Source organism: Pollicipes pollicipes, unplaced genomic scaffold, assembly GCF_011947565.3.
Source record: "Pollicipes pollicipes isolate AB1234 unplaced genomic scaffold, Ppol_2.1 Scaffold_3447;HRSCAF=4054_pilon_pilon_pilon, whole genome shotgun sequence".
Lineage (NCBI taxonomy): Eukaryota > Metazoa > Arthropoda > Thecostraca > Pollicipedomorpha > Pollicipedidae > Pollicipes > Pollicipes pollicipes.
The window spans coordinates 25,568,174-25,637,840 of NW_023596297.1; the positions used below are offsets into that span (position 1 = coordinate 25,568,174).

The 69,667-nt window shown below is 55.2% G+C and overlaps 3 protein-coding genes across 3 annotated transcripts in view; 1 reads left to right on the top strand and 2 right to left on the bottom strand.

The window, feature by feature from the left end:
- Positions 1-19,234, bottom strand: part of LOC119092349 (dedicator of cytokinesis protein 7) — a 20,760-nt gene extending 1,526 nt beyond the window's left edge. The window contains exons 1-29 of the mRNA XM_037215313.1: positions 18,947-19,234; positions 16,932-17,049; positions 16,326-16,510; positions 15,629-15,830; positions 15,123-15,305; positions 14,340-14,461; positions 13,618-13,894; positions 13,093-13,261; positions 12,425-12,633; positions 11,981-12,161; positions 11,782-11,805; positions 10,946-11,080; positions 10,477-10,618; positions 9,875-10,019; positions 9,216-9,404; positions 8,509-8,612; positions 8,019-8,055; positions 7,887-7,946; positions 7,307-7,488; positions 6,577-6,677; positions 6,125-6,145; positions 5,318-5,444; positions 4,845-5,025; positions 3,450-3,533; positions 3,374-3,418; positions 2,361-2,620; positions 1,770-1,803; positions 1,623-1,722; positions 975-1,075 (exon numbers count right to left, since the gene is read on the bottom strand). Of these exons, the coding sequence (XP_037071208.1) occupies positions 975-1,075; positions 1,623-1,722; positions 1,770-1,803; positions 2,361-2,620; positions 3,374-3,418; positions 3,450-3,533; positions 4,845-5,025; positions 5,318-5,444; positions 6,125-6,145; positions 6,577-6,677; positions 7,307-7,488; positions 7,887-7,946; positions 8,019-8,055; positions 8,509-8,612; positions 9,216-9,404; positions 9,875-10,019; positions 10,477-10,618; positions 10,946-11,080; positions 11,782-11,805; positions 11,981-12,161; positions 12,425-12,633; positions 13,093-13,261; positions 13,618-13,894; positions 14,340-14,461; positions 15,123-15,305; positions 15,629-15,830; positions 16,326-16,510; positions 16,932-17,049; positions 18,947-19,005 (3,777 nt within the window). The 5' untranslated portion in view covers positions 19,006-19,234. The remainder of the gene's footprint in view (positions 1-974; positions 1,076-1,622; positions 1,723-1,769; positions 1,804-2,360; positions 2,621-3,373; positions 3,419-3,449; positions 3,534-4,844; positions 5,026-5,317; positions 5,445-6,124; positions 6,146-6,576; positions 6,678-7,306; positions 7,489-7,886; positions 7,947-8,018; positions 8,056-8,508; positions 8,613-9,215; positions 9,405-9,874; positions 10,020-10,476; positions 10,619-10,945; positions 11,081-11,781; positions 11,806-11,980; positions 12,162-12,424; positions 12,634-13,092; positions 13,262-13,617; positions 13,895-14,339; positions 14,462-15,122; positions 15,306-15,628; positions 15,831-16,325; positions 16,511-16,931; positions 17,050-18,946) is intronic.
- Positions 19,235-24,831: 5,597 nt separating this feature from the next.
- On the bottom strand, positions 24,832-35,113 carry LOC119091413 (thioredoxin reductase 1, cytoplasmic). The gene is made up of 13 exons (XM_037214195.1): positions 34,965-35,113; positions 33,666-33,799; positions 33,212-33,272; positions 31,946-32,055; positions 30,614-30,787; positions 30,259-30,384; positions 29,731-29,913; positions 28,095-28,469; positions 27,378-27,505; positions 26,886-27,015; positions 25,772-26,002; positions 25,202-25,336; positions 24,832-24,894 (listed from the first exon to the last, which is right to left on the bottom strand). The coding sequence occupies exons 2-13, from the start codon at positions 33,768-33,770 to the stop codon at positions 24,832-24,834; spliced, it is 1,821 nt and encodes a 606-aa protein (XP_037070090.1). The 5' UTR covers positions 33,771-33,799; positions 34,965-35,113.
- Positions 35,114-36,673: 1,560 nt separating this feature from the next.
- On the top strand, positions 36,674-48,883 carry LOC119092604 (protein Red; the record flags this gene model as incomplete). The annotated part of the gene is made up of 13 exons (XM_037215559.1): positions 36,674-36,743; positions 37,267-37,330; positions 37,864-38,016; positions 38,462-38,647; positions 39,071-39,185; positions 40,430-40,572; positions 40,912-41,059; positions 42,101-42,321; positions 43,129-43,233; positions 43,662-43,754; positions 45,996-46,067; positions 46,568-46,682; positions 48,671-48,883. Coding segments are annotated over exons 1-13 (1,638 nt in total), but the record flags the coding sequence as incomplete, so codon positions are not given.
- Positions 48,884-69,667: the final 20,784 nt, after the last annotated feature.

The window sequence follows — 69,667 nt, forward strand, 5'->3', positions numbered from 1 at the left end:
ACCGGACGTCAGACAGGCCGCTCTGGGGAGCACCGGACGCCAGACAGGCCGCTCTGAGAAGCACCGGATGTCGGACAGGCTCCTCTGGGGAGCACGTGTCATACAGGCTGCTCTGGGGAGCACCGGACGTCAGACAGGCCGCTCTGGGAAGCACCGGACATCAGACAGGTCGCTCCGAGGAGCACCGCGCGTCAGGCCGCTCAGGGGAGTACTGGGCGTAAGACAAGCCACTTGGAGGAGCACAAAATGTGCGACACCCCGACGCACAAGTCAACAGGTCTGCATATCCGCGATGAAATACGTAGCCGCCAATGCAATTCGCTGCCTGTACCGAGACTTACTCAACAACTGTTGACTAAACCGCAACATCCTGCCTCAAAGAGTGCATCCCCTAATATCGCCTGATCGCAACCAACTGTGATACATGCAATGTCTCTTGTCTAGGCAATGAGTGACAAAAGCAAGCAATCACACATGCTTGCTTCTGCTATCTGTAACAGCTATATGTACACGTGTACGAACTACAGTGTGGTGCAACTAACAAAAGCGGGCATTGGGTGACAACATAACGTGCAGACATCACAGCCAGATTGTGTCAGAATTTTAAAAAGTGCAGCTAAACCAAATTCATGACGATAAAATTGTGAAGAATGACCCGAAACAACAGTTGCTCCAACCGCAAACCGGGGAGAACTTACGAAGTAGGACATGTCCGGAGTGATGGTACTCGACATATCCAGCTGCATGAAACGAGCATCACCCCTGAGCAGAGCCTCACAACGGTCCACGCGCTTAGCCACAATAACAGCTGGTCAGCGACGCGTTACCACAGCCCTGACCACCCACGCCCTGCTCGCCGCACCACTGTCCTGTGTAGCCCGACCTTCCCAAAACATCACACAGCAGGGGCCGCCAGCCCGCCCGAGGCCACTGTCCAGCACACGGGGTGCAGACGGCGGCGCGTCGGCGCTCACCTGGGCATCGCGTGCGGCGTCGTCACCGGCCGCGTCCCGGCCCCCGTTCAGCAGCTGGGCGCCCAAGGTGCCGCCCTCCCGGGACAGGTAGCCGCCGCGACCTGTGCCGGCCCCGTTAGAGGTCAGAGCTCGCCGGTCGGCCCGGCGGCCGCGCGGCCCGGCAGATCACCGCACGGACGGGAGTAGTGTGCGACAAGCCTGCTCACGAACACGCTCTGCCGAGGATGTACTCTAGTGCGGATCTGGTTCAAGAGCAAGCTGACTGCGCTGGCATTCAATAATGTGTCCAAATAGGAACCTGACAGCTCTCACGTCCTTCGCAAATGCATGTTGTGCTCTTCATCAATGTCCCGAACAGTATCTGCAGTTTGTCATGTCGTCAGCACGACCAGGCGCGAGGAGTTCGACGAGGAGTTCGCGGCTCGAGGAGCGCACGCAATCACGCACAGTTCCCGAGACAACGCGTCAGCTCGGCGGCCAGGGCAGCGTGTGAGACGATGCCCAAGGGCGGCGCTCTGCGCTGGCGAGCGCGCCTCCCCGCATACGCCTCTCGTCGTTCTGTCGCTCTCTGCGCAGCCCTGCCGGCCGGACTCGGGCACGGCCGGGCGAACGAGAGCCGGGCGGCCGGCCGCCGGCCGCCCCACTCACCTTGCGCGCTCCAGTCGTGCACGTGCTCCAGGTTGTCCAGCACGACGGGCAGCAGTGGCAGGTAGAGCAGCGCCACGCGCCGCCTTGGGGCCGTCGGATCCTGGAAGCCGCGGGTCGGCGTCGTGCCAGGCCAGCAGGTTGCGCCACCACGCTCACCGCCTTGCTGTGTGTGCCCGAGTTGCTGTGAACGACGACGATACCAGTTACGGACAGGGCGACGCTCGCTGGACGACCACGAGCAAGGGGCTGCAGCACGTGGCGGCGGTCTCTGCCCCGTGCGGATGAAAGGGCAAAACACGAGCCGCGTTTCAAGTCAGGGACCAATGCAGCGAGCCCCAGCGGCGGACTTCGCTGTGTCGTTTACTCTGTAACCAACAAACACATCGAACCCGGACTAGACACCCCAAAGCCCAAACATCAGGGTGCGTCGTTGCTCCACCCGCCGTCTGCAGACTGACCCGTCTTACTGAGGACCAGTCTGATCTGTCCGACCTGCTAAGCCTGCGGACTGACCTGCCTGATACGCCGACCGACCTGCCGCGCAGCACCAGGTCCAGCTCGCTGAGTACCAGGCTGATCTGTTTGACCTGCCACACCTGTGGACCTACCTGTCTGACATGCCGACTGACCTGCCGCGCAGCACCAGGTCCAGCTCGCTGAGCACGAGACTGGCCTGTCTGACACGCCGACTCACCTGCCGCGCAGCACCAGGCTGACCTGCCTGACACGCCCACTGACCTGCCGCGCAGCACCAGGTCCAGCTCGCTGAGCACCAGGCCGGCCAGGAAGTGCTGCTGCCGGAACTCGGCGCTCAGCTCGGCGAAGCGCGGCCGCTCGTTGGCCACCAGCGTGGACGACAGGTAGGACGACTGCGAGCTGGCCGAGCCCACCGACGGCGTCGGCGAGGCGGCCGGCTGAGCGCTGCTCAGCGGCGTGGCCAGCGGCAGGTTCAGCGAGAAGTAGTGCTCGTGCGAGCACACGATCCGCAGAAAGTCCAGCTGCGGCGGAGGCGCGGCGTCAAGCGACGGCCTCACGTACGCAGTGACGCCGTGCACACGAGCTCCAAAGACGCGGAACATCTACATTTGTATTTGCCTGAGACAGAGCGATGCAATCAACGCTGGCATTACTTTCTTCAGCAGGATCAACTCCCCAGCAAACTGTAACAACCTAAGCACCAATGCTACATCAATGCTGTCCTCCGACCGACTTACTAAGTTCTCACCTCACCAGATACCAGCTGCGTGTACGAGCCGAGAGACTGGCGCACGTGATCTGGTTGGTGAAGCCAGGGGGACGCCCACCTTGAGTGTGTCAGCTGCGCGTGCGAGCCGAGGCACTGTGCGCGCGCGTGCCCCCGGCTGGTTGACGGGGGATGGGCTGCCCACCTTGAGGTGTTGTCAGCTGCGCGTGCCCCAGGCTGGTGACGGACGGGGGGATGGGTCGCCCACCTGAGGTGTGTCAGCTGCGCGTGCCCCGGCTGGTGACGGACGGGGGGATGGGTCGCCCACCTTGAGGGTGTCAGCTGCGCGTGCCTCGGCTGGTGACAGACTGGGGGATGGCTGCCCCCGTTGAGGTGTGTCAGATGCGCGTGCCCCGGCTGGTGACAGACTGGGGGATGGGCTGCCCACCTTGAGGTGTGTCAGCTGCGCGTGCCCCGGCTGGTGAAAGACTGGGGATTGGCCTGCCCACCTTGAGGTGTGTCAGCTGCACGTGCCCCGGCTGTTGACGGACGGGGGGGGGCTGCCCACCTTGAGGTGCGTCAGCTGCGCCGGGTCGGCGGCGAGCGCGCGGCGGGACAGACATCTCGCGGCAGTAGAGCCGCACCAGGCCCAGCAGGAACGTGCGGTCCATCACCGACAGCAGATCGTTGATGAAGAAGGCCAGCGCCGCGTTCAGTCGACTCACGTCCTGAAGGCCGCCGTCCGGTCAGACGCCACCAGGCACATCACAGGGCGTCGCCGAACACACAGGATCTGTGCCAGACGCAGGCCACCGCTGCCACCGATCAGTCAGCTGCTGTCGTGCAACACTACAGACACATTTCGCCCGGAAACGTGCTAGATAGACCTTACCACACGCCAGAGACACATACCACTCGGATATATGCTGTACAGACCTTTTCAGACATGAATGGGCATCAGTTGAGACGACTGCAAGGCATTAAAATCCCCACGAACTGCCTCAGTGACAAGTTTTCAATAGTTTTTAAGTTTTCAGCAAAAGTGGGACAGTATACATAGCACTGTGCACTAAAACAGGGGAGCAGCACCAAATATTGTAAAATGTCAATATTCCATTCAGTCTCATCACGGCCACATGTTTTCACTGCATCAGCGTTGCACTACAAGGCAAAATGGACATACCAACACCCTAAACAACAGCTAGGTTGATACGGGTGTGCAGTTCACGTAAGGACGAGACTGTTCAAGAGCAGCACACACAATTCTGACGAGCCCCAGCCGTGGCCTTCGGCAGGAGGCGGCAGCGGGGGCAGGGGTGGGGCCTGCCGGCGGACGCGGCGCTGACCCCGGGTCGGACGACGTCGGCGGCGGCCAGCGGGGCGGCGCCGGGCGAGCCGGGCCGCTCGGCGCACTGAGCCGCCCTGCAGCGCGGGTGGCGCGGCGGCAGCGTGGCGCTCCGCTTGGGGGAGCGCAGCGTGCGCGGAGGCGTCGGCGGGTCCGGGGTGGCGGCGCGCTCCTTCGGCAGGTCCGCCACAGGACAGGTCAGGGATCAGGGACACAGGACTGGTCACCGGACGGGAGCCTTATCTGGAGGCAGCCACGGACAGGGCAGGCACCGCGGTTGAACCGGTCATCGCTGCTCTCGCGAGTCCAATCGAACGCGCGCGGTTCGCAAAGCTCTGTCTATCCAGCAGCTGTGCGGCTAAAGCAGACATTGCTAGATCGCACCGTTTGCGTGCCTTATAAACAACGCAATTATGATGAAAAAGCAAAAGCGATTCCAGGTCTTCGATCCACACGATCCACATCTACACAACCTAAAACGCCGCGGCGCCGCACACAACCACCGACGTCACGGTAGGGCGACTGCGGGCACACACGGTCTGTCCCAGCTGGGGTTGCACGGTCGCCAAACGCCACCACTGCTCCGCGCCCGGCATACCAAACCACGGCGGCCGACTCAAGCACCGGTAGCGCTCGCTCCCAGCCGCAGGCACCGGTCGAAAGAGCCCCAGTCCGGGCGGTCGAACGCACTCACCCGCGTCACCTCGCGGTTGTCGCGTGTCTGCCGGCTGACAATGTCGTTGGTGATGCTGGTGACCAGCGTGGTGACGTCGTCGGCGAAGCGCTCGGGGAAGCGGTAGCGGCGCGGCGCCTCCATGCGGCCGCTCGACGCCAGGTGACACAGCATCGACTTGAACATCAGCTCGAAGAAGAACCTGCCGGACGCGGCGGCGGCTGAGCCACGCGGCGACGGGTCGGTCGATGCGCAGCCGCCACATGCGAGCGACACGCGACGCTGGCGGGGAACACGCCGCGGCTTCGGCCTTTCATACAGAAGAGAACGCGGCGCGCCGCGTCGTCCGCCCCTTATCAAGCACCAGCTACCACTGTACGTTGCTCACACCAGCGCACCCAGGCCGTTGTCCGGCACGTATTCCCACGTGGTTAGAACATCGATTGCCGCGCGGGGACCCGGTGCTGACACGAGCGCTCGGCGCCGTTGCTCACCAGGGGTTGAGCATCGCCAGCTCTCGCGAGCGGCCGCTGGACACCACCCACTGCAGCGCCAACTCCTCGTGCACCACCTTGCGGGTAGTGGCCGTGCGGCTGGACACCAGCAGCTCCTGACTCACGCCTGTGGCGGCGGGAGGCGAGGTGTCATCGGCGGCAGCGGTCGGAGCGAGCGGCGAGCCACACTGCGAGCGAGCGAGCCGGCCGCTACGCCGGACGCCGGCGTCACCGGCCGCAGCGGCCGGAGCGAGCGGCGAGCTACACTGCGAGCGAACGAGCGAGCCGGCCGCTACGCCGGACGCGAGCGTCACCGGCCGCCTTCACAGCCCACACATCACGCTCAGGGAGCACCCCGCCCCCAGCCATCCCGGCAGGCGCCGAGGGCGAGCGGCTTCGCAGCGGCAGCGGCGTGGAGCGGCGGATGTGGGCCGAGCCGCGGGCGTGCGCTCGACAGTACGCGTGACGGTTTCAGGCAGCGGCAGGCGGCGTGACGGCGACAGCAGGGCGAGCGCGGGGACACGGACTGGTGACGAGGGCGGGTCAACGTGTGGGGCGCCGCGGGTCGGGCGGGCATCTGGCGCACATGTGACGCGCCTATGCCGTTCCCATACACGCGCAGGCAGGCGGACGCGGAGAAAACGGATGCAGGACCACTGGACCGGGGCGAGCGAAAAGCCGTTCGCAGACACAAAGCGATAAGCCACAGACAACGCGACACGGCGACAATCAACACCAGCGATGCGACCAGCCAAACCGACGCGCCTCCCGCCAGGGCCGGCGGGCCGCATCGACTTCGCTCCGTACCTTCGTGCAGCTCTTCCAGCACTGAGTATGCGCCCAAGGGCAGTCACGGTTAGCCTCAACGACTGGTCGACAAGCCATCGTGTCACCGTTAGATAAGACCCGCTGCAGGCGACTGTCACTGAGCGCGGGCCGCGGTCACCAGTGGCATGTTGTCCTGATTTGCTCCCGGTGGCCGCTTTACGAAGGCTAAGCAAAAGAGGTCTAATTCTAACCGTTTGCTATCCACAAAACATACTGGAAAAATATCATGCCGTCACATACAAAACCTAAGAAGCTGCTTAGATGTTTCACAGCACAAAAGGCCGGGAGAGCGCGCCAGTCCACCTCCCCACCCCCATCCGGGCGTGGACCGGTGCAGCCTCCACAGCACGGGACCGCCTGAGAGGACGCAGAGCTTCCCCTCATCGCCCTTCCTCCGTCGGTCGGCCCCAAGCTGAGCGGCGGCTACTGACCGGTGCGAAGGCTGGCAGTCCGATCCAGGGCGCGACTCAGGATCTGCCCAACCTCCGAGTCGGCGTCCAGCGGCGCCGCCATGTTCGGGTTACTCGTGCTCCTGGCCGGACGACGGAGAGACGGGTCAGGTCACAGTGGGACCCCACCGAGTCACTGACGGACGGAGGCACCCGAGACAGGTCACAGAGGTACCCGAGACGGGTGGCGGCGCGTCAGGAGGCAGGTGACGGCGAGTCAAAAGGCACGCGATGGCGCATCAGGAGGCAGGTGACGGCGAGTCAGGAGGCAGGTGACGGCGAGTCAGGAGGCAGGTGACGGCGAGTCAGGAGGTAGCTGACGGCGCGTCAGGAGCCAGGTGACAGCGAGTCAGGAGGCAGGTGACGGCGAGCCAGAAACCAGGTGACGGCGAGTCATGAGGCGGGTGACGCCTATTCAGTTGGCACCGCGCATAACCTCGCAAGTTGTGCGTTATTACATAAAACATTCACGAGCTTCCCGTGACATAAAGACCTCCATCCTCACCTACACAACCCGACTCTGCCAACCGGCTATCAGACCCTGCTCCAATCCCCAGAGTCCAGAATCCCGCCAAATGCCTGGACGGGCTGCCGGCTCTCGGCGGCGGCCCCAATGGCACCCTCCGCCGGGTCGCGGCGAGGGCTGACGCAGACAGTCTGCGTCTCCGCCCCCGTCTCGGAGCGTCCCGGCCCGCGCGCGAGCGTCTCCCACCTGCTGAAGGTGCGGGCGCGCGGCAGCGAGGAGGCCCGGCCGACGTAGGCGGGGCTGTGCGGCGGCGAGAGGCCGCCCAGCACCGGCTCGGCCGCGCCCTGCGGCAGCGTGCACTGGTACCGCACGTACGTCATCAGCAGCGCGTTCCGGCCGTGCTGATCGTTACGCGACTCCAGCAGGTCCTGCCGGCGGGGAGGGCAGATGTTAGCGGGGCGCCCGCAGCCGGACGTCCGGCGCCACACACCAGCCAGGCCGCAGCCGTTGCGCGCAGCCGTTCACTGTTGTGAAGAACCCTCTTGAAAAGAATTGCAGAGCCACCAGAACAGGGGCAGACCAGTTGGAAAGCAACACGAAAAAGAGTCGGCGTTTGTTCTGCTCGGCCTGCTTTCTATTCAATGAAACGTACGCCACCTCGTGGAAGCTGCTTATATTTTATAGCCAACATCAGTTTGTAAGCCACAAAGCAAGAGGCACAATCCAAAGTCATTCTGGCCAAAGCTGCCGCTGCCGTGGGACGCCCCTGGCGCCGAGCCGTGCTGGACGCGGCCGGCCGTCCGGCGGGGGACCGGCAGGCACGCACCGAGACCCGCTGCACCAGCTGTCCGATGGCCTGGAAGCACGGCTGGCCGGTGTTGATGACCTGGCCGGCGACGATCGGCGGCCGCACCAGCAGCTGCAGCAGCCGGTCCAGTAGCAGCGGCAGCAGGCGCACCAGCCGCTCCGGATCGCTCTCGCTCAGCTGCTGGATGCTGGGCGGCGGGAGGGCACGGGACGCGTCAACCCCGCGTTCAACCCCTCGACCAACGGCCAGCAGGCACTGACCCCCGGACAGCTCCGCTAACGGGCTGAGCAGCGCGCCACTCCGGCACGCCGGGCGAGCTGGACCCGTCAGAGACCTGGCGCGTGGGGGCTCGCGGCGCGTGCGGCGCGTACGTGAGACGGTGAATAGTCCGTCAAACGGCAGCAGAGTTGAGTGCGACTGTGCTGACTGTTACAATAGATCCACTGTGACCAGTTGTCCTCCACACGTCAAACGTGCTACAATGTGAGCCGTAAAACCTTAGAGAACGCGCAAAACATGTACGCGACGAACGAAAAACTATTGTCTCCCTTTCCTCAGCAGGTGATGCTGGGTCATTATGGTCTGCCAATGCACCGGTCGTGCCTGATCGCGGACCACCGGCCGGCACTCCAGCACCCACCTGCGGTTCAGCTCCGCCTCCACGTTGTTCTCCCCGATGCGGGGCGGCACCACGCCACTCTCCACCACCCGACACATGGAAAGGAAGCTGTCGATGCCCTTGTCCTGAAACACACCACAGCACAGTCATGCACCCTGCAATGCAAATATTAACAGGCGCGACATGAATGACAGGCTTATGCGCCTGACAACTTATGTCACGTTCTCTTCTTTCGGAAACAGGCGATTTATACGGAAAGGACTCGTTCAAATCCTAAGCTGGTTATGTTAAGTGGCATAATAAAACCGTTGATTTTTTAATAGAACAGATGACAGGCTCACACAGCATACTGCTCGCTTAAAAACTAGGCTTTATTTACGCATGCGTGTAGTGCAAGACCTAGTCATCAAGAAACTAGCATTAGCATAACGACTAAACGTGATCAGAGCCCCTCGATGGGTGACCTGCCACGGTACCAAGCCATCTATAACAACGTAGCAACCACGACACCCAACCGAGTCACCTAGCATTACCCTTTGTCAGCACAGCGCGAGAGACGTCTCCAAAAAAAATCCGTGTTGCCCCATTCAGTTCTAGCGAGAAGCATCGAAAGCAGCGAACGTCCAGCGAGTTCGTCCGCTGCCCCCTCACCACCTGTACTGACGGCGGCAGGGCCCGCCCGGATCCCTTCACGACGACACATCTGCCGTGCCCCGCCCGTCACTCACCTGGGCGTGCACGGACGTCTCGGCCGTGATCGAGACGGAGAAGAGCGGCCGGTGGTTGTCGACCCACTTGACGCCGGGCAGGTTGATGTCGGGCGTGATGTAGGGGTAGTTGGGCGGCGGCGGCTCCAGCAGCACCGGCAGGCACGCGTCGCCCGTGTTCAGGCGGCCGTCTCGGAACACCGGCAGCCACTGGAGCAGGACGGCGTCACACGGCTGACGTGACGCTGGGTCACAGAGCGGCCACTCGGCGGCAGGCAGCGGCGGCCAACGTCACAGGACGTAACGCTGGGTCACACAACGGCCACTCGGCGGCAGACAACAGCGCACGTCATCACACGCTGGGTCACGGAGCGGTTACCGGCACAGGACAGGGTCACGGCGCCACGCCCGGAGGCACTGTCACCGGGCACAATGTAACGTTACGTGGGGACGCACAGGTGGCCGCCTCCCCGGAACAAAAGACCAGCACCTACCAACATACCACCTCCCCACGCGAACACGCATTGGCACAGCACAGTGCACACAACGCCACATGACAGCGGCCGACAGGCAACCGAACGTCACTGGCATGCTCTTATGAAATCGGGTAATCGTCAGTGGCTGCTCTCACGTCGCGGCAAGGAAAGACGAAGCGCAGGCAGCCAGACTCCGGACGTTACCGTGTATCCGATCGGGGTGGCGGCGCTGGTCTGCTCCTGCTTGCGCGGCTGGCAGCTGATGTGGAAGAAGGTGAACAGCAGGTGGTGCGCGTCCGTCAGGTTAGCCGGCAGCTTCAGCTTGATCTCGTCGTAGAAGTCCGGCATCCTGGGAGGCAGGACGACCACCTTGTCAACCATACAGCCACCAGCCTCACTCGCAGACCTGGCGCAAAACTGGCCGGACAACTGGCGTCTACGCAGCACGCCAGAAGGAGCCGATAACGTACCCTTGCGGGATACAGCCCAGCGTCTTGGAATCTACCGACAACGCGCCCCAAATTATCAGCCACTCCACCTCAGGGCGGCGCTCAAACAACACGTTGGAACAAGGCTAACATGCACAACGGCGCAGTGTTCCGTCATCTCCTGTCCCGTCCGACATCCCATTCATCATTCGACTTCGCGAGAGCTCTTCCCAGAGCGGCGCCTCACTTGACTGCCGCGCCGAGCGCACCACGCCCGCGTGAGCGCGTGCTGGGCACGGGCGACGCCTCACTGACTGTCGCATCGATCACACCACGCCCGTATGAGCGCGTGCTGGACGCGGGCGGCGCCTCACTGACTTGTTGTGGTAGCTGACGGCCGTGTGCGCCTCGCTGACGAACTCCGGCATGGAGGAGCGGCCGAAGATAACCGGCATGGGCGCGCCCGCACCCTCGCCGTTCAGGAACTGCACGCGCACGGCGATGTTGCGGGCTGATATGCCTGCGGGCATGGCCCACCCGAGACAGGGGTTACCAGCACCGACCCATCGGGAACAGGGCGGGGCGGGAGCGGGCAGGTTGTCAGAGCTGCACCAGGTCGCATGTGGACCCGCATAGTTCACGCTGACAGAGCTGCTGACAGGCAACCAGGCTGGTAGAAGGCATGCAATAGGAACATGTCAGGAGGGTGCAAGCGGTTTGAAAATCCCAATGAGTGCATCGGAACGCACGATACAACTGAATCAACAGCAGCTTCAATTGCAGTTGAATAGGGACCCCACCAGTGGCGCGTGTTTCAAGCCAGCTGCGACGGCGCCGGCCGCGGTACCTGGCTTGTTCGGGTAGTTGGTGAAGTTGACGCTCTTGGGCGACACGAACAGCACGCTGCGGTAGAGGAAGTGCGGCTCGTACACCGCCTGCGAGGGGAACTCGAGCAGCTCCTTGCAGGGCCGGCACTTGTCGTCTGGCGGACGGGCGGGGCGACGATCAGCACGGCACGGTGCACTGGGCACGAGGCGCACCGCCAGCGCCGCACAGTCGCGCCGACGCCGCCGGTTCGGCGGAAGACGGACGCGCAGCGTCCGCGCACGTCAGCACACCTGCCGCATACGGCAGGCAACACAGCGATGCGAACCGAAAAAGATGATAGGTTTGTAGAAGAGATGATGAAATTGAAATGAATGATACGAAGTGAGACTGAATGTAAGCACTAGCATCCTGACGCCAGAAATGAAACCGGGGAAAATCTACGAACGATTGGCAGTACAATGTTATCAGCTATCAGGCTCCAGAATTAAGGGAAGCCAACATCCAATGTTGTGATGCCTCAGGATTCAGGATCGTGCCAAGGATGGTGACAAAAGCGGACAAGTCACTCAGAGACAGAAGCAAGCCAGACGACCACCACTAGAAAAAACACACAAATATAGAAAATGTCAAAGTCCCTACAAATAGCTCGCGATGGTAATTAGCTGATTAACAAAGGTGACGAAGCATCAAGCACCAGCTCAACGTCGCAAAACGGGCTGGCAGAACGCACAAACCCACGCACAAACGCAACCGAATACCCATACAAATGACGGCCGAGTGAGCCAGGCGACTCACAGGTGTCTGGAAACAAAACCAAGCGGTCAGCGCGGCCGGCGGGCGCCGCCGACTACTCACAATCGTCACCCTCCAGCGGAACGGCTGCGTGCAACGGAGCGCGCGGGCCGTGAGACAGTGGCGGCGCCGGCCGGTCGCCTCACATGCAGCGTCCTACGGCCAAATATAACGGCGTGTGTGACGGACGAGCCTTGGTCACGCGGCGGTGGTCGATAGCCCGCCCTCACCCGCTGCGGCCCCCCGGACGCGCCTGCCTTACCGGGATACGGCCTGATTTTGGCCAGCTCCGGCGTCAGGCAGTTCTTGACCTCGTCCGGACACGGCGATATGTCCAGCTTGAGCGTGCCGCCGATGCACTTGAGCTTCTTCAGCCCGCTGCTGGGCCGCTTCAGGTCCTGCAGGTGCTTGAACAGGTCCTCCTCCTTCAGCCGGTCGCTCTCCTGCAGGCGCGACGAAAGCGCGGCGTTACGTTTCTCCGACCCGCTCGGCGTTCTACAAAGACACGCTCGCACGCAGTCGCCCTTGAACACGCCCCAGATCACGCGCCGGGCCCATTCTCGCGCGACGCTCAACGCTGCCGGTGCGCGGGCGGGCGACGCACCACCTTGTCCACATATCGCGCGCGAGAGGCGAAGCGCGGCGGGCTCACCGCGCAGCGACGACACTCCTCAGCCGGCGCACGCCCCGCTCACCCTGCTCTCACCTGCTTGAAGAAGCTGGCGACGGTGAGCGTGACGGGCCGGAACGTCTGCAGACTCTGGCCGAACTGCTCGGGCGTGAGCGTGCGCCGTTCGCTGAAGCTGCGCCGCTCGAACGAGCCGCGCCGGCCCAGGCCGCCGCTGCCGCCCCCGCCCTCGCCCGCCGCCGGCCGCTTGCGGAACTGGTCGAAACTCGACTGGGAGGACTTGCGCTCTGCCGGCGCCAGAGACAACGTGCATACGACGTACGTTGTAAATGCGTCAGGTATCCCATTTAGCAATGTGTACTCGCCATTTGTCTCTTTTGCCGCAGTTCGTCGGCAGCATGTTGGCTGCATGTTTGATTAGGTTAGAAGATGCTGCTGGGGGCTGCAGCATCAAACATGCCAGGTTACGTTAGAAATTAAATGTGATCATGTAATCGGCACTTATTTTCTGCAAACGTGAACTATTTCTGTCGCCTTGCGGATGCGTTCGCAAAAGATTAAGTCAGATCATTAGACACCTCAAGAAGGTTTCATGTTGAAAAACACTGTCGAGCTAAAAATAGACAGCGCTGGACACAAACCCCGCTGAGTGCACGGTTGCGACTCGAGAGCAAATATCGCGCGTGAGTTTTTCGGGGAGTCACCAGAGATGTCCAAGGCTGCCGGAGAGCCCTGTCTGCACCCACCGAGACTGTTGGGGTTGCTGGACGTGTCCCTGTCGCCGGCCTCCCGCTCCAGACTGTTGATGCCGTCCACGATGTTGGTCAGGAAGATGGCCGTCCAGGCGAACGGCATGCGGTACTGGCCGAGCCGCTCGCAGAAGCCGGCCGCCACGGCGTGCGCCTTCTCCCGGCTCTGCGGCGGACGCGGGGCGGCGTCAGCGGCGTCATCGGCTCCGGCCACAACAGCCGTGCGCCACTCCAGCGGCACGTGGCCTGTCTGGCCCACTCGTGTCCGCTGGGGTCCAGTCAGTGCGCGGCACGAGCGCCGACCGACCGGAAGTCGGGGAAGTCGATGCCCCGCTGATGGCCTGAGTCAGGCCCGTCGCACTGGCGTCGCAGCGGCATTCTCTCTACTGAGTGCGGCACATGCAGCGGTGGACCCAATGCCAGCCCATGTCAGTGGTTCATAATGGGGAAATAGTTCAGGGTAGGTAATGTAGTCAACTCTTTAGGCGACAGACCAGCGGTGCGACCTCCATCGTGACCCACCTTATCATTGATGTACGGCTCGGCGCACTCGTTGATGTCACCCTGCATCACCTTCTCCAGCTTGATCACAAGGAACAGGTCCGCCGAGGGGTAGGTGATGTCAAAGATGCAGCTCTTGCTGAGTGTGCTGATGTCGACGTAGGGCACGTGGTCGCGCATCATGCTCTTCATCTGCTCCGAGTTCATGTCGAAATAGAAGTTCTCCGATATCTTCTTCTTCCGGCCGGCGTCGTACAGGGCCATCGAGGCGAAGATGGGCTCGATCGTCACCTCCAGCCTGCCAGGACGCCAGTCTCGTCACGACAGCCGACGACAGCCGCGTGACGCCACCTCACACTGCGGGCTTCTCGGTGACGTCACACCGCCACGCGTCTCCGCACCTCGGCGCCGGGCACCGCGAATGGCGCCGCCACGCGAGACGACACTGCACACGTGACTGGGTCCGCACAAAAGAGCGAGATGTTACAGAGAGATCCGGAGCCGCAAGACGCTGCTGCGTCGCGGGCGAGATGCTGAACTGCCGTTAGACGTTGCTGCGGTCACGCTCCCAGACCAGGCAGGAGCTGAGCCTTCAGAGCGCAAACACAGTCACCTATCGTCCCAAAACGTACACCACAAGCTGCCCACGGGTTCAAGACAGCGGCTCGGCTCGCGACGCGGGTGGCGCTGGCGCCCGGGCCGGCCAGCCTGCGCCGCCCCAGGTCACCGCGAGCGCGTCTTACTTGAGCTGGAGACACTTGACGAGGATGCGGTGGCCACGGTGCTCGGCCGGCAGCGGCGGCGCGGCGCGGCGCTCTATCACGTCCTCCTCGTCCTCGGGCGGGTACAGCGAGAACAGCGAGCCCTGACCACAGACGTACGCGTGTGGGACAGCGAGAACAGCGAGCCCCGACTACAGGCGGAAGTAGTATTTTCGGGTGTGGCACAGCGAGAACAGTGAGCCCTGACCACAGACGGGAGTAGTATTTTCGGGTGTAGCACAGCGAGAACAGCGAGCCCTGACCACAGACGGAAGTAGTACGTACGGGTGTGGTACAGCGAGAACAGCGATCCCTGACCACAGACGGAAGTAGTACGTACGGGTGTGGTACAGCAAGAACAGTGTGCCCTGACCACAGACGGAAGAAGTGCGTAAGGGTGTGATACAGCCAGAGCAGCGGGCCCTGACCATAAACACGGGTGTGGCACGGCACATCAGAGAGCCATGGTCAGACATGGCATTTTCCGGTTGGCTTCCAATACACCCACCCGCTCGATCCTGTGCCCAGACGTGACGCCCCCGCCCCATCGGGCATGTACTGGTCTTCACACCAGTTGACCTTGGCACAGGCTGGGCTAGTGCCACAGAACCACAAGGCCCGATGCTCTCACACGGATAAATCCGACTATGGGGACGCCTGGATCCGCGCTACGACCGTGTCATTGTCGTCACCCTGGCCTGGCCCCGGCCGGCCCCAGTGACCAACGGCGGCAGCGGTGGCCGGCCGGCGGGCGGGGCGTCTCACCAGGCGGCCTTGCTGACGGCGCGCCTCGTTCAGCCGGTCCAGCGTGTCCGTCGGCACGCGGTCCAGCAGCGACGGCAGCAGCGCGTCGGCCGTCGAGTTCTTCAGGTCGAAATGGGAGGCCCAGCTCCCACGCGGCGTGTCGGCCATCAGCATGCTGCTGCGGGCCGAGCTTGACGGCGTCGACTGGGAGCAGCCGGGGCACGGGGTCAGCGGCCAACCGGCCTCGGGAGGACGGTAGCCGGCCGAGGCGGTCGGCACCTGGGCTATCTCTGCTCAGGACTGTCGACACTGTGCTACCTGAGCTATCTCATGGCAGGGTTCTGCGTGGGACTGTCGGAAACTGCGCTCCTTGAGCTACCTCGCGACAGTCCTCTGCATAGGACTGCCATTCGAGGACTTGAAATTATCACGGCCAACAGACAAGTGAAACAGTATGAAGTTACTGATTAAGCAGTCAAAATGGCCTCAGCAGCGCTCCATTGTTCTGCACGCGCTTGAATGGCTACCTTGCTGGCGCCATTAGAGATGGAAAACTCCACCACGCCGTCAACCTCGTACTCCTGATACAGCTCGGCAGATGTCTGCACTTGTGTTTCCAGCGAGCGCTGGTAGATGCCAGCACTGCCGAACTCCGAGTACCGCCGATGAGCGTACACCCAGTCGGACAAGTAGTGGCGCACGCACTCCTGTACGTGCAGGTCTAGCGATCTGAGACATGAATGAAAAAGCCAAATCAGTGCACCACATATCATACATTTACATAAATCTGAATCTGACAGGGTCATGCAACTGGCAATGTCTCACTCGGCTTGAACATTAGCACATTACCGCGACCAGCGGTGTTTGCATTACCCAGCACGCAGCACGTCCATAGTGTGCAGCTACCACCAGCTACAGATGCAAGGGAAGGGGCGGAGGGAATAGCTGCTACTCCTCCTCGGACTTTGTCCACAATTCCCACCAAGCCGAAGATGTTACAAGAAAAGAAGCAACTCAAACTACTTTGACCCCCACTTATAGGTTTCATCAGCTGGCCATAGCTACTCCTCTGTCGCAATGGTACCGTGTCCCTTCGATCACACAAACACTTCGTGGATTCGCGAAATGACACCATCTCATGTGGGAGGCGGGGGGAGGGCGGGGCAGCCGGAAAACGGTGCAGTGTTGGCGATGGTGGTGGTGGGGGGACGGGAGCACACTGACCCGATCTCGTGTTTGTCGGGCGCCAGCGGCCGGACGGTGCGGTATCGGCGCTGTATGATGCCCACGTCGATGTCGTCCGGCGGCGAGTCGAGCAGGTCACGCAGCTCGTCCGAGGCCAGCTCCAGCTGGTGCGCCTCCAGGAATTCTTCAAAGTCAAGTGGCTCCACCACGTCGCTGCAGCACGTCTGCGACAGAGCCGAGGAGTGTGATCGTCATCGAGCCGAACAAACATAGGGGATCGGCGCACGGGGTAGAGGTCATCGCAACACACGGCAAAGGGCGCCGGTCTAACGTATATGAGACGGAGTGGCGGTGACAAGAGGATGGTCCACAAGTCATTGTTCATGTCATATATCTGGGGCTGGGTCTATGACAGAGTTCACAAATAACAAACATGTTTATTTTGTCATCAGCACATCCAAACATCATGGTGCCTTCTGTATTCCCAGCCACAATCAGCCATGACAAATGTAGATGAGTGGATAGCTGCGCCCAGCTGAGCAGCTGCCCACGACGCCCGGTTGACAATAAGCGGGCGGTAACGGGCGGTTCAGAGGAGGGGGACCGTCAGCGGACCCTCTGGCGGGTCGAGATGGAGGCCCATACCGAGGAGCTGGGCGACGTCTGCACGCCGGCGATGGTGCGCGCGTCGCGGGTCGTACTGAAAGACACGGTGGAGGAGGCGGCAGAGGCCGCCTGGCGCCGCCGCTCCACGGCGTCATGTCTGAAACAAACCCAGAGGAGTTTGCTGCGAGCGGGGCTCCAGTCAGGGTGAAGCACTTGTATGAGGTCAAGCATGGTCTTGGGGGCAATGTCAGGAGCAGGTCATGCTCATCAGACTGCCATGGCATCATATGATTGTAGGGTTCAATAGTACTCATCCTATCTGTCTATTTGACATACATAACCAGGTTACACTGAGAGAAGGGAAGAACAAACAAGAAAACCCTTAGCCCAATTCAACCATGCTTTTGCACCACATTGCACCACATCCTTCGGAGTCTTGCTGCTTTCAGAAAGATGAGACTGCCATGAATCAGCTCACCACAGTAAAAATTGGCAGCAATCCTACACAAAGTTGCAAATGGTTGCAATAAATGTGCATAACAAATACAATTTTTATTCAAACCAGCAAGTTTTAGATGATACACCAAGGTCATCATGGCTGTGTGGACATTTGATAACGGACGACAGCATGTTTCCAATGGACGCCAAAGGTGGTTTTGAGTGTCTAAGAGTTTTAGCATTTTAGAAGCATGGTGTAGGACCTCCAAAGAAAAAACTGTCCACAATTAGCAGTGGGTTCTAATAGTTTCTTGACATTTTGTCCAAAATGATCAAAACATATTTATGGAAAGATAAGCTAAGAGTGCAATGGTAAGCAGCATACACAACCAAACTGTAACAATTTAACAATTATTATGGTGTAGTATAGCCATGACTATTTGTCACAGCATATATCAGTATCTTACAGAGAACAGCTGTATTAAGCATATATGAGATGCTGTAAAGGAACACCTGCATCTAGCACTCATGGCACATGTGATAAAACTTAAGTAGGATAAAGGACAGTGGTTTTCTAAAAAAAATACACAGATCATTTTCATTAGATGGCTGAACCTTCACTTCTGCTCACATGATTTCAGGCATCTTACAGGTAAGAGCAGGTAACCCTACTCTTATGGTATCAAAATCTAAGCATACAATGATGATTTTGGATGAAACCTGGACAGCCCATTAACCATGGCCTTCCCAAACACCAGGGGCTGCAAAAGAGCTGGAGCAGAACCAGGACATTGAATAATTTATCAAAGTATAACTTCTTTGCAGCACATGATGGCTGGCTGATGATCTCAATGTCATTCCTTACAACATGCCAAAATTTTAACACTGAATCAGTATACAAAAGTCCACACACTGCGGATGACATTCATGTGATGTAAGTGCACTGGAACTGGTGCATGCACGCACCAAGCTTAACAATGAGTCTTTTTGGGATGATGATGGTGATTTGGGCTTTGGGGCGCACTGACCACGTAGGTCATGTGGTGAATCTATATGCACTGCTACCAGGGGTGTTCATGCACTTAACTGTGAGCACAGAAATTATTATGTACATGCATTGATATTGCTGCTGTGATTTTGCTGGGATAGTGGGATAGGCACTCCTGGTCACCCATTCATGGGTGGCAGTTAGAAAGTTGCTCCTACGGTGGACATGTTTGCCACAATCTGAATGTTTCGGGCTAGTTTGTAGGTTTTACTCAGTGATATAATTATTACATAACTTTCCAAATTAACAAGAATACAAGTATGGCATGGCAGCAGTGAAAAATTCATGAGCAGCATGCAGTGAAAGGAAAATGTGTATTAGTGCCATCAAACAATACACATTATTAACTTGCAAAACATGTTATGACATTCTTGCTGTGAATTCAACTTTTGTTAAGCCAGCAATTGTAACATTGATATATGTTCTTTTTCTTCCTGATGCAACACACAACTTTATATACAATGAAATCAACCAACAGTGAACAATTTCAATCCTGACAGCTGCCCCACTACCGAAGGGGGGGGGGGTAGGAATGAAAAACAGCCATGAGTGGATATACAAAACTCACTTGGGAAGTTTTTGAGCAAATGCTCTCCTCTCGTTGCCACCTATGCCTGAGTGGTACATCAGTCAGTCACGTCGTAAGAAAATAGCGCTCAAATAGGGAATCACGGTGCGGCTGTCCAGTCTCACACCCCAAACGCAGAGCATTTGGTGGATGCCAATCACATAACTTGCAAGACTGAACCGATACTTTTAATTCAGCTAGACATGTATCGCCAACGGCTAGAAACAAAGCCAGTACATTCTCGGCCACTACCCATAACGATGCGACACCGCTGATAGCGTTATCGAATCCCCGCATCAGAGGCAGAATGCGAAGGGCGGACGTCGACAATTGCAGCGCATGCATCTAAATAACAACGGTGGTCTTAAAACACTGACATGTAAAGAGACGTCACTACTATTACGAGAATATCTCTTTGAGCGCTCAATTTGTGGAAATGTAAATGCACAGAATGCAATCAAAATGCTATATTTCCATGTTTATCACAAGTTTCGTGCTTTGAGCCATGTACACTCCGATAACAGCAGAGGTGAAAAAGGTGATATGGAATTTGCTGCTTGTAAATGAATCGTGAACGTCCCTCTGCGGTTGTGCAGGACATGCACGACGCGCAAGGCGTCATTTGCTTTCCCTTCATGCACGATGTTTCAGTTTTATCAACGCTTAAGCCACTGTCGCCAAGAAGGAAGCGGTGCATTGGCTTAAACATAAGTCCGGTTTTTATGCCGGTTGGTACAGAGCGGGGACGTCACTGGAGCTGAAACTTCAATGCGCCGCGAACCGCATGATGCCGCTCGTGATGCTGAGGACAGGGACGTCACTTTATGTATTTCCCGATGGGCTTTAGCCCCTCTTCACCCATGGTGGAGCGAGTCCATCAATACTGCACCGAGCCCTCTCTCGATTGTTGGTACACGAAGCCGTGGGTGTCGATTTCTGAACATGGTTTGGGAGGGGGGCAGATTCGAGGAAGTCGTCGTAAGGGGACGAGCCAAAACCTTTCCGGATTTGTTCCTAATGTTTTGGTTATATATATATATATATATATATATATATATATATATGTATGTGTGTGTGTGTGTGTGTGTGTGTGTGTGTGTGTGTGTGTGTGTGTGTGTGTGTGTGTGTGTGTGTGTGCGATGCTTACAGGCTTTTTTCAAGCTCGTATGCGTAGCCACAGCAATCACGCATGGAAGCCTCGCATATTGCATCTGCTTCTCATAAATGGGCCTGTTGTGTGAAGCTGAAGGGATGCAGTCGCAGCCCTCGTTCCATACGAAACAAATATGGTTGTGTATTATTTGTCTATTATGTGCTTAGGATGTCTGTATTCGGGCATTCGTTTACAAGAATTGATTGTCCAGTGTAATGCCCGTGAAGTTAGCGATTTATTCAGCGATTTTTTCAGCGACGAGCTCCGATTTCCCTAAAGAATGGTTACAAGGTCAATTGTGGCATGAGAACACTAAAGACGACTCTTATTTTGCAACATCATGTGACCTTCAAGGTCAAAAGCTGAGTCAAAGAACGGCGAGCTCGATATCACCCAAAAATTACCGGCCGATTTTCAACTTGCAAATGTCAGAATATTCAACCATGATTCACGGACATCCCAGTGTACACAATATGTGTGGCTATCATAACACATTTACACACAAGTTCTCACTACAACGAAATTTCACCGTTGAAACTTATGCATTTAGTGTCGATGTTAACGAATTCATGTGAAATACCGTTGAAATTCATTCCAGCGTAAGTTAGAAGTATGGTTTTCAACCTTTCCGCAAATACGCCGAGGCAGATGCTCTCCTGTTGAGAATCTTCTTTCCACGTTATCTTCAATAAAAACGGAATGCAAGGCAGCCATACAACTGGGGGACATTCTTCTAAGCTGTTGTGCCTCTGAAGGGAGAGCAACTCTCACCCGTTTCACTTCTAGCATGTGAAAATGAAGCACCCGTCATTTCAGTGTCATTCTAAATGCGGGTTGATTGTCGCTGGTTGCTGGGTTGCTGGTTGAGCTGGGTTTTCAGTTATCTTAACTTACGTACGGATACTCGATGCTCAATGAGCGTACCGACGCAGGGACGCAGACAGCCTTGGTAACTGTGGGGTGGGACACAGGGCTGACCAAGCCCTACCCCTGGGAAAAGGCCCCACCCAAAATAAAAGAAGTCATCGGATACGGCCCACTTGATTTCGAAGGGAGCCCTGCCCTTCTTAAAAGCCAGAAGTCACCGATAGATACAATGCTGTTTGTATTTTTAATTAAATTAACAACAGGAAACACGCCGGTGTCATCCATTCTACAATGATTCGGTGGACTCTTTCTAAGCCAATAGCACTCAGGGGCTGAACCGGATTTTTTTTCTGGGTTGTACAGGGCATCGTGCACGTGGATCTTAGATCAAAATGAGGCAATGAATTTGCATTCACATCAAGCTGCTTTGGTCTCAGAATGCTGAACCTTGCTCAGAATGAAGTAAGGGAAGAATAACATAGCCCAGTTTTAGTCACGTGCGCCCGCAAATCGTACAACAAAAACCCCGACGCCCAGCGTTCCCGTCTCCAGAGGCCGTGCCGCGTTGGTTCCGTGTCTAACACTAGACGGTGGCCACGGACGGACGAAAACGGCAACGTTTACGAAGCAATTACCTTTGAACGCGTAAGGATGTCAATTGGAACGCTTGGAAGGTGTTCCGAAAGTATTTGTCATCTCTGCAATTATTCGATTTATGATACAAACGGATTAGCATTTATAGGACCTCGATCCGTTGCAAGAACTGGATGGTAGAACTAGACAAGTAAACGTGAAATCTGTATATTCGTGCTGCTGTCGCTGTTGATCTCTTCATAGGATAAGCTCAAATATTAATAGCGGGTTCCCACCTTGTCCCTGCTTAGGAAATGACCCCCCATGGCTTAGATCGGCACAGAGCCGACCGTTGATCTTTGACCGAAATAGGGGCCCGCACTGTCCAAGGGTGTCCCTAATCGGTGCAAGAGGACCCTTAACTGACATTTGATGGTCCGGCCCTGCATTTATGCCCCCCCCCCCCCTTCCCCCAATCGGGCACTTGATCATCGGTCCTGGGGACCCTTCGGATCCTCTGTGGGCTCCTCGAACGCCGTCCCAAGTCGACGCTGGCCTCATTGTCGGTACTGAACCCATATTAGGCACTGTGGTCCCCTCGACCGACACAGGAGCCACCTATTGACTTAGGGAGCTCGACTAATGTAAAGCGCGGATCGCAGCCCTTTCTCTGCTTGGTAAATGAGCCCTATGTTCCAGACCTGATACCGGAGTATAATGTGGAGACGAATTTTCGTGTGTCACGATGGTTAAAATTACCACGGTAGTGAGTTTCGTAAAACATGACTGGTTAGGTTGAACGGGAAAAACAGACGTCAAATATACTACAAAATTGATAACCTCTTGAATTTGCTCCAATTTCCCCCCAGTGATGTTATGGATCTGTAGTCCCCTCCCCACAAACAGAATAGACAGACCTCGTCTCATCCGTTTGCTTGCTTTGTCCCGGCGAAAGATATTGCCGTTGGGCATCATCATGATTTTGTTGACGTCGATCGTCGAAGCCAGATTTCGTTAATGGGTGTAGAGTCGATGTTATGTGGCTTCAAACGCTGTTGGACGTGAACGGCTTCAGGAGCAGACTTATGTTGATTTACGTGACTGACAATGTCTGCCATGGAAATCCCAGCCGACTGCCGCAAGGCGGGGTGCAGGTGCATCACTCCCGTTAGGCATGTTCGACACGGCTGGTGTTGGTGGTCGTGGTCGGACGATCACCGCTATCGGTTTGGTCGGCTGGGGTTGATCGTCAGGTTTTGCAACGGTTTGATTGGATATGCATGTTGAAGTGAAGGTTGACACATTGCAACGGTTCCTCCGAATGTAGACGGCTTGTAACTTGCTTTGTTTTCATTTTCCGATAAAACGTCGTAGCCAAGCAACACAACTTGCCGCGGTTTGCGTAACTTAAAATCGCTGAATGACAAAATATGCCTACAATAGCACAAAACTAGACTACTTTTGGCCATAGCTTTAAATCGTGTAATTAAAAACACGAAAAGTACATGCAAAAAAACAACAAGAAAACTCAAGTAAACGCGGAACAACCGCGCAGTTTTAAAAGTGCGACTGACGTAGTCAGGCGCACTTAACTGGAAATGGTATTGCAGTTTTAATTTTCTTTGGTTCTTCTAGCTGTGAAGCAGCAAGTAGAAGCTTTCTTCAAATCTTATATAATTTCGAGCTGTTATTCGTAATGTCCTACATGAACTTGGGCCCCAGACGGTTGGGGGGGGGGGGGCAAACTCGGCTTTGGTGGGGTTGAACATGGGGGGGGGCAAACTCGCCATTGAAGGGCCGATTGAACATTGGGGGGCAGTGGCCCACCCAAAAGAATACAAATCGACACCCGTGCACTAAATGCCTAGACGCATCACCGTAAGTAGCATGTTCAGTTGGCACCAAACAGCATCCTGAATGTGGCTAATGTTACTGTCATGCCAACTCAATCATTTGTTTGGACAGTTTGCAAATGTTTGGCGAGCTTTTCACATGATACCCGGATTGGGATAAAGAACAATTGACGGCCATATGTGGCAACTTTTGAAAGCGCCGATTGACCCTGAAAAGTTGGCCCACGTCCCCCTCAACGGCGACAATTGCATTTATCGCACAATCGTCACTGTCAGTTGAATGGAGAACGCGATCAGCGCCAGCAGAAGCCATCAGTGAGTCTGCACCAATAGGTACCTCGCCTCACCAATTGGTGTGGCAATAGGAACCCGTTTTAGCAAACGAGAAAGCACCAGTTTTGTTTGTATATAAAGGTACGCGATGGTAGTGTAACCGCAAATGTTGCAAAGGCTCTCGTCCGTATGAGGGGAATCCGAGGGGGAACAGAGTTTTGGGGCTAGGTTACGTCGACCTTGTCAGCTTAGTCCCCTAACCGATTTAAAAAAGGGAGATCCGTGGCTGCAGGACAGCCAGCATATCGGAAATATTCCCACAGGCATCACGGCTGTTAGGTCATGGGGGCACTCACGGATTAATAATAACCTTGCCCATTTGTTTGGGCGCTGCATTGCGATTGTAGTGTCCATGGGTATCACTGGTTTCATGGGTTGGAAGGGTTTTGGTACCGGGCGTTGGCATCCGTTTAGACTGAGATTTGAGACCGAGTTCAATATCCTACGATAACCGCATGACAAAGTCCAGGATACATTAATGTTGCGAACTTAGTTCGGGAAACATCTATTGGACACGGCTGATAAAAACTTGTATTTCACGCTTCCATTGTCAAGGATTTCGCATTTTGTCAAGCGGCAAATATTCGGAATAAAATACCAACGTCGCTAAAAAACATAACGACATTCGCATGAGCGATGCATCGCGAACAAAGTATTTGCACCTTTGCATTGTAAGTGATTTCACATTGCGTTTCACAAAGCTACGGAAAATTTGTTGCCGCCAATAAAAGTCTACTGTGTTGACAACGGCAACAACTTTGCCGTCCACGCATAACAACACTGCCATAACGATTTGACAGATCCAACAGATCAGTAACCCCGCGATATGACAGCGACAGACGGATTAGAGCAGCAGTAACTTGGCGGCAGACGTGGTCAAGACCTATCGTTTGTTTCGGGGCGACGAGGCACGAGGGCAGCGGCAGCTCTCGCTGGTGTACGGTGACGGCGCTCCGCAGCTCGGGCGCGGCCCTCCTCGGCCGAGGGTTGGGACCGTGCCGTCATGCGGCGCCGGGGGGCGCGCGGAGGCCGTCAGCTGTGCAGGGCGGCGGCCGGCGGCGCGGCCCCGGCCCGGCCGGGACCGCGCGGCGCCGGCGACACTAGCCTCAGCAGCCCGTCGACTTGCTGCTGACGCCCGACGACTTGGTGATGAACATGAACGTGAATTGCTGCGGACAGGGATCAGGCTGTCGGTGAATTGGTGGCGCAATGGCCCCGGGGGCCAAAATGTCGTATTTACGGCCGTACCCATTTGTCGTCAGTCCTTGACAGTAGTAGAGAGTAAAAAGACCGACGAGGCTCATCACGATGATAAAAACGACATCACGAATCCCACAGAAACACCTCAATAAAATCCGCGACAAAATTAGCACGGTCGGACCACATCCATCAGCTGACCGGACCGTGAACTGAACCCTGTCCGGCCGTCGCGCCGCAGCGCCGGCCAGTCGGCCGACTCCGGACCGGGGGACCCACCTCCGCCACGGTCGGGTGGATGCCCACGGCGCCGTCCAGATCAGCCTTGGTGGCGCCCAGCCGCATGGCCACGGCGTAGCCCTGCGTGACCTCGCCGGCGTGCGGCGCCACCAGGTGGAAGCCCACCACGCGCTCCTGCTGGCCGGTGGCAGGGCTCAGTTCTGGGCCGGCCGGTCGGCCGCCAGACGGCTCGGCTGACCCGCGGAGGAGCGGCGGCGCCGCGGCAGGCAGAGATCTCTACGTTCTCACACGCCCCGTGCAGCTGCTGGCCGCACGTCAGCCGCTCTGGATTACGCTCTTACCACGCCTAGCCCCACATTACACCCGTGTGGTATGGTGTGATCGATCAGGAGCATCGATCCATTCCGACCCCAAACGCCACCAAACATACACGGGTTTCGCATCGATGTTGTGCTGTCGTACGAGCTAAATCTGAGCATATGAAGGACTACAGTCGTCACGGTCCCGACTTTAAAGGCTGATCGCGTGTGCAGCAGACGGCCCTGCACTCCGCCCGTCGTCCGGGCCCGCGCCTACCTCTGCCCCGGCCCGGCGCCGTCCGTGACTCACCTGCTGGCTCTTGACGCACACCAGCTTGCCGTAGGAGGCGTTCTCGTCACGCTGCGGCACCGTGTGCTCGAGCGGCGTAAAGTACTGGTGGTACACCTCGACGTCGTGCTCGCCGTAGCGCTCGACCGCCGCCTCCTCCGAGAGACCCACGCAGCCGTACTCGACCGGCGTGAACACCGTGGTCGGCACGTTGGTGTAGTCGGTGAGCGCGGTGGCGCCGGTCACCAGCCGCTGAGGGGGTGGGGACTCAGTGTCCGACCAGTCGTGACGGCGCGGTGAGGCGACGGCCTGGCTGGTTCAAACAGGAGCCCGCGAAGGAAGGGGGGCATGGACAGTAGCTAGCGAGGTGCGCTCCTGCGCTTACAATGCGACAGTCCAATGGTGCAAAAAAACATTCATCCACGCTCACAAACACACATTCCCCTGGTGCCAATGCCGGCGCACGCGGATCATCGGACGGAAAAGTTGCACAGGGGGCAACGACGGTCACCGCTGCCGGAGGCCCCGCGCCACCGCACAAATGGCAGCAGCTACACCACTGGCTGCGAGTTCGGAGGCAGAGCTTACCAATTAGACCTCACCGACCCCGGCGAGCTGGACGACTTTGCCAACAAGGGGGGTGGGGGGTATGCCGCTGTTGGACATTGCACGGCACCAACTGCATACTGCCTTATCGTTCCTCATATTTTGTGGACATTTCTGGGCGACTGATCCAGTGCTTTGAAGCTAGTGGTCAGAATTCGAGACAAATAGAGCACCAGTAACAGAGGCCGTAGACACTTTGACAAGTCCCTCAGCAAACAGTGTCCTTTAGCGGCTTACGAGCTGCACAAAACCAAGCAGAACATCAGACATCATAGAGCTGAAGTCTCTTTCGGCCATGATTAATTCACATGCTTTGAGTTTTTACATCAGTACATGAGATTTGAACTTGTGGCCTTGGTTTATATGACTTTAAAAGGTTAGGTTGCATTACATTAAGTTCGGTAGGAGTACATCCAATGCGATCACGAACATCAACGATCTGGCCTCGGCTCGACTCGTCATTTAGCACCGACGCTGTACACACCACACCGTATCGGATGTCCACGGCCGCGCCTGGCGGCGTGCTCACCCTGGCTAGCAGACGGCCGGCCTGTATGGCCACCGGCGTCAGCTCCGGCCGGCCACTCAGCATGTCGCCGACAGCGTACACGTGCGGCACGCTCGACTGCTCCGCCTCGTCGCACAGCACCTTGCCGTCCCTGCCGGGGTACGGCACGGCACGCTCGAGCCGCCGCGTGCCAGCGTGCACACGCCTCCCCGCTCGCAGCGCTCGGCGAATGATCGCCGCGCGCCGGACGCCGTTACATGCTGGGCGGCGACACAGCGCTGTGCACTCCCCAGACCGCAGCGGCGATCATTTCCCGACGTCCCCGGGCGGTGAGTAAAACATCTGAAGCCCAACAGCCACCCGAGCCGCCGCACGGTTTGCTGGTTCGTATGAGCCCGCGATCCACCGGCGCGCCAGTCGACGCCCCGCCGAGCGCAGCGGGCGACTCCGTCCCCTGTACGAACCGCCGCGCCGGTCGCGTTGGCGGCCCGTCTGGCGGCGCGCGCCTCTCACTTGGCCGCCAACTGGACGCCCAGCTTGTCGAGGCCGATGTTGGCCGTGCAGGCGGTGCGTCCGATGGCGAACAGCACCGTGTCGTACTCCTCGTGCAGCGTCTCGCCATCGGCGGTCTGAGCCGCCACCTGACGCCAGCGGGCCCCGGACTGCATTTTCAACCGGATTGTACGGTGCGGGGCGGATGTTGCAGACAAATCACGCCATCAACCATGTCTGCTCTAACGTGCTATATGCGGAGACCTTCCTTCCAAATTATACATCATAGCTTTCCACGAATAGTATCTTTTAGTGGTAAAGACTACATGAAGGTACCATCCGTGAACGCAGAATCGTAAGTGTCTGCACTGCATAACGGCCAGGTCGGGCCGGGCCCCTCATGTTGAGAACGAGAGAAGTAGTGTCCTATTCATTTTGGGCGTGGGTGACGCATCTCCAAGTTGAGCTTCAGACCCTCCCCCAACTTTGAGAAAAACGGGGGGCAAGTCCGAGGAGAAACTCGCTTATTAGTGTAGTTTGTGAATGCGGTTCTCCGTTGTTTTATGTTCAGCCTCCTCCCTCGTCCCCAATCATTTGCGAAACTACACCCTTGTTGATAGCTGTCTCGCTGCTCAAGTGAAATCCGTCCGGCCTGGCTCACAATACATCGACCGTCCTCGGCATTCTCAAAGCTCGCTCCGGGTAAGGAGAGGGCGGCCGGCCGGTGGGCGCGCTCACCTGGATCCGTCCGTCCGGGTCGGGCCGCTCCAGCTGCGTCGGCACGCACGGGCGCAGCAGGCGCACGCCCCGCCGCACCAGGTGCTCGCCCACCAGCTCGGCCATCTGCTGGTCGAAGCCGCGCAGCAGGATGGAGCGCACCATGACGGTGACGTCGAGGCCGAGGCCGCGCAGGAAGCCGGCGCACTCGAGCGCGATGTAGCTGGCGCCGACGACCAGCGTGCGGCCGGGCGAGCTGGGCAGTGAGAAGAGGTCGTCGCTGGTGATGCCGAGCTCGGCGGCGCCCGGGATGTCCGGCAGCCGCGGCCGGCCGCCCGTCGCCAGCACCACGTGCTTCGCCGTGATCAGACGCTCGCGAGACTTCTTGTCGACCGTCTGCGGCGGCGGAAGAGGAAGGGGAGGGGGGGGGGGGGGGCGCCCACGTCACCGTTTGACCGTGTACGCAGCGCATGCGCGGGATTTGGTGAATGCAAGCCTTGTGAGACCCTGACGGAATTCACCTTAGCGCGTGCGTGGCGGAGGCTCCGTCCCGATGCGAGTTCCTGTCACGAACAGGTTCCTAAAGTGAGTGATGAATGTGGCCGTCGTCATGGCCAACGTTTGACATCATACCTCAGCCAGGACACCGGCATGTACAAGAACATTGAGCTTAAGTTAAGAATAACTTCAAATGATGAAGTGAGACACCTTCACAAAGCTCTGGCGCATATTATTTTTGGAATCATAACAAAATGTTCCAGGACTGTATGAGTGTCTTGTAGGAGAGCCTTAAGTTGAAGCTACGAAAACCATGGTCCAACTTGTGAAATGAGACACTTCCGCAAGTGTCAAGCGAATGTTATTTTCTAGTCATCACAAGACGTTGCGTAAATGTCGTAGTGTCTTGGGCTGAAGTTACGAAAATCATAGTCTAAATTGTGAACCGAAACGCCTCCACATCGCCAAGCGCGTGTTATCTTTGAATGATTGCAAGATGCTTCAAAAATATTGAGAGGAACTTCATTTTGCTTCAAGTGGATTTCAGAGCAGCTTGCTTGAGCTGGGAAATATCCATTGCCACGCGAATGATAGGAAATATCTATCTAACAACTATCATAAGTGCATCTAACGATAGTTTTAATATCATAACTATCCTACATAACATTACTGATTATCAAGAGACACGAGACGACACATTCGGAAGATTTAAAAACTCATTACGAAAGGGTGCTTTGGAATGCTGGCTGTTATTTGGGCGCATATTTTATCTTAATCGAACGTTGCCGGAGGTGAGAGAAAAGGCATAAAGGCGTTTTAGTTGTATGGCTGGACAGGTGAGCGTCTCTACAGAATTCGATATATATATATATATATATATATATATATATATATATAAGTGTTTTCATTCAAAACTAAGCTCGCGTAGTCGAGATCAGCAGAATTTCTGCGGGCAATACAATTCTGACAATCAGCCCCTTCGCGTTTGCCACCAATCACTACAAACATTTTACCATCACATGTGTTTCAATGCCCCGCGGTGCCCGCTCTCCCGCCAGGGCAAGAGGCAGGCAACGTCAAATAGCCTCAGTAGCTGAGTGCGCCGTAAACCCACAATGACTTACACACTTAGTGCATATTGCGACTGCAGCAGGCCTACCCGAAGCGTGTGGGCGTCCACGAACTCGGCGTATGCGTTCAGGTACGTGACACGCCGCTCGCGCAGCTGCACCTTGTAGCCCCAGTTAAGTGACCCGATGTGCGCGTGAATGGCCTCCACCATCTTCTCCCAATTGTGCTGGTCTGGAAACGGCATCACGGATGGCGGTGTTGTCACTGGCTGCTGCCTCGTCTTCACCAATCGAGATCATTTGATTATGCGGATACCTGAGGCTAGGGGAGGGCGTATGCTGTGAAGTTGCTCCACTGCGAGAAACACAACAAGTGTTGTATAAACATGCGAATCTTTCATTGATTCATTAGCTTGTGAAATTAACAAGCAAGGAAAGAATGCTCCTGGAAACGAATGGGCGAAATGGAGAGAGCATTGAAAATCGTTTCAAAAGCCGTTTACACGAAGATCCCCGGTTGTGAAGGACTGCTCGCCCCTGACTTGGCACCAGCTATGGACACGGCCGTCTGTTTTGCGCTGCTGCCAGTCGGTGTCAAACGCGCGCAACTCACGGGCATCGACCGACCATCCGAACTTCTCGGCGTCGCCCACTGCCTCGCCTAGCAGGCTGGCCTGGTGCATCAACTTCTTGGGGATGCAGCCGACGTTGACACATGTGCCACCTAGCCCCCACGTGGTCCCCTATGACGGGTACGGGGAATGGAGGATGAGAAACATGGGAAAGAAGCGGGCGCCAGAACAACACGGCGGCTAAAATGTTTTCGTCTGTAGGCAACGCTGGCAACTGCACTAAGCAGCGTCACATGTGGAAGCCAGAGACAGTCTCTCACAAGGCTCATGTACAGTCGCACCCGCTGTCGCGGTCAAGCTGACCCTCCGGGCCGTCCCGGCGGCCGGACAGCGCGCCCACCTGCGGTGAGGGCTTGACGAAGTCGCAGAGGGCGACGCGCGCGCCCAGCCGGGCCGCCTCCTTGCTGCAGGCCAGTCCGCCCGAGCCGCCGCCGATCACCACCAGGTCGTAGTCGTACTGGGCGTCGCCGGCGCCGGCGTTCAGCAACGCCTGCAGCCGGCCGTCCGCCTGCGCCTGCCAGGCGCACACGCCGTGCAGTCAGCACACTGATCGGACACACAGCGGTGCCACGACACCGCTTAGGCTGGGTTGGATGGGCTCGAAGCGGAGCGTTTTCAGTTTACCCCTAGTCTGTCGAAATTAGCCCGCGTCTGTCAGGCGGGCTTGTCTCACCGGAACGTGCCAGCCGCGGCTGGTGAGGTGGTGACATCACAGCGAGCGGTCACACTGCGCTCGGAGCGTACGGATGGTCCACGGTGCGAGTGAGCCGTGCTGGGTCTGCCGTCTGTCGGGCCCACCAAGAACATGACGCGAGTCTACAAAGCAGATATGCTGTCAACTGGAGACCCTTTGTCTTGCCGTTTATTTATAAATGTATTTATTTGCGTGTGTTTGGGGGGGGGGGGGGGTTGAAGCTGTGGCTAACTGTTTTGCGTCAGGGAGACTACAATAGACCGGCCTGAACTTCTTTAGAGACGGCCGACAAGAATCAAACGGACGGCGATCACCGAAGAGTGCCATGCAAGTGTTCGGCTTACCGGAATAAAGGCTAGCATTGGCCGGCCCCACACTTCGCACACTACCGGGACCGGCGTGGCAGTGACCCTGGTCAGTTCACTCAGTCCCCAGGCCGTTCTCGTGCTGATCGATTCTGACAGGACTTTTGAAAAAGTCATCGCGGCCGTTGTTACATTTTAAGCTTCAGATTCAATGTAATCAAGTCAAAACATAGCGGATTTTCAAGCCCCTCCCGCCGTTCTCAAACGGTGACGGACTAGTCGCGGGCGTTCCAGTAACGCCCCACCCGCCGGGCAGCGGTGTACTGCGGCGCAGTCTGCCCACACTAGAGCCGCTCCGCGAGCTGCCAGCGAGACCTCAGTCCCCAATGAAACCAGCTCGAGTACCAGTTCAAGACAGAAGCTCCGTGAAATACCACACGTGCATGCCTGTCGCATATGACTCTGGTACGAATACCGCACTGTGTCATTGCTTTTGTGTCACTGTTTGTTTTCACTGACTGTACCCGATGGCACCGAAGTTCCATCAAACACCAGCCGCAACACCGTCAAACACCAGCACCAGCAGGCATCAGCTGCAACTTACGTAGGGGTTTGGCTGTCAGCATACCTGACACTGCCGGACAAGGCCAGAGACGACCCTGTCCGTCCTCACCTGGACTGTTGTGTCGCAGCCGCCCAGATGTCGGCCGTTGATGAACACGCTGGGGACCGACTTCTGGCCCGTCCGCTCCAGCAGCACACTCTGGATGGCAGCACCATTCTCTGTCGGCAGTGACACCTTGCAGTGCTATGGGTCTGTGCGGCCTCCTATTTCTGACGGCCGGGTTCCCTACGAGCGCTCTACCCGACTCTTCTGACAGGACTTAGCAACAACAGTTTTGCTCCCTAGTTCCGCATCTAAATGGATCCGTGATTCCCGTAACTAAGGTAGAGCCAAGACCACATTACCAAGTCGTGAACCGAACCGAAGCGAGCAAAAAGGCAGCAATTTGATTGCTCTTTATCGTTTTTGTGAGCTATTTAATATCGACATTTCTTCATAGTGGTGCAGACCAAATAATCAACACACTTTTTGGTGGGGACGGGGTCAGCTGCCGAGCAAACGGGACAGTGCGCAACGCAAGAAAACTCACGTCCCGACCACGACGCAAGGGCCCGGGGGGATCAACTCCCCCAAAGGGTATCGGCCATGAGCGGCCGTTTCGTGTGTTGTGCGCACGCAGCAGGAGCAGGACGCACGCGTACAACAGTAGTGCATTATGCGGCGCAATGACCGGGACGTGTGACATTTCGTGACTTAAAGATTATGATCACCTTCTGCTACCGACAGTGACACAGCTAAGAGGTGGCATGCCCCCCCCCCCCCCCCCTCCAGGCTTTCATATTTACTCGTTACGATGGTTTACAAATCACATCAAGGGACCGCTGACCGGTAAACCACGATGTTATGCTCTGTCTAAGCATCAGCATAGCCTTGAAATGTCGAGAATCCGGATCAATGTCATTCACAGCGCCACACTGTTGAGGGCAAACGTAGACATGTCGACGTCTCTTCGAGGTGAAGTGTGACATTAGGACTTGAGAAGCTGGTCGAGATGATCTAAGGCAGACAGGCTTTCGTGCTAATCTATTGCGACGGTCATAACGATCCATGAGCGGCCAAATAACTATATCCTACATTTTGCTCTCATCTCTTGATCAAACGTCGACTTCTCGAGTTCGCGTATTTTGAGGGAGTACACGTCTCGCCGTGAGCTTTTAACAAGCGTGACAAAACATTTTTGAAACCTATCGTCGTAGATGTCCCACATATTGCTGCAGATATTGTTCAGTTTATGGGCTCCGTTCAAGTAGCATTTGTGCCAGTTCAAGCGGTTCTATTTCTAATAGACAACTCTTGGTAACGTGCTCCACTTACCGACAACGTCTAGCTCGAGTGCTTCGTATGGTATATTATGGTTTCTGAACAATTCCTTCACCTGCGAAAGAAGACAAAAACTAAATTTCCAGTGGCCTTAAAATGTAATTCAAATATAAAAACTCCATGCCGTCAAGAGCTCAGAACAGGTCACGGGCTGAGAGACACCCTAGGCGCCATCGAAGTTACCGTGGCCGACTGTGCACTACCAAGTCATGACACGACCACAAGCCAACCGTCAGATCATGTCACCGAGGCAGCTCAAGATCCCTTGACCAATTGCCGTAAAGGTCAGGTGCCTGTCGGAACACACAGTCCAGCTGTGGGCATCGCGTGGGCCTTACAGGATGGCAGGAAAGAATCCGGCGGTCTGGTACCACACAGTGCAAAAAAAGACGCTTGTAGTTGTGGCGAGGTCAAGGAATGAGATATGATAAGTGTGAGGGCTGCCTACCTGTTCACAAAATGGACAATATGATTTGCTGAACACCGCCACCCTGTTTTCTTTGATGAAGTTATCAGTCACATTCTCTGGCCCGGAGTCTGGAGCCGGTGTCATCCCGACCGGTTTGTTCACGCCAAGCTCGACTGAAAGAGACAGACTCGTCGACATCGCGTGCCCGAAATGCAAGCTGAAACGTCAGATGGAGGAGAGTCTCACTATTTCATCCTTTAGTAGCAGCAGTTTAGAAATTAGTTTTGGAATCCATCTTTTCGTCGAGTAGATGTTGGGTCTCTTCCATCGTTTTCTCGGTATCTCATTTACATGTTTCCAGGACCCGTTTGCAAGTTTCAAAACGCCACGGATGTCATAAACTGTCAAAATCCACGCCCAACCATCACCGGGGGCATGACCCAAAAAGCTTCGTCCCGCAGGCAACTTTATTAATCTATCATCATTAGGACCGTGGACTCCCACGCTGGGACACAACCTCGTATCAGGTATGAAAACCTGGCAGCGGCCATCCATATATTACGTTGTGCATGGGGCGGGCAGGGAGTTTGATGGAGCTTAACCGAAGCATCACAATGTGAAGCGGGCAGCGTTTAAACAGCGTAAATTTACGCTGTGGGCCCAAACGGGCGTTACCTTTCAGAGACGTCAGATCTATTCATATTTTTGTGACAGGCTTTGCCATGGGAACGTTCATCCGGCATAACCGGTGCGCAACTGGAGGGCTGAAAATGGCAAAAAATGCGTAACGTAACTTATTAGCAACCCCCGTGCGTCAAAATTTCCGCGTCCCACCCCGCATCAACGCCGCGCCGAGGGAACGCAGGCTTCATTACATGGCATGCAAATGTTGTCTAACCGGTTGAAATGCTGCCCGGTTCGCAAAGGTAACCAACAATAGTATATTTGGGTCGAGTTGTAGATCGTGTTTGTCCCTGTGCTGGATAAAACATTCCAAACTCCGAACCACTGCACTGCACAAATTGACGAAAGACCACCATTATGAACGGTAGAGGCTTGACAGCGCGGAATCTTCTCCCGCCCCTCCCCTCTCACACACATGCTACTTTGGAAAAATTTGACATCAATGGCATATACAGGAATTTAGAAGATAAGACGCCGCATTTTTGTTGAAACCCTAGTTAATTCCTCTTAATTAGATTCTGTGTATGGCATAAGCCAATGCATGTTCTCGATCTATTCGATTTTACGTGTCTAGGCCGAATTTCAGTTTTAAACATGTCTTCACAAAAACATGAATGTACGCAATGTTTCCAATAACGGGGGGAGGGGGCGTACCAGTGCACTACGTGAATGTCTCTACTTCGCATCGCACTATGGCGTTGTATGGAAGAAAACGGAGGAAAAACAAAATCTTTCAAGTGCAATTCTTCATCAGCTCCAAAAATAATATTTCAATCTAGTGTTCAAGTTCATGCGCTTGAGAACGCAACAAACGATCCAAGACCCGGCGAAGCTGCACACGCGCGTGTGTGATGTAAACAACGCCTGCCGACGATTCAGACGCCCCTCGGTCATTTGCGACGAAGCTCCACAGTTTTCGAAATATATATTTTCAGAACATAAGCACAGCAATCAATTGTCGCAGTCTGATGGAAAAGTAGATGCAACATTGTTTTAGTACCTACTTGGAAAAGACATATTTCGTGTTAACTTTCTTTGCCAGAGCGATTGTTTGATTAGCTGAGAAATGTCTTGTAGGCGCAAGTAGAGCCGGAAAACTAAAACGCGGTAAGATTTTTGGAAACAAAGTGTAGAAATATAACACAGCGAGCGTGTCAACTAACGCTTAAGTGTTAGAAAGTAACTAATTTTGGAACGGATACATGCCTTTAATGATCAATTACATGGCTCTGTTTCGTTGCAGTCTTGTAGCACGGAATACCTTATGATTGATGCGCTGCAAAGCAAAGTAGCTGTACTTTAACATGAATCTTATGTCAATTATTGCGCACATAGGGCGCTGTTGATGCGAGGTCTGTGTTGTGTGCTGTGAGGGTTCGGTGAGGGGGTACGTGGGGATTGTGAATGTAGGCTGAGATTCTATATTTAATAATGACGTTCATCATTGTCGAAAATTTTCTCGTGAAGTGCTTTTAGTGCTAACGCCTTAACTAGCGTGTGTGGGTGTGTGTGCACGGTTAGCTACGGCAAAGCTTGCTGTCTGCTCATCGCAAATGGTTGACGTCAGAATGTGAATTCACCTTGAGCGCGCTATGTTTCATCTTGCAGCTTATAATATGTCACTAAATGGAATCTGATCATGGTGCTGTAGCTGAGGTCCATGGTCATCAGTTACTTCTTTCAGTAATTCTCCAGTGCAATGCAATCAGCTTCCATTTTGGGTAATGTGGGCCATAGGATACAGCCATGCACTAAATTACATAGGTGTATTTCATTTCCCTTTCCTGTATTTTTGTGTCACAACCAGTGATTTTATTTCCACTGATGCACAAATTTTTGATGGCTCTAGTGCATTAAACCTTAAGTCATTTCAATTTTGCTTCCCACAGAGGTCCACAAAAGTGGGGCAATGATACCCAGATTCCCCAGATTTGGTTGTCCTAGTATTGGCAATGTTTCAAGGGTGCATGGAAGTGTCATGCTTAATACTCACTGTGCCTTGTCAGTGTTCCAATTTTTGGCCAGTTGGGTGGTAGGCATGTCAATATTTTGTTGTGCTATACACCTGGGGTGAGGCTCACTGCCTGTTGCCCATCCCCTTGCCTAAAATCAGCCAATCAGCATCAAGCTGGGCAGCTGGAAACCCTGTATGTAAGCACCTTAGGCTTGACAAATGGGCTGGGCATGTCAGATGTCTGGACTGGCATCAAAGGGCAATGGATTGGTGCCAACAAATTGAGTTTGGGGGCTGCCAGAGAGCCATGATTCCTGTAGATGAATCCATATTTATATGCTGCATACCCTACTGGATGCATTTTGAGATGTTGTGCATTGTATGTCTTATTGTGTTATCTCTCTTCCAGGTTTGACAGCACCTGCAGTCTGCCATAGTTTAATTGAACTGTATACCCTTATAAACAGTCATGCCTGAAAGTAAGTAATTTCTTCTGGGATCAATAAATAGACTATATTTTCCATATTAACATTGATATTTTATTAAATCAAGATATAGAAGGCTGTGGCAATCATGTGAGGTCTCACACATGGACTGCCATTACAAATCTTGTTAGTCTGACAGGCCTGAACCCATAATTTTGAGCCCAGCATTGGCAAGTGCCTCAGTCATTTGCACTCTCCCTGATCACTAAATAATTTTTGTTTGCTCATATTAGGAGTGCTTCATTTCATCCAGGTCATTGATCAGCTGGTTGTGGTATTTTTCCCCTCGCTGCTCAAAGAACAGCATTTCACACATAAGTTTGGCCTGCCAAAGAGTTTTTAGTATGCAGACATTCATAGTGCATTGCTTTGATCAATTTGAGTTAGTTTTTAGGTCCATTAGAACAGCTTTAGATCATAGCACATTGAGCCAGAGTGTTTCTGTCCATTAGAACAGCTTTAGATCATAGCACATTGAGCCAGAGTGTTTCTGTGACCAGTCCCTTTGTTTCCACAGAGGAGGAGCCATTTGCGAACCCAGCAGCACCGCCGGGTGCCGCACAACATAACGTCGAATCTACGTGAGAGCTGGGGATACATTGCCTTTTTTCTTATTCATGCTAAGTACACTGACACTTGGTAGAATGAAGTCTTTTGTTAGCTCTGGCAATTTTTTTTCATTGCTTGGATCATGTTGTGGTAAAGTTGGATTTGTGCACTGCACTTTTTCATGTGCTTCAATTGTTATAACTATCTTGTACCTGATTTTTAAAATTCAGGTCACTGTTGACACATAGATTGTGTTCCTTTAGAAACATGAGAGCTGATAACATGCAACACATGTGTCCCAAGATTCAGCTGAAGTCTTGTTAACCTAAATCTTAGATGTAAGCTTCTGAGTCCCAGCATGACAATGCCAAGAAAGCATGCCATGTGTCGGAAACGTGATGGCACGTCCTGCTGGTGCAGCCATGCCTGCTCACCTGCCTCCTGCCTATCCTGTCTGTATCTGGTGTGGTCGCGTCCGGCCTCTATCTGATGTTTGCGACCTGCGAGGGTGCGTCGGTGCCGCGCGCGATGTGGCGCCCTGCCGTGACGCAACGTCTGTCGGCAGGCCGGCCCGGCTCACCAATGCCGACTTCCGCAAGCTGCTGATGACGCCGCGGGCCGGGCCGGCGACGGCACCGCCCGCCGCCACGCCGGCCGCCGCCCGGCCCGACACCTCGGGCAAGATCGACAAGGCCGAAGAGCGACGCAAGAAGAAGAGGTGAGTGTGCCGGTGGCCGGGGCGGCTGGCGTAGGCCTTTGTGGACGCGGTTGGCGCATGACGACCAGTGATATGCCGGCTGTTTGTCTGGACTGGTAGAGCGTCTCGGAGTATATGAGAGACGGGGATGCATTTCTGAAGTGTGCATCTGTGTATCAAATCTGGAGGACATGCCCGTGATGGCATAGGACGTAGGCGACAATCGTTTCCAGGTGTATGCAGGTGATGACGTTTTGATGAGACTGAAAACCAATAAATTCATCATGCTCCATCCGCACCAAAAAGATGGCTTGTTGTCCCGACCACAGACCTCGTTGTCATTCAGCACCTTCCATTTTCCTTTTGCGTCACGTGATGCGAAGCGCTGCCAGTGCAGTCAGCTGGCACTCAGCCCGCGAGCAGCCCCTGGGCTTGGCCGTCCGATCACCGACCCACCTCCCCCCAGCTACTACGCCAAGCTGAAGCGCGCCGAGGACGACATCATGGCGGAGCTGGCCAAGAAGTACCGCGACCGCGCCAAGGAGCGTCGCGACGGCGACGAGGGCGCGGGCGTGCCGGACTTCCCGCACCAGACCGAGGACGCCATGGCCACGGCCAGCGCCTACCGCGCCGTCGCGCCCGACCTCAAGTCGTGAGTGGGCGCTTCGCTGGCGCTGCCCGCCGGGCATGTCGGTGTCGTGTCCTGCCTGCAGTGTTAGGCGGCAGGTTGTGAGCGACTCGAGCTGTGAGTCGTGGGATAGCTTTTTTCTCTCGCAGCATACACAGTTGGCAGCAACTTTGTTGGTCCGTTGTTGTTGCCGTTTTCTTTCTGTTCAGGCAGCTGACCGCCAGGGCAGTTTTTTCTCGGCTATTGCTTGTTGCAAAAATGAATAACTGTCGAGATGTCAATGGGATTCAGGGTTGTGGTGTCGGCACCTGTTGGGCCTGCACTTACCATTGGTGTCGTCTCCGCCCTGTACTCAGATTAGCTGGTCCAGCCAGTACAGTCGCCCGTAGCATGTTGTCTGCTTATTGGACTGTGACATTCAGCTGAGTGACGGTGACCCGTCGGCAGGGGCCTGGACGCGGCCGAGCGTCGACGTCAGCAAATCCAGGAGTCCAAGTTCCTCGGTGGTGACATGGAGCACACTCACTTGGTGAAGGGTCTCGACTACGCTCTGCTACAAAAGGTGTGCACCGCTCCTGCCCACCGCGCTGGACGGCCAGCGGACCGTCGGCGTCCGCCCTGACTACCTCAGGTGGACTGCGTTAAGCTAGATCTAGCTGTAATGGGCTCAGCCGGACTGATGGGTGGCTGGGTGGCCCGGCCCCTCCAGCGGGCTCGGCTCCGGGGCGGCTCTGGGTCGGCTCTGGGTCTGTCGCGCTACAGTCCAGCGCCGGCCCTTCGTATTGAGCTGCTGCCCGAGATCGAGCGTACTATGTATGCCACAGTCAGTTTGGGCGAGCCGCCTACTGGGCATTTCCGCGCGTAAGCCGCGTGACACGGAGTCGCCGCCCACAGGACTGTGCCGGCGCCGGCCGTGTCGATCCGGCCGTGGCTGATGGGACTGTGGCTGGTGACGTGTGTCACCTCTCACCAGGCCCACAGGGGGCTGACGGCCGAGCCCGTGACCTGACCTGCGCCGTTCCGAACCGCATGACCGGTGCTGTGCTGAACCGCCTGACCTGTGTCGCCCTGAAACGCCTGACTTGTGCCGTTTGCCCCGGCCCGTCGCAAGCCTCACCTATCTGGTCCGGGAACCAGGCTGGGTCTCTCGTCCGGGGACCAGGCTGTGTACGGTCCGTGGACCAGGCTGCGTCTGTGGTCCGAGCCCGGGCCGAGTCTGTGGTCCGTGGACTAGGCTGGGTCTGTGGTCCGTGGACCAGGCTGGGTCTGTGGTCCGGGGACTAGGCTGGGCCTGTGGTCCGGGGACCAGGCTGGGTCCGTGGTCCAGGGACCAGGCTGTGTCTGTGGTCCGTGGACCAGGCTGGGTCTGTGGTCCGGGGACTAGGCTGGGCCGGTGGTCCAGGACCAGGCTGGGTCGGTGGTCCAGGGCCAGGCTGGGTCTGTGGTCTGGGGACTAGGCTGGGCCGGTGGTCCAGGACCAGGCTGGGTCGGTGGTCCAGGACCAGGCTGGGTCTCTCGTCGGGGACCAGGCTGGGTCTGTGGTCCGAGGACTAGGCTGGGCCGGTGGTCCAGGACCAGGCTGGGTCTGTGATCCGTGGACCAGGCTGGGTCTGTGGTCCATGCCTCTGGCTGGGTCTGTGGTCGGGAAGGCGTTAGCAGTGCCGGTTGGGAGCAGACCACCATCGTCGGGCGTCGTGAGGTTCGTATTGAGATGTGCGGGGCGGCGCGCGGCTGGGACAACAACGTGGCAGACCTGACGGCCGTATGGAGAGAGGGCTGCGGTTGAGGTTCCGCGTCTGCGGCCAGGTGAGGTCCGAGATCCAGGCCATGGAGCTGGAGCACGAGGACGAGATGGAGCAGCTGGCCGACGGCGTCGACAACAAGAAGAAGGAAGAGGCCAAAGAGGAGGAGATCCTCTTCAAGACCAAGATGGGCAAGAACGTGCACAGGTCAGCCACTGTTCCTCTTTCTCTTTCGAGCTTATCAACTTCAATCGGCACCAGTATTTAAGGCTGCCGGTACGTTGGTGGGGATTGTCATTTGCGGTGTTTGCTTGGCTATTTCTAACTATATTGGTGATAGTACCATTGTCAAAAATATCCAGCGCTGTTAAGAACACAAGCACATTTGGCGTGACTGATGTTGAAGGCCCGGACGTCGTGCGTGGCGGCACGTTGGGACGTCACTGGGAGTGCCTGGGTGGGTCTGGCTCGTCGCTGGCGACCGACCGTGTCCCTGTCCCGCTGCTGGGGCCCGGTCCCGTTCCGATCGCCGCCGCCCGGTCGCAGGGTACTGTTTCGGGACAAGCCGCCGCTGCGCAACGAGCTGTTCCTGCCGGGCCGCACCGCCTACCGGATCGACCTGGACGAGGAGTACGTCGACTTCGACATCCCGACCACGGTGGTGCGCAGCAAGGCCGACTGTCCGCAGGTGGAGGTGAGCTGACGCCCTCTGTGGTGTACACCCTACCGAGGAGGGGGGGGGGGGGGGGGGAGGGGGGACGCAGCAAGGCCGACTGTCCGCAGGTGGAGGTGAGCTGACACCCTCCAGTCTGCGCCCTATGGGGGGGGGGGGAGGGATGGAGACGCAGCAAAGCCGACTGTCCGCAGGTGGAGGTGAGCTGACACCCTCTGTAGTCTGCACCCGATCGGGGGATGGGGGGAGGGGACGCAGCAAGACCGACTGCCCGCAGATGGGCTGGCGCCGTGCCGGTACGGGCAGGGTTGCGTCGCCCCGCGGCGGCTGACCGCGGCCCTGTTCACCGCAGTCAGTCACGACGTACCCGGGACTGCCGCAGTGCTCTAAAATTGCTTTCTCCTCGGGTGAGCAGATGCTAAAAAAGAAATGGACTATGCAGATAAGGCGCACGGAGGATGTTTTTTGTGGTCCATAAAACAGAGCACATCCGTTATTGCACCTTTATTTTGCTTCGGCATGAGTACATTCAAATGTAGTGGAGTACATGTCGCTGAATTTTGAAAAGCAAATGTCATGCTGCTTGAGCTATTTGTGGAAGATGTAAAAAGTTCCAAGGCATTGTGTGAATCTTTTTAATTTTCCCATTATTTTCATGAGTATTGCCGCGCTAGACAGACCCTTTCCTCCACGCGATAAGGCCGTGGTAAACCAAGACATTGGTGATTTCACGTCGTACCTGACAACCTTGAGGGACGATATCGTAGCCTGGTTACTCGACATAGTGTACACTTGAAGTATTTGTAGAAATGCCCGTCTTGAAACAGTTCAAGCATGGATGTACGAATTTCCCACGCTCTCGTTAAGAGCTTTGCAAGACGACCCCCCAAAACTGAAAATTTGTACCAACAGTCCTGCGCGACACGTTAAACACTGTGGGGTTGTAAATGATCATTAAGTATGCTTTAACAACACAGCAAGCACCACTTGCTGTAGTTGCGTCGGTTTTGACTTTCGGCAATGCCCCCACCACATTAACGCCTCTCTTCTCGTCCTCTTCAGACAGCTACAACGCTGACCACCAACGACATCGTCATCAACAAGCTTACGCAGATCCTGTCGTACCTGCGTCAAGGCCGTACCGGCCGCCGCCTCAAGAAGAAAGACAAGCAGCGGGCCGCCGAGGAGAAGAAGATGGCCGGCGAGGACATCTACGGCGAGGTCGGCGAGTACGTCCCGGGCCCGGCTAACAAGGATCGCGCCCGGGACGGCGACAAATCCAGGTGAGCCCGGCGGAACTGTCGGCGAGGTCGGCGAGTACGTCCCGGTCCCGGCCAACAAGGACCGCGCCCGGGACGGCGACAAGTCCAGGTGAGCCCGGCGAAACTGTCGGCGAGGTCGGCGAGTACGTCCCGGTCCCGGCTAACAAGGATCGCGCCCGGGACGGCGACAAGTCCAGGTGAGCCCGGCGGAACTGTCGGCGGGTCAGAGGGCAGGGCGGTACCAAGTCGGCGGGGTCAGAGGGCGGGACAGTATCAAGTTCAGGTGAGTTCGGCAGGACTGTCGGCGAGGTCAGCAGGGGGGGGGGGGGGGGCACGAGGCCTTATGTCTTGAAGTCGAGGCCATCAGCTTTGAGCTCTTTTTACTCACGTGTGTTTTGGGTCCCAACTGATTTATGGATAAGATGTTGAGGCTCTGCGTTGAGGGCTTATGTTGGCGACTGGTAACTGCTGAGTCTTTGATTCTTTGTCCGGTTACGAGGGCTTACCGGCGCGCTTGGGCGACGAGGTTGCGCCCGTGGCCCGCTTGGCCCCATCCCCTCCCCCAGCCCTGATTGCCATCCCTCCCCAGCCCTGACATTCATCCCTCCCCCAACGTACAGGAGGGGGGGGGGGGGGGGGGACAGGGAGCGTCGACTGTCGCTTCCACTCACCTGATCGCCCTCCTTCCCCAACCGACAAGAGAGTGGACAGTGAGCATGGAATGTTGGTTCCTCCCTCGGGTGGCCGCCCTCCTACCTCAGCCGACAGGAGGGGACAGTGAGTATCGAGCGTCGTTTCCTCCCACGGCTGACCGTCCTCCTTCTCCAGCCGACAGGAGGGGGAGCGGGAGCGCCGGCCGCGCTCCTACTTTGACCGACCGGAGGAGGAGACCCGCCGCGACCGGGACAAGCGCCACGACCGCGAGCGTGAGAGGTGAGGCGCCGCACAGCCGCCGTCAGGGCGCGGTTCTTGCCGGACTCTTCGAGTAAAAGGTGGCTTGGGCCAGCGTCGGCCGCGAGCTAATAAACAATGTAGCGCAGGCTGTTTCCACATGCTGATGCCGCTGAATTAATTACTTGGAGAGTGTTGACTGTTCTTTGCTGCAGGCGAATAACCACACATCGAAGGATGCTGAGGCTGGGATACACTTTCCTTGTTCATTCAAGTCTGTTTTCAACCCAATTGTTTGGGAAAAGCACAAAGTGCTTGCAGTGTGCCAAATATCAGCACGGAATGTGCCCAGAGGTTGACGCCAGTCTGGTATATACGGCTCAGAGTGCACAGCGCTGGGGCATTCTGTGATGGGTGCACAGCTGTGGTGTGTCCACGGTGCGCTCCTGACCGTCCTTGACACACGGCAGGGGACGGGAGAAGGAGCGCGACAGGGAGCGGGAGAAGGAGCAGGAGGAGCGCGACCGCGAGCAGGCCGAGCGGGACAAGCGCGACAAGGAGAGGTGAGCGGGCTGGGTTCGGCCGGGGCGGCAGCTGGCGGCCGGCGCTCCCCGCGCGGCCTCCGCTGCGTCCGGCAGATGGCAGACGTCTGGTAGGCGGCGCTTGACTGCGCCGGACGCGTGAACAGGAGGCTGGGGACGACCAGGGTTGAGCTGATGACGGCAACGGCCCGCTGCCAGTGAGTCGCGGACAGGCGAGGGCTGAGGCACTGGAGCTGAAAAAACAGTAGTAACAATGTTTCTAGTGCTTTAACACAGAAAAACACCAGAAACAATGCTTGTAGTGTTTTTCTAAAACACTAGTAACGCTATGCATCACTGCATATGCAAACCATTATGAATGTCAAGTGGCCAGAATACAGAACACTGGTGCAGCATATATGAGCCGGGCCCTAGATGACGTCGGGGGTCGGACTTGGTGACGCCCGGGGCTAGTGTGCCTCAGCCATACCGTCGGTGACCCGTGCATGCGCGGCTGTCAGGTATGCAGGTCTCTGGCGCCGAGTTCGTTTTCACTGCGATGAACCCCTGACCGGCAGTGGTTCGCCACAGTCCGTCTTTCCGTGTGAGGCCGTGTGGTGTGCGCAGTGATGATGGCTGGTGGCAGCGCAGGCTGCGGCACTCCGCTGTCTGTTCTGGCGAGAATGTGAGAGATGAGTGCTTTGGGACGGCTCTCATCTTCCGCAGCGGGCATCAATATTGCAGGCGGGTTCACGCAGCCTATCACTGCTCCTAAATTACATCCGATCGACAAAGCGCGGGCATGGGCCCGAGGTCGGTCGAGTGTCGAGAAATGGGGGATCAGTTGGTGGCAGTTTGCCACGATTGGCGTGGGTGTGAATGTAGGCGAGCCCGCTTTAACGGAATGACCTTTCGGAGCCTAAACACCGCAATGGTCATGACTGAGCACCGCTGGCTTAACGTGGGGGCTCGAAGAGATTTGGCTCAGTCAGAAATCTCCCGGCTGTGATGCATTGCGTTACCCTTTATACTGCATTTGCGCGGAATATTTCGGCTTCGAGCCCATTAAGTGCCCCCCAGATTTGTTTGTTGTGTTTGGACGCCCGGCCGATCGGTGGCAGTTCTGGGCTCGGTTTTGACCGTACAGCCTGTCCCGCTCTTAAACTGTATCAACCGCCGCGGAGCGCGATGTTGGACATAGGGTTTTCTGGTCACGTGGTCTGGCGCATGGCGCGGTTTATTTATGTGGCTGATGGTATCCACGTGCTTTGCGACTTGCGGTTGCTTCCCGGAGCACGATCTCATCACCTTTCGTTCCTCCGTGCCCCCCCCCCCCCCCCGCTCCAGTCGCGCTCCACCGTGTCACCGCTCTGGTGCACGATGGGACATCTTCAGGCCGATGGCACCGGAGTAAGGGAGTGGCTCCTGGGATGCCGGCCTTCTTGGGATGCATCCTGGCGGTAGATGGCAATGTGAATGTCAAGCTGAACTGATGGGCTCTGAGTTTGGGTTGAGTATTTTGCGTGGGTGTGCATCATTGTAACACTCTGAGCGTTGTGGTGTTGGTATTGTGCCAAGACACATTTCTTTAGTCTCGTCCATTTTGACCCGTTCCTCCAATTTCACTTTGGTTTAATCCATTATATGCGTGAGGATCTTCTAAAACGCGCGAATCTGCGTTCTGAGCCCAAACTTCCCCGAGGTAATTTGTTGTCACGAATGGAATAATTGTTCAGACTGTCGTCCCGTCTGGTGTGTGTACACAACGTGTGTACCAATTAATTATCGGGCCGTCGCCAGGTGTGAGTTCTGAAAAGGCGGAACAATGCTTGGCTATCACTTACGTATATGTCACAAGCCGAATTCTCCCCTCGGAGTTGCTGGAGTTCTAACCTGGGTCTTCTTGATTGTAAGCCCAGTGCTATATAAATTGAGCTGTTGGCAAAGCACTGGTATCGCAATCAAGAGGACCGTGGTTCGAATCCCGGTCATTCCAGGAAAATGATCATGGTTGTGGCACATACATGGCTGAAAGTCACGTATCATTCAGTCCTTCTCAGGACTCCATAACGCCTGACGACGGCCGTAGAGTCGAATGACCGAAATGTTGTGTACATGCTAACACAATAAACAAGGACGCTGGTCCAAACAATTGTTCCGTCCGTCCATGATACTGCTGCCCCGTTTCAATCCTTCGACAAAACCGCAATGTATCGTGTTGATGTCGTGCCATTGCCGTGCGTTATGCCTTCTGGCTGTGAACGGCCCCTTGGCTTGCGACAGGTTCGAGCGGGAGAAGGGCCGCGAGTCGAACTGGCTGAGCGTGGACGCCGCCGCCGCTGCCAGCAAGCGCAGGTGAGCGTCACACTCCTCCCGGCCCGTCACAGCAGGCGAGCGGCGTCACGGCCGTCTGTGACCCGTTACGGCTGGGACATGGCCACAGCACGGTCAGCGGGCCGACCGAGGTCTCCCAATGCGCGTCGTCGTTCGCAGCGAAGCGTGCTGTAACGCGTAGGCCATGCGCTGTTTATGTTGGGAGGCACGGGGATAATGGCACCGGTCGACTGCGACAAGTAGGCAGCTAATGTGGCTGCGAACTGTGCGGTACGATCAGCTAATGCTCCGATCAGGTGTCGCGCGGCGATCGCAATGCTCTTACCAGCCAGTGTGCGGCACTCTGCCGTGATTGCACATAGCCACCGCCGTCTCGCTCGGGGTCATGGGGCCCAGCTTTCAAGACGGCGCTGGCCGGGTGGCCGCCCGCCCGCCGGGGGCCGTGACCCGGCCTGGTGCGGACCGCCGGCCGATGGGGCCGGGCGGCCGGGCCCTGACGCCCCTCCCCCCCCGTGCTGCAGTAAGGACATGGGCACGGCGCTGAACGGCTACGCCGAGTGCTACCCGGGCCTGGAGGAGATGGCCGACGCCATAGACGACTCGGACGACGAGGCCGACTACTCCAAGATGGACATGGTGAGCAGCGGCCGCTCGTCTGGCCAGGGCGGGTCGGTCGCCGGCCGGCGCGGTGCTCGTGGCGCGCGCGCTCCCCACGGCGGCGTCGAAATGGAGGCGCTTGAAAATGCCTTGAATGTTCTCACTTCCTGGCAGCAGCTATTCAGATGCAGGCTATCTGTCGGCGATTTGTTGCAGGCCTGTGTGTCTGAGCCTGTTTATTGGCCATGAACGAGAGTAGGTGGGGTTTGGTGCGCAGCTGGTTGTCTCCATGGCCTGTGTGGGCGCGGTCATACTGGCTTCGTCTCTCTGTGCGCTCGAAATAGCTTTAGTGATCTTATCCCTGGTTGAGATCGACTGCACATGGTCCCCTGATGACTGGGTTCTCTCACCTCTGTTTCTCAGTGGGCGGTCGTGTTGTGTCAGTCGGCATAGGGACAGTGTGGCTTTCGTGGTGGGATGGTCGTGTGACTGAAAGTGATCAAGTTTTGGTTTATGTTTGGTCAGTGCTAGGTTTGTCGGGACACTCAAGGGCGCTTCAAAAAGGTAGTGCTAGTTCCAGTAGGCGGAGACAGCAGTTCTGGCGTTCGTCGCGTGTGCAAAGCAACATGCATAAATATCTACCGAGTTGATATTTTGACCGTTTTCACATGCAATCGCCTTGCACCAAAACCGCTGACTTCGAGCGCTTCATTCTCCTTGGTGTGAACTTGGTGTTAGCTGCAGGGAAAATTGTCCGATATTACCCGACACTAAATGTGATTTTGAGCATCATATGGGCAGAAGTGGTGTCACTGCTGCCAGTACTGCACAGGGGAGGAACTTAAGGTGTTACCTTCAAGAAACATGGTGGGGTCTCAGGGTAGATTTTTCATGCACCGAAATGGGTTTCCATGTGTCTGTCAATATGAGCCTGTGAGTATAAAAGTGAGATGGGTCGAATTGTAAGCTACAGTGGCTGAAGTAACTCAATGAAGCCCTACGAAACCTCACGGTATTCAGGCTAGGTCAACTGGATCAATTTGACTGCCGCCCCCTAGTTTATCAATGAAAGATGCTGTAGGCGGTAACCTGCGTCGTGAGGTAGGAGGAGAGCTTAGAGTGGTCCTCCATGTTAGCATGTGGTTCAGGTCAACAAGCAGCTTCATGTTCTGTATCAGCATGGTTGGCACGACAGTGAAGGAAAACCCCGGATACTACACCTTGATCCGGGGCATCATGTCCTAACTGGTCGTCGCCTCCGCGCTTGCTCCAAGGGGGGGGGGGGGGGGGGGCATTAAATATCGTTCAGCGTCTGCAGCGGTATGTTTATCTTGCTCCGACGGGCTTTGGTTCAGATGATAACGCTCATGTGTGATAGGCTCAGCCAGCTTCGGGCGGCATCAACCGCTGCTTACCGCGGCACTGTCCGGCGAAAGGTTGAACGATGCGTTCAAGGCCTTTAAGGTCACGGAACACCATCTCGTCAACGGAAGATCGGCCGTGATGGGCGCGTCTGGTGTTCATGTGCCAACCAAGACGAGCCTAGCTGAGATATTCTAAGTGCTCGGAGCGAGAGCAATCAGCGAAACTTCGTTTGCTTAGCATAGCGGGCAGCATTCTAATGAAGGCACGCGCTGGCACCAGGTTGAAGCAGTGGAGGCTTTAGCACCTGAAACCGGCCTCCATACTTCCAAACGTTGTCGTTGTGCATGGTCCAACGGTCTTGTTCTATTTTTAATAGCTTTCGTGAGGATAACACACGTATAGTTAAGTGTGCTTTGCTAACTGAAAAATGTTGGCCCCCTTTGCGAAGCACTGTGCATGACACAAGCCTATTGGAAAACCTCACAGGCAGCTGTTTTGTATAAACACCGTGTGTGAGAATCCGTCCCGGTGTATTTACGTTGGAATGGCCGAACCGGCCTCGACATCCACACGGGATTGCAGTCGTCTTGTGTTGCGCCGGTGTGGGGTAAGCGTTTGTCGCACGGCAACGGAGGCGCTTGACGCGTCGGTGGCGTCGGCAGGGCAACAAGAAGGGCCCGATCGGGCGCTGGGACTTCGACACGCAGGAGGAGTACAGCAACTACATGAACCAGAAGGAGGCGCTACCCAAGGCGGCCTTCCAGTACGGCGTCAAGATGGCCGACGGCCGCAAGACGCGCCGCATCCCCAAGGAGAAGAACGAGAAGGCCGAGCTGGACCGCGAGTGGCAGAAAATATCGGCCATCATCGCTAAACGCAAGTCGGCCGGCGAGGACGGGTGAGTTTGGGTCGGGATGCCTTGGATGTGCCGCCTGCAGGCTCCGCTCTTCGGCGCGGTATCATGTGTGATTGTCTATGAACACATGTGATGCATAGGGTGATTTGAGGATACCAGACAGGTGCTGAATTCTCGCCTGATGTCGGTGCCATTGCGTCCACCAGCCCCGTAGAGCCGTGGGCGCAACAGCGCCGTGGCCGCAGAGTCTGCGACATGCCGGGCGCGCAGCTCTTAAACCGTTTTGTCCGAGTTTAGGGGTGGGGTGGGGAGGGGGGGGGGGCTGTGTCGCCGGACCTTCCCACCCACGGCCGCTGTGATGACGTCACGCGGCCCGGCGGCCGGCCGGCACCGGCCCGGCTGCCGCCCTCGTGGAGATCCTGCGGGGACATCGCTCACAATCAGCCGAGAGCCGCGCCCGAGCTGGACGGCCGGCCGCCCGCCCATTAGGTCGGCGTTTGCAGTCGCTGGGCGTGCGCAGCGGCGCCGCCGGCTTGGTCGGCGCCGCCGCCCCACTTAGGGCACGGCGGCTGGACGCCCCCGGCCGGTCGGGCGGCGGGACGGAGGTGGATGCCCGGGGGCGTGACGGCCGCCCGACAGACCGGCCTGACTGTCACTGAGTATCAGTGCTGACTATCCTGGCCGCAGCAGCTGTGGGGCTGACTGGTGATGACTGACAGCGAGTGCGTTATCCAGAGCGGTGCGTTTGGAGGTCACCGGCCACCGCGCACAGACAACTAAGACTCACTGCATGACAATATGAATGCATAACTATATGTAAATATCTATACTTGTATGAACAACAATGTAGACATGCATTTATATTTGGGCATATATATATATGTATATATATATATATATATATATATATATATATATATAAAGACGGTCGTCTTTGTGATTAATGGCCGGCTTTAATTATCGTCTATGGGTGACCGGACGAGGAGCATTCAGGTTAGCGGCCCACAGCTGTCAGTGACCGAGCTAGGTCAGCTGACCACGGCTGGCCGTTATTGGCTGGGCCAGGTAACCAGTTGGAGATGCGACCGACGTATTAAAACACGATGAGGCAGAACAACTGGATAGCAATGGGGCTGACCCAACCTGAAAGGTTAACTGTAAGGGATAATTTAAAATTAGCGAAGTGGTAGTTGTAGACGAAATACGTTGCTACTGCCCCTTTTCAATAATTCATTTGGCACTTTGTCGCCTGGTAGTTTACCTCCATAACTCTCACGTGATCGTATAAATCGTGCTCTATGATGATATAAAAAGTTGCTTGTTTCTTATGTGCCCGAAACGTTTCGTGGCCTGGTTACCGCCTGTGTCTTATCTCAGAACGCTGAGAACGCCGAGAGCCCTTTTGCAGACGCAGACACAAAGAGGAACAAACGCACACACAGACATAAACTTCACAATACATGTGCAGACTGCGTGTAACAAGAGTGTGCACCAAACTTCAAGGCCTTCGTGCTTTGCCTTGGCAGGCTTCGTAAATGTTTCCACGGAATAGTGTAAATGACTCATAAACGGATGGAGAATGCAGGTTATGACTCGGTGCATACGGTGATGTAAATGATGATGACACGGTGATGCTCTAGTTGATGTGTGAACGGAATAGTGTCGGCGACGAATAATCGGGCGGTAAATGCGGGTAATAACTTGGTGCACACGGTAATATAAAGTTCGCCACTGCCGTGGGCACAGTTTCGACGACAGTGTGCCGACAGTCCCAAATGTCCCGGCGATTCATTGCACAGCCGTACATTCAGCCAATACGTGATGGCCACACAGTTGGCAGCTGGTACGTTGGTCGACGTTTTGAAGCTGGATTCAGGCCTCCGTTGGCCCTGACTGCTGACATGTGTCGTGACGTGAAAAAAACCTTTTGGGAACGGGCAGGTCTATCTGCGCTGCCCGCGTGCGTGCCCCACGTGACAGCTGTAATCCCACACATGAAACGATGTAATTCGCGATGCCCCTTGCACTTCCTTAACGAGACGTGCCGATTTGGCGTCGCTCCGGTCTGCGGTTGCCGGAATGTGGGCACAGTTCCGAACAGCTGTCCGCCCGCTTTGGCGCGGATCACGTGTTTAGGTCACCAATGTAAAACCAATTGGTTGGAAACACAGTTTGCAACACGAGCCACGCGCTGTACGCTGACCGCACCGCGCTCTACACTTGTCAAAGGAATTCCGTGTGCATAAGCAAAGTATTAAGCAAGGTACGCCGTAAAGTATTGCCATGGGTCAGGCATCAAAACTTCCATGTCAAAAGCCAAACTGTCAAATATTCGCGTGTCAAAGCTTCGAGCGAGCCGCTGTTTGACCTGCACACGGACCAAGGGGCGAAAGACGAGAATGAAACAGGTAAGACAGGCAGACAGGCACGCCCACATCAGTGAGGTATATAGACCAGGTGACCGCCCACTTCGGCGGGCGACTGTTTCGAAAATATAGTACTTTTCGTCTTAAATTAGGAATGACAATATTGTTATTGTCTATATTTGGTGGCGCAACAGCCGTGTTTTTTTAGTTTCCGTTGTCCTTATTTCTCCATTTTCTCCCATCCATGTATCCTAATTGGACCTCATTCATGCCATTCTAGTATGATTTTTGCGTGACTGTTAGATTTTCCTATTTTGCCGCATTATTCTTTGAAAAATGCCGCCTTGTATCACCCGCTTGACGCCTCGTGACGGTTTAATCCTTCGTTATCTTAGAGGGAATTGTCTGCATAATTTTCCTGCTTGGCACCATGAGGTGAATCGCTAACAGCTTCGACGGAAATAGGCCAGCGGGCGCTGGCCGTCCTTCCCATGCCCTTCATCTCTCATGCTCAAAGTAGGATGTCCCACGGATTATGACATGGACTTCACAGAGGCAGACTTACACACACGAAGGATGACATGCTGATAACATGATACAAATTAAAAGCACCGAAAACAAACAATTTCTATCTGATTGGTCCTGTGTCTAGCCACGTGGCCCGTACAATCGCGTACGTGATGCCTCGCAATTTCTCTATAATTTCCCTCTCAAGAAGCGATAATTTTGCGTTGCTTCGACCCGCAGTTTCTGAGATGTAGCCAGTGCTTGGAGCAGCTGCGCACCGGTTTTGGTACGCTCTGCGTTTTCAGGCCACTCATGCAAGTTGTAGCGGGCTAGAAACGCTCTTAGCGACACAAGCCATGCGCTGTCAGCTGACGGCATCGGCACGAAATTTGCCATAGTAGGCCATGCCGTGCGCACCTGCACCTGGCCAGAATTACAGCGTCGGGCGTCCCGCTGTTTGATTTGCACACGGGTTAAAAGGCAAAAGGCTGCAAACAGATCAGCAAACAGACTTGAGCTTCGTGGAAATTTCGAGTGTGTTTATAAGCATGTCCCAAGGGTTCCTTGATATCCTCGACTTTTTTCGTCGTCGTGTAGCGAAGGTCGGTTATTTTCCGCTCAAGGACTTTGGTGCTTGAAATTTGTCGGTCTTTTGGCTGGTAAAGCAAAATATTTGAATCGACGAAAAGAGGAATTTAGAGTGCCTCATGCTTTGGTGACTGGCCAAGCTGTTTGAAAGACACGTATATTTCGGGTGAATATTGGTTATGGTTGGATGTATTTTATGCAGTTTTTACAGTCCAGTCTCGCGTCTGGGGATAAAGCGCGTTGTATCCGGGGGTAGTTTCGAAAAGTGGCGTAGGTCGGTTCTCGGCTCATTATTGAGGTGCCTATGGTTCGGACAGTGTTCATATCAGTGAACGGTTGGTAGGTTATATTCGCTGACAACGTGTTGTTGTTTTCAGGACTTCATTTGCTCTAGCTGCTAAGGCGTGCCACTTGATGTATAGCAATCAAATCTGATCGAAGTTTGATTTACGACTTCGTTGTCTTTCCCAATAGCTCAGTTGCTTAGAACGCCTGCCTTCCGACCCGCCCACCCGTGGCCGGGTGGGTTCATGGCGCTTTAGGGGCTCTGCGCTCTTGACTGGGATAACCAGCGGCCGGTGGGAGCGGCCGCGCTCAAGGTCACGTGACGTCATCGGGTGGGGCGGACCTTGCCGAGCAGTGCGGCACGTTAAAGTTTAAAGTAACCCGCAACTGCTAGGCCGTAGCTATTTGCGTTTTGAAGTTGCTGTGAAGGCACGACGTTGAAAGTGGTGATAGCAAGTGATGGTCATTGACGGAGAGCGTACAGAAACAGCAGTCGTACCTGCGGAGTTATGGATATCGCATTGTAATACGTATGCTACGAGTCGACATCAGTTTTCACCTTACTGTATAAGGAATGTCTAACATCTATAGGTGGTAGTTCCACATTGATCTAATCACGTCGTAATCCGGCTTGAAATGCAGGGAAGACGCTGGACGTGCTCGGTTAGTATAGGCAAAATATCGCTCAGCGGTGTTTTGAGTTTGTAGTCTGTAGCATCGCACTGTAGCAATGCAGACCTATGAAGGTGAGGGAACTTAAGTATGGTAAGAAAGTTAAGAATATGGGGCTAGTAGTGGAAGTATGTACGAAGAACATCTTTCATCCTGAAAGAAAGGTGTTGGGATAGGGATAAGAAAGTTTTCCCCTCGTATTCAACAATGGAGGGAAACGTGCCCCCCTCTCCTAGGTGGCGCAGCTCTGGTTGTATTCATATTAATTTATTTCAAATCCATCCATGCATTGGTTATCACGAACCCAGTCAGGTGTTGGAGCACACTCAAAGTGACGTCATTGATAGCAGCACGATAAAAAGACACATTCGACAGCAAGCATCTCAAGATTACAGATTGTTCTGCTTTGGCATAGCTTTGGTGCCCGAATCTCATTGATTTGCTTGCCGCACAGCACGCAATGAGGCCGCGCGACCCGTGTCCCAGTGATGGCATCGAGCAAGTCATTCCACGTGCACGCGGCCGGATAAGGGAAGGTTTCTGCGGGGCTGAGAGGCGGCGCCTGTTACGCGGCAGCTCGCCGGCGGTGGACGTCCTCGTTGCTGGCCGTGACACCTGAGAGGGAGACCTTTAAAGACGGGCGGACTGTCGTGGCCACCTAACGCAGCAAACACCTAGAGGCAGTTTCAATTAAAGGGAAGCCTTGAAGTGAATGCGCGCTCGCTGGCCTGACTTGCTAAAACCTTAGAAAAACGTCCGTGCCACGTCGAGTGAAAACTATAGGGCTCGCTAGCGCTGTTCCGCGATTGTTTGTAATGAAAGTGGCGGTGATTTCCTGAAAGCGTTTGACACGGTCCGTATCTTAACGCTGTTGGCTTGCAGGTAGACCAGTAATTGAGTGTAACTAACTTCAACGCGGCCAGTATATCGTCGAGTAACGTTGGTGTCGTTTCGACTCAGTGCAAAGTATGAACGATAGACAAACAGCGAGTGTTCGCTTGAAATAAAAAACTACTTGTCCCTCACCAATGGCCCGCTTCATCCCAACAAAAGGAACCCCATTTCTAGCTGGCAGTAAGCCCATTGGCCGCAGGACCGAGCGAAGTTGCCATATCAAAACCCACTCCCTGCTTGGTCGGCATTTCGCTCATAAGTAGCTGCGTGGTGCTAACAACGCTTCATGTCATTACGCAACAAAACGGTACGTGAATCAGCCGATTTTAGCCACGGCACTGTCGTTTTCAAAAAGGTAGTAGAGTTTGAACGTCTCTTGTTGCCGGCCGTTCACTCTCTACACCACAATCTGTCTGAAAAGTCTTGACGTCCATCGTGGACTCCTCAGAAGGCCGGCACGCGAAGATCATGGCAGTGAACATAGCGTCGCAGTATTGGTGGCTTAGCGTCACTGTGGGGTGAGCCGATGACCTCCTCGCACAAACATCGATACCTTTGCTCTGCATTTGATGGGAATGAAAATCTGCCTTGGGGGATGGCAGTTTCCCCATCGTGTCATGAAAAATGAAGTTTGAGATAAGTTTCGGTGGCACCGATTTTGTAAAATGTAGTCTGAGTTGCTATCCACTACTGAGAGACTGAGTTACTATCTACCGCCTAGTTCCTGGAGACCAAAGCCGTCTTTTCAAGCTCACTCTTTCCATGACGCCTCATGTTATAAGACGTCACCCATGAACGGGCGACAATGAGTGCCATTTCTTGGACTTGTCTTGGACTTGTTTAGTTTGAAAGACGTTTCCACGTGTGCCTCTTCATTCCGCGGTGTTTGCAATCCATTTTGTATAGCCTGAGGAATAGGCTGACTGACTCTTCTCTCAAGAGTTGTCATGTTCGTTCGGTGAAAGAAGAATGGACGTTGTCATGTATTACGAGCTACTGTTCTACATGGCAAGTTTCCGGACTAAAAATGGCAGGTTTTCGGGGAATAAAATGGTAACGCGCGTTCATTTTAAGCGCTTGTCATGCTATTTTGTAGAAATTTAGGATCGCTCTCACTTGTGAGTCCGGTAACTTTGTTCACCAGAAATTGTTCCAAATTCTTAAGGCGTTCTATCCGTGCCGCTTCATCAGTCAGACGCTCGCTGCTCTCCCGCCGCCGATGCCGTCCTAACCTCGTTCGTCCCGCAATGCATGAAGCGAGAGCGGTCGCTGTCTCACTGCAGACCGCAGGGGCAGACGAGTGCGGCGTGGGACCGCGCCGCGAGCGGCGCGAGCTCGGCTGCGGTCCACAGGAGCCGCCCCCACCGTCCAGCCATCCGCGCGTCGTCGCGGCCGACCGCCCCATGCATCTCATACATCTGAGCGTGGTGTTTGTCCGCTGTCACATTCGTTATGTATGGACGTTGGCATGTATCGCCGCCGGCCCCGTGGGGCGTCGTTGCCCCGCCCGAGCTCGCGAGGGTGCCGCACCGCCCTGAGCCGCGCGGGGGCGCAGCCGTGCTATCCTCGCACGCACCCGCTGAACGGTCTGAGCCGCGCGGGGGTGCAGCCGTGCTGTCCTCACGTGCGCCTGCAGATCGCCCTGAGCCGCGCGGGGGCGCAGCCGCGCTATCCTCGTACGCACCCGCTGAACGGTCTGAGCCGCGCGGGGGCGCAGCCGCGCTATCCTCGTACGCACCCGCTGAACGGTCTGAGCCGCGCGGGGGCGCAGCCGTGCTGTCCTCACGTGCGCCGGCAGACCGCCCTGAGTCGCGCGGGGGCGCAGCCGTGCTATCCTCACGCGCGCCCGCTGACCGCCCGGAGCCGCGCGGGGGCGAAGCCGTGCTATCCTCGTGCTATCCTCGTGCGGCCGCTGGTCGGTCTGAGTCGCCTTCAGCGTCGCGTGCCGGTGCGGGCGCCGGTGTCTCTCGAGACCGTTCTCCCGCCTGCGTTAACGGCTGTGTCCCCATCCAGCTCCTCGCTGGTGTTTTTCCCTAATGTCGCACGCTCACCGTGCCGCGTTCGCTGCCGCCCGCTGGCTCCTGGCCACGCACAGCCCATATTCGCACCGCTTACCGTCTCGGCCGCTCACACCCTGCTCACCGCCACCGGTGACGGCGGTGCGTGCGTTCTGTGGAAAACGGCGCTGATTGCACAGTTCCGGTCTGATGTCTTCATGCCCCGCGCCGTAATGTCAGAGGGTCATTCGCCACGCGGCCGCCGAGGCCCCGAGCGTCGCTAGTGGCCGTATCCATTGCCTGGGACGAATCAACGAGCCATCGTAAACGGCGTTGCCAGCGGCCGACCGCGCCTCCTGTGTACAATTGCCATCGTGTCGGTGCGCCTATGCATTCGTTATGCACTGTCTGATGTCCGAACGCGATGGCGGCGGCGCGCAGCTGCGGCGCATTGTCGGCCGCCGCCGCGGCTCCCAGGGCAACGCGCGGCACGCCCGACGCTCCCAATTACGGCACGCCCGTGTCGATCACCGGTGGCGGCAGCCCACTCCCCTGTCCGGACGCCCGGGGGTCCCCGCCTGCGCCCACTCCCCTGTGTGGACGCCCGGGGGTCCTCGCCTGCGCCCACTCTTCTGTCTGGACGCCCGAGGGTCCTCGCCTGCGCCCACCTCCCTGTGTGGATGTCGGCGATCTCTGCGACCACCGCGCGATCGTCCAGTGGACGCCGGACCCGTTCGGCCCGCCCTTTCCCCCACCCCTACCGGTGTGCATGCCCGGCGAGCTCTCGTGGAAAGTGCGATTGACGCACGCCGCGTTTCGCGATGGCGTCGATGGAATGACGTCGGGTCGAATCTAGTCAAGGGTACGCCGTGTGCGGGCTCGCGCTCCTTAGTTTTCTCGTTAGCTCAAGCTGGTGTAGAGGCGCGATGATTGGAACCCGGAATGGACTCCGTGCCGACTTCACGCGCCAAAGCTGCCGGATCGGCGCCGATTGATTGATAACCGTGAGCTCATCGACCAGGCTGGTGAAAGGAACTGACGCGATGTATGTCATCCATTTCCATTGCGTGCGCGCCCCGAAGCAAGCTCTGTTGCCTTAATAGTGACTGTTGCTCGATGTGGAGGTTAGCGTTGTTCCGCTTTCAATGGCCGCCTTTTGTGTCATGTAGGGACGCTATTTGCCCCTGCAGTGCGCATGTATCACTGTCTTTTTTCGTTTCAGTGGAGACAAGGCCAAGCGGACAAAGACCCAGTGACTGACGCGGACCTGGTCCAAGCGGCAGAACGGACTTCATGGTCTCGGGACGCGGTACTTGTGAGTCGTGTCCGCCGTGCTGGCTGGGTCTGCCAGTCTGCCGATGTCACGGTCTAGTGTGCCAGTCTGGTGACGTCACGGTCTAGTCTGTCAGTCTGGTGACGTCACGGTCTGGTCTGGATGACATCCCCTCTCGGCCGGGCCCGCTTCGCACCTGGCGCGCTCACTGGGCGTAGCTCTCGGACGGGCGCGGCCCTGACCGCGGCCAAGCGAATGAAGTGTGTTGAAGTGTGCGAGCGCGCTGGTCCAGTGCAGGGGTGGCGCGGCTCGGGAACTCTCGTGCTGCTGAAGTGAATGGCTCCTTGTCTAATGCTGTGCATACACCTGTTTAATGTGTGCGTGTGTATGTATTCGTATCGTCTGTTCAGATGACGAATGTGAGATCAGGTGTGGTGACGTTCGGATCAAGAGTCGGTGCATGTAATAAAGTATATGCCTCATTGTGGCCAGATTGAAACGAGTTTGTTGCCCACTCCGAGGATGAGCCATGGTCGGGTGGTGCATTTGGGGATCGTGTTCGGTGATCGATCGGTGATCGTGATCACCAACGCGCGTGATCCCGACAGGGACGGTCTAGAAAATGCAAAGGCAGTGCTGCCAGGACTCACTCTCGTCATCTGACCTGATGATCAGCCGGGCACTGCCCGAACGTCACTATCACAGTCACATCCGGGCACTGCCCGAGCGTCACTATCACAGTCACAGCCGGGCGCCGCCCGAGCGTCACTATCACAGTCACAGCCGCGCGTTGCCCGAGCGTCACTATCACAGTCACGGCCGGGCACCACCCGAGCGTCACAGTCACAGACGGACACTGCCCGAACGTCACAGTCACAGTCTCAGCCGGGCGCCGCCCGAGCGTGGCAGTCACAGCCGCGCGTTGCCCGAGCGTCACAGTCACAGCCACGGCTGGGCACCACCCGAGCGTCACAGTCACAGACGGGCGCTGCCCGAGTGTCACAGTCACAGTCAGCCGCGCCGCCCGAGCGTCACGCAGGGGGTGCCGGTAGTGTAGTGGTTAACGCGTTTGCGTTAACCACTGCGCGTCTGGGAATCAAGAGATACGGGGTTCGATTCCCCGCGGTGCCCGCCCCTCCTGCCAGGGTGAGAGGCAGGCGATGTCATATAGCCTCAGTAGCAGAATGCGTCGTAAAGCCCCAGTGACCCCCCCCCCCCCTTCTCCTCCCGAGCGTCACAGCCGGGCGCCGCCCGAGCATCATTGTCTCGCCGCTTGAGCCCAGTAGAATGAGCTCGGGCGCCGTGTTGGTGACGGCCTGGCGCCGGATCGGGGAGAGCCCCTGAGCGAGGCCTCTGTGGGCGGAGGGGTAAGCCAACAGGCCCGTTACAGCTGAAGCGCGCTACTGTGCCATGGGTGCCGACACTACACACGCTGCCGTTCACGACTGCATGGAACACGGGTGACGATGGCACCGATGGCATGAATGAGACAGTGGCTGCACTGATGTGTATTCATCATGCACATTGAGATCAACATATGCGGTCGGTTGGCAGGGACGACCGCGTGGGTACAGTCTGGCGCGGCTGGGCAGAAAACGAAACCCATCTCTAGCCGTCGTCACTCAACGAAGGGCACACCAAATATCCACAAGTTTTTTATTATTTTGGTTTTGCAGTCCTTAACGCAATAAATGCTGACGCGGTGGAGTGGGCACAAAATATCAAGTGTCTGTCGTTACATACGCTTTTATCTGGCCAATTATTAGTTTGTTGCCCACATTTTCTCGCCTAATCCGACCTAAATAATGCAGTACATCCCGTGTCTCACACATGATCTTCATGGCACATCACAACATGCTGCATGACATATATACATATTATATATATATGCTGACAAAAAGGGCTCCGCAAAAATATGGTTTGACATGCCCTGCCCGTACCTTATGCAAGTGGGGCGGATTTGTCACTCTGTACACGCAGCAAGGGACAGTTAATGCGAAGAAAGTAAGCAATCATCTAGGCAACAAACGATATTCTGTACCAATTGCTAACAGTAGGGCAGCCCCATTAACATTGCGTCCACTTGCAAACAGGGGCCCGCACTGTCACCGGTCGCCGTGTTCGCTCGGTCACGTCTCGCGTCACGTTAGTATCGCTTGTCAGGATTGTCGGCTTCACGACCCCTGGTTCGCCTGGGCGGGGTCACGTGGTCGCGGGGTCACAGCGCCGCGGGGTGACGCCGCCGGCCGCCGGCGCTCCGCGCTCCGCGTCGGCCGGCGGGTGCGGCGGCGCGCCACGAGACAATCCGGCAGGAGCCGCTTCTGGCGGCGCGGTCACGACAGCCAGGCAGCGGTGCCTGCGGCGCAGACTCAGTGGCCGCCAGTCTCCGGCTGCGACTCGCCGACGGCAGCGACTTGGGCGGCGAGCTGGCGGAGCGTAGCCAGCTACAGCGCGCGCTTCAGCCGGATCTGGTAGCGCTTGTAGCCGCGCGACGAGCCGCGCGCGTGGGAGCGGCCGAGCCGTATGCTGCTGGCGCGAACCTGGCGCGGGTAGAGCTGACGGCCGAGCCGCAGGAAGCTGGCACGGTCGGAGCGCTCCATCCAGGGCTCGTCGGCATCGTCCCAGACGGGTCGGCCCCGGCCCAGGCGCACGAACGGCGCGCGCCTGGCGGCCGGCGGGCTGAGAGAGAGGAGCGGCCCGGCCCGGCTCTGGCCGAGCGTCGCCAGCAGCGCCGTCAGGCTCAGCCACAGAAGCCGCCACCTCATGCCGGACAGCCTGTGGACAGCGGGCCGCGCCGGTCAACACCGGCGGACGCCGGCGGCCCGGTTAGCCAGCCCGGCTCAGGCGGACAGCACGGTATAAAATCGTTACCTACTGATGTTTTGGCCACTTACGCGAGGCAAACTGCCCAGCTGATTTGTGTATTAAATACCTAGCCTACATTTAGAGCTATAATAGATGCATGCATTCTTGCATTGGAATAAAACACCGGAACGTCGCCGGTCCTAAATGATTTCCCACCCTAGCATCGCTGTACGTTGGTTTCCTGCACGCGAACTGTATTAAGTTCTGTGCGTTCTGCAAGCACTACGTTACTAGTACGAGTGCTACGTTCGCGAGTGCTGGCGCTCGGGGTGAGGGAACAGAAACAGTGTCCTCAGCGAGACCTGCAGCGGCCAGCGCAGTCCTCGGGGGGGGGGGGGGGGGGATCAGGGGCTGCGCGCTGCCGATTCATCATTGCGCCTCTGCACTGCTGGGATTCGGCCCGGCGCCCGACTGTCTCGGCGAATTTCCCCGCAGCCGCCGGCCCGCTCCGTTCATCATGTGCAGGCTTAGCGCCCAAATGCAATATTTATTCCCCAGTTAGCGGGCGGTGGAGCCGTGCTCTCGCCGGCTGAAGTGAGCCCGAGGCTGGCGCTGCTGCTACCTGTTGGGGGCGATCGACGGGTGTTTTCCGCGACGCGGTTATGTGGTCCCGGAGGTTCCTTGTCATCACGCGAGGTGCATGCAAGAGCTCCGTAACATGTGTGCATCGGTAAATCACTCACAGCTTGGTTCGGATAGGCTGGAGGTCTCACAGCTAAAACCGACCATTTCGGAGCTGTGGCATTGAGAAGACGAAGGAGAGTGGGACATTGCTGTGGCGGTGCTGGCTTAGTTCGGCCGCCGAGGCTAACCCAGAACCGACAGGGTACACCAGGGTTATGCGGGCTCCTGGACAGGTTTGGCGGCCGGTCGGACCGGCTGACTGTGGACGACCCGAGTTTAGGCGCTCCCTGCAAGACAGGGCGTGGAGAGCGGGCAGCATGAAGCCGGAAGTGGGGTCCAAATGATGAATGGCTTAGCGTCCGGAAACTGTTGTCCAAAACCTCGCGCGGGCAGCTCGAAGCACATCTCGATCACCTACAGTTTCCTTTCTGATGCTTTTCCACATGGTTATTGGCTACGATGGCTGAAGGGCCCGAAATTCATGAAAGCACAGTTAGGGGCTTTGGCCACCATTCACTTCCAATGACAGCATGACGTTATCTGATGACCTATTGTGGCATTGACTAACCCAGGAGACATGTACCCCGGCCGCATCGGCAATGACTAGTTCTATGTAGTTCTATGTTCTACATAGGACGCTTGGTAACAATATCTGCTTTGGGTAATTTTCTAAACAAAGCTTGTCCTGAATTGGTCAAGAATGGTCTTCACCGCCTCCGGGTCATTTACTTCCACTCGCGTCCTCGGCCAGGGATGGTGTGCACCTATCCCGCCATGCGCACCCAAACTGAGTTACAGCCACGAGGCAAAAACCAGTGGATAGCGCAGCGTGTAAGGAATTTTTATATTTCCAGTTTGATATATAGATGTTTGCCGGTGGCCGTCCTGCTTGGGTCAGCTGTGATGTCTGAGATGGGTCAAACTCGACAAAATCTTCCGGAGAGGGGGACGGCTCCGTCATGCCCATACAAGCTGAAAGCCGTATTGAAAATCAGATTAATTGCAAGACAGTAACATACGGCTGATGTAAGGTCAACAAGCCCATCATGGACCATCGACTAAAAAGACCTTAGGTAAGGCCCAAGTTTACCTTGAAAAGGTCACCGACCGTTCGCTGACCTATCACAAGTGAGCTCTGTGCCCGTTTACTGCTATTCCACATTAACCTTGTGGCCAACGCTATTACAGGCTTGCCATGGGCAATGCAAAAGATGGGATTTGTGTTGTAAATAACTGCAAACCATCCGAAATAGTGTCATAGCTTAATGGCCAAACGAGACATAGGACGATTTTTGCAACACCTGCGCTGCAATGAATTTAGTATAAAATGTCAAATAATACTGCACCTCTTCCCGCTGTTTTCCCCTAGTCTCTGAACTTCTGTTCTTGTGGGAGGCATTCACCTTTGCTCGGCGAATGTTGAAGCCAGCATTGGTAGGCTCTTGTATCCAAGTGAAAGGATTCATCGGGCCATTTTGATGTTAGCATCAATAGCTACTAATAGCTAGCTAATAGCTAAAATATACTTTTTGGATTGATCTACGCCATGTAATATTGCTCACTTCATGCTCAAGTTATTCGATATCTCATTACATATCTACCAAGATATAAATAAACAAGACAAGAAGACAATCACGAGGTCCAATGGCTAAAAAGGTAATGGCTTCGCCTGGCGTTTTGTTATTTTTTTGCGTTAACTCCAGAGGCAATACCGTCATATATTTGTAATTGCGAGTTTAAAACCATGATATTTGCGAGACGCTCGCCTCATGCAAATATCAAAATATACCAAATCTCAGCATGTCTTGAATAAGATATTAGAAGTAGCCGCAGCGGGCCATTTTCTCCCCGTGCCTGTTCAATATCATCTTCTGTTCCTTCGGCACTGCGGTGTGTAAGCCCCATTCCTATGTGCGTCGTGAGTTCATGAAGGGTAAGCTACACGCCCAAGCCACCCAAGTCCACGTCACAAATGCCCCATGAAAACGGCCTCTGGCGACGGGCGTGCTTCTGACATGTTTTACGTAAACACGCGCCCGGGTGGCCGGTTGAATACCCCTCGTTCGGGTGCGGGGTCAGTTTGACCCCTTCCTTAAAATCCTAATACTAAGAGAGATATAGACAACGAATTCACCAAGTAGTTCAGTCTTCATGTGAACTTACTTGTGTCAACGTTTGAGGCACATAGGTTTCTTCCACCTTCGGGTTAAACAAGGTCAAATAAGGTCAAACTCAATAGTTTGCTTAAAGTGTCCCAGACTTTCTCCTGCAACCGCCTTGAACTTAGACACTAGATACCTGTTCTAAGAAAAATGTCACTGGTATTCATTTTAGGTCGGTGACATTGTTTAGGTCAGAGACATTTTCACTTTTAGACAGTCATAGGGACCAAAAGTGTAGAGACTGTTTTTGATTTTTCTAACTTATATAGGCGTTAAGTACTGCGCTAGGCGTCGCGTTTCTAAAACAAGTTGATCTGGGTCATTTTGGGCCAGTAGCATTTTCTCACCTTTAGGATCTGCATGGACGATGTCTATCGCGGTCTCTCTTATCAAGAAATTTGAAATGGTCATCAAAGTGTAACGTATATAGAAAGCTCTCCAGTCAAAAGGCAGGTTGACCTTGACCCCGGCCTGACCCTCATATCTGACCCTAGGCCAATGCAATATGTTTTAAGTTAACTCCAATGATTTTATTGCATAATAAATTATCTCAGAGACTAGGAGAGATCCCAGAGTCAGCAGGTTGCTAGGCTTCGTCTAACACTGCTGACCCAACAGTTCGAACGATTCGCTAGAAATCGTGTTCGCTGACAGCCATATCCTGGCTCTGATCCGCCATAGGTCAGTGATCTTAACAGATACATCCAATTTCCCTTCACAAAAGATCCGCTATTCGATTGTCTACGGCTATGCAAAGTTCGGCGCCATTACACCGTGCCGTGGAGAATTATTTCGTAAAAAACCTTCTGGGATCAAACTGGTACCACGCGGATGCGTGTAACGTTAACCTTGTTGGTGGTCCGCAGGTCGCGTTCATATCATGTTAAATCAACACAATCTTTGGGTTACCCTGAGTCGGTTCGGGCCCCGTGTCGTGCCCTGCGCCCCGTCTCCCTCCCACTCGGTCCTCTCTCACCTGTAGCGTGCAGGCAGCGGGTCTGTCACGGAGCGGCGCTGGTCGGGCGGCAGAGGTCAGTGCCGCTGCTGGAGAACAGTCTGCGCGCCGCTGCGTGCCGTCGGCGGTTTTGTAGCGCGGCGTGGGGTGTGCGCGCGCGGTTTAGATACCACCGGAGGGCCTCGGTCATCGTCACATCCCACACCGCAGTAGATCAGGTGTGCAGACAGTCACATGCACAGCAAGCACGTGCTCATCATGTGGTCAATGTAAGCGTCGGCTTCGTCGGAATTACCTCTCTGCCTCACCTGTGCCAGATTGCATTATAATAATAGATGGGACATCCGGTGAACCCAGGTAATGAAGTAATCTATGACGCAAAGCAACAATTTAAAAATGTTCGCTTGGTTTTATCATCGTAATTGAGTTGACGCGTGCTTTAGGTATTCGTCTTTATCATTAGACACGCTCCAACGAAGTTATAGGCTTATCTGAGTATAAATCATTCACGGAGCAATACGTTTCGTACAATATCTCGAAAGAACACCACACCACGAGACGTTCAAATGTAAAGCAACCAAGAGTAGACAGCAATATACAACTCAAGAAGTCACTCTTCAATTTAAGATTGCCCATTCAAAGGACTGTTGCACAGTTATGCGGTGTGGAATTTTGGCATGAGTTTTTGAGCTGAGATAGACATTTTCGATATTATTCTCTGCAATGCTCAGTTATGCCTTCAGCATAACTTTAAACCTTTTGTTCCTGAACTACGCGCACGGAACTTGTGCAGACTATTTCGCGCCGCCTAAGTTGAAGACGACCAGGATATATGACGTCATAGCGACGTCACACAAATTCCCCCTCCTCAACGGTCACATTATGTTCAAGGTCAAGAGATACATGCCCGGCCATTGACTTATTCGTGTCTGGCGTAAGTTGGCATGAATTGTCGCATTAACAGACACCAGTTGGCTTTCAACCAGCTTTGCGCGGCAAATGAGAGTCTCGATCACGAACAGCGTGTTGTGGCACATGTTTCAGGCCCAGTCCCAGACCCGAAACCAGCCACAGTGCTAGTCCCAGTTCCAGGCATAGGCCCAGGCCCAGGGTCACCAGCAGTCCCAGCTCCATGCCCAGCCACATACCCAGGCCCAGGCTCAGGCCCAGGCCCAGGCCCAGCCGCAGCCGCAGCCGCAGACGCGGCCGCAACCTCAGCCCAGCCCTGTGGTGCGCTACCTAGCGCCGCACTGATGACGTCACGCGTGCAACCGACGGCGATGTAGCCAAGGGGGACTTGGGTTCAGGGGCGCGGAAACTGTGTTCAAGCTGGAGGAGCTCCAAAATGCCAAAATAGACCTTGTAAGATAAGAAAGTAAGCTTCTGCAGGCCAGAATGAGCCATCTACAAGTCAGAATAGCGATAAACTTTCCAAGTGAATGATAAACCTGGTATCGATCATTATGGGTCTGTACGTCATAATGGGCCATCTACAGGCCAGAACGACCCCTCGCAAGACCAGAATGACCATTCTAAAGGTTAGGATGAACCCTCTTGAGGCTCAGAACTGCTCTCTTGTGGTCAGGAGGGACCTTGAATAGCCCAGAATAAGCCCACAACAGGCCAGAATGGGCTTTTGCATATGATCCGTCCAGTTTTCAAGTTGGCGGGGGGAGAGGGTTAAGCTACTCCCGCCACCCCCACCCTCCCCGGTTTTCGCGTCCTTGTTTAGGTTTCATTCCACTTCCCTGGAGGTGGCTTATGCCCCGGGAGCCAAATGTAAAGCAACTTCCGTTTTGTTCATTTGGAGAGAACTGGCAATGAACCAGTACTGAAGCTCACGCATGGCAGGTTCCAGCCTGGTTTTGAAGTCGGCGAGGCGTTGCACCACACACAGTAGTCCGATCTAAGCTTTGGTGGAATATAAAAGTGTCGCAAAGAAGTGTTATATGCCTTCCCTTGCCTGGATGTTGTTGTGCTCATAGTACTTGCTAAGCCTTTTCACAATGCTTGCAACTGATCACAGTACTTGCAACTGATCACAATACTTGTAAGCGTGGGTTTTGTGTGGTTTCTGATCGCAATACTTGGAAGCGAGGGTTTGGTGTGTTCTTTGATCGCACCGCCCACATTAAGCGGACATTTTTGCGTGTTCTGTGATCCCTCCACGCTTATTAAGTGGGTATTTGTGCGCATTTTCTGATTCCACCATTCCCGTTAAGTGGATGACTTTGCGTGCCCTGCGATCCCACATTACGCCGACCGGCTCATTGCATAATGTCGTCTGCGCCCTTCTTGCCAGACAGCATTGTAGACGGTTTAACACGTCGTACAGTACTCCGACCCAGTCGCGCGGGCCAAGCTGACCCCGTTTGGCAAGGTGCCAGCTGATCTTTCTTCGACAGTGGGAGAAAACAATGTGTCCACCCAGGTCTTAACCAAGTACCACTTTATTGCAAATCCAATACCCTTCCATCAGGCCACGTTATTAGCGGGCTCTGTGCGCAGAACAATGCTCTCTTTGATCGCCTGCTATTGGCCAGGTGATCAGCGAGAGCATCAGGCCGTTCAATGTTTGAAAGTTTTTTTTGTGATATCAATGAACGAGCCAGCTTGAAACCACAGAGCGAGCTGTAACCGCTCTTCTTTTACACGTTGGGCGCGATGGGTGGGCTCTTCCTGTTGTAATCCTAGAAATTAACAACCTTAAAATTCTTCCTTTGTAAGTTACAAATGCGATATGTGTGTGTGTTCGCATCTCAGAGCTAGACAACGTCGTGCCAGCTGACTCAGCAGCAAGTACGCCTGGAGGAAGCCTACAGTAGTGGTGGATTTTGGCACACACCGGACATTTTAGAGCGCTTTTATAGCGCTGAAAAAACAGCTCACCAAAAAGCTGAAAACTCACCTGTAAAACTGAAATGATTGGACCGTAATCCCCTGGTATTGATGTTGTAAGCGTTCAATTCACGATGCTAATGAACTGTGCATAACAAAGGCAATCGACGCGGGGAGAGGAATGCTTATCCGTCAGGTTTATTCACACTTGGGGGCCAAACAGACGTGCCTGTTTGAGAAGTTGCGCGTAACAAAGCCTAACCAAGGAGAGAAGGCTTGCGCCGAACATAACCTATGCGTAATCAGGAGGAAGGCTGTTGCAAATGAGCAAAAATATACAGTGTGCGTTTTTATGGGCGGCCTCTAAGATGACATAGCCGGCTGCTGCCTTTCCTCATGTTCTTCGCTGCCAGACAAGGCTCACTAGCCGTCGCTTGGTTGTCACCCAGCGCTGGCTATAACAACTTTGACTGCGATGACTTGAAAAAAGAGTACCAGAGGTCATTGCGTTTCGATTCGCATGTCTTCCGCTGGCTCAGTTCGCTGTTTATGCACAGCTCGTCTTCATTTGAAAATGCATGCGTTTGATTTTGCTCTTAAGACAAGCTGTACACTCTGTCTTGATTTTGGTTGTGTTGCATGCCGGGAATTCTGCGGTCCTTTTCAGTTCGTTTTTAAATCATATGTCAGGGGAAGCAAAGCGCCGCAGATCTTGGAGTTAGCAGGCATGCTTCTGGAACATGCACTGCATTCTACGTACAGCCGACATGAAAGCTTGGAATTCGTCGCGTTCTCAAAATAGTTGCGATTTTGTGCGACCATACAGGGACATTCAAGTCCCGCGGGACCATCCAAGCACTCCGCCCGTTGTGCATCGGCGGTTCGCAGGGGCTGGATGCTGGCCGCCAGGCCCGGTTGGCCGTAGCAGCTCGCTTTGATCTGACTTCCGTGACACGCGCGTGATGGCTATGATAAAACAAATGTCTACGCGCAGCAGGGTGACAACCCCTGCCTGCCGGTAGGGGACGAAGAGTATAATTTCCCCCCCCCATTTTTGGGAGGCCCCTTTTTCCAAAACTAAAGGCTTGGTAGCTGCTGGTACTCAGGTAAAGAGGACACCCCATTACTGAGCTAGAAAGGTTAAATTAGGATCAGAAGACCCCTTTCTACAACAGCAGTCCGTTTTCCGGACCATAAGGCCACTTATATGCATAAGGTAGCGCATGCTCTAAATCAGAAGGCGCAATACTGTGCTAAGGAGCGCATTTTGCTGGCACGGGAGGCCCCGGTTATAAGCCGGAGGCCCTGTTCTGGGTAAGGAGGCACCTTCTATATTCAGGAGGTCCCACATACATGACACACACATACACACACACACACACACACACACACACACACACACACACACACACACACACACACACACACACACACACACACACACACACACACACACACACACACACACACACACACACACACACACACATACATATATATGTATATATATATATATATATATATACATCTGGAACAATAGGCTCCTTTCATATATCAGATAGGTACTGTGGTATGTGCTTGATTGGTTTGTGCGGTCCTCACCTCATAGATTCGAGGTGAGCCATACGGACGAAATTCAAGCCAGCAAAAGTGGCATACGATTGGTATTCTGTACCTGGCACCTGAAGTACTAGTTATGCGGTAAATATTATGTATTTGGTGTAAGAAGAATATGCTTCAGATCCTATTTTTTCGAGGTTATGAGTTCAAAATACTTGTACTGAATTAAGAACCTTCAATATACCAGGAGGTTTTCGCTAAACGATGTTAGAGCGCTAAACACGATCGTAATGGCGGTACTTAGTATTTTGAGCTACGTTCACGCTCGAGGATGACTATTGACTCTTGGTAATAAGTAGGCGCAGCGCGAAATACTGAGTACCACGAATATGATGGTTGCTTAGCACTATGGCGTCGTTAAACTTATACCTCCTGGTAAAACAAAGGTATGTAACTTAGCGAAGTAATCTGAACCCATCATGCCGCAAATATTATGCAAGTGCTATTGCAATGTTGAGCGAAAGCTTCAAGAAACTACGTGTATTCGAGACATTGCAACCGTCATTAACGAAAACATAACTATCCTCCTTTGACTTAACGTAAGGTTTGGCATCGACACGGTACGCGCATCACAAAATACCCTGCCATTTTCATTAAGTGTGCAAATGAGTATTCATGCTATCCGCAAGTGACTGCTGTACACAATTTATTGCGCGCTAACTATGTAGTGATTTGCCAATATTCGACGGAGGGTAATTACCGGAAACATGAAAGTCTTTCTTTGCCATACATATTTCGTGTTTATTGCATTCATACGATCCCTAACTCAATGTATGTATGTGCCATGAAGCATGAACCGACTCAAATAAGTTTAAAACTTATTGACAATGGTAGCCTGCGTAGGTTAATTCAAGGTAACCGGCTCAGTGCGGTTTTAGAATGACTATCGCATGCCGGTTTTTGCTTGGATTTGGCATTGGATTCACCCTGGAACCATGAGAGATCTGCGACTCCTGAGAGTAGCCTTAAAATCCAACTAATTCCGACGAGCGGCAGTGTTGCATTCTGTCCAACGATGATTCAGTCTGTACAAAAATCCATCAGTGTAAAGTGAATTATTCCAGTGTATTTTACAGTGAAGTATGAAATGTACAGCTAACTGAGTCACGAACATTTTGATGTCTAGCCTTGAAATTAAGGCAAGCGTTGCGTTATCT

Coding starts and splice junctions, on each gene's coding strand:
- LOC119091413 (XM_037214195.1), bottom strand. CDS start 33,770: ATGACACCGGCTCCAGACTCCGGGCCAGAGAATGTGACTGATAACTTC. Junction 30,788..31,945: donor GCTGCGACACAACAGTCCAG/GTGAGGACGGAC, acceptor TGCGCCTGGCAG/GCGCAGGCGGACGGCCGGCT. Junction 29,914..30,258: donor AGTTCGGATGGTCGGTCGAT/GCCCGTGAGTTG, acceptor AAGACGAGGCAG/CAGCCAGTGACAACACCGCC.